We start from the raw sequence: 70,830 nt of genomic DNA on the forward strand, positions 1-70,830 counted from the left end.
AGGAGAGGCAAATATTTGCAATACGTAACCCCAAACTGTATGATAGCAGTCTTCTTTAGGGCTCTGGGTTCCACCATCAATGCTAATTTGAAACAAAGAATCTACTTCTACTTTTCTTTTCTTTTCTTTTCTCTCACTCCATGACTCCTCCATTTTTATTTTTACATACATTATTTAATTACTTTTTTTTTTAGTGTAACCCATCTAGGGCACAACCCCAAATTTGACTATGGACCACCAGTTGGAAGACCAAGTATGCGGATAAACTGTGGGAAATCTGTGGCCTTCCAGATGTTGGCCATGCTGGGAGTTGGGGGTCCCAACAACATCTGAAGGACACCAGGTTACCCATCCCTGATATTGATAATCTTTATATTTGCAACCAAATGGAGAACAGTTACCCAACAGAGAAGCAGTTTCTGGTGTCTCTACCTGTTAGGAATTTGAATGTTAAGCCACTTCTGTCAGAAGCCTCATGAGATGATATCTTTTCATATAGCATTTTTCAAAAACAACAACATTCACTTAGCAACTTTCTTTTTTCCTTTACAGAACTACCAGAAGGCATTGGGTACTGCGACAAAGAGAACATGTATTTAGCTGTTCCGATTGCAGGCCTATACAAATACTGGAGCCTATATGTAGGCAGTAAGCCGCTAAGTCAAGCCACTGCCCTCACAGATGGGTATTTTGTTACTACAAATGATACTCATCTAATATTGCAAGTGCCTCTCTTTGCTGTTGGGATTATTTATGAGGTATACAATGTGAAGGCCTTGGTGCCTAAAGCTTCCTTGTCTTACTTGATGAAAAAAGCAGTGATATAACTAATGTGATTTTCTAGGGATAGGAGGCCAGCAGAACTCCAGATGTTACAAGTTCTATCAGACCCCAGCTAGCAGGGTTAATAGAGATGATGGGGAGCTGTAATCCAAAATCACCTGAAGGTCCACAGGCTCCCCATAGGCTTTTCTTCTGCAAGGATATGTGTGTCAAAGTATGGATGCCCAGGGACAGTATGGACAGTGCCTCAGATGATGGCAGGGGTGGGCCATGCACAGGTTCTAGGTATGGAGAAAGGGGTATTCACAGAATTGTGTAAGCTAGGGGGCTATTATCCTTTCAAAGCAATCCTAGTTGATTAGTGTGGTATTTGTACGGAGCCCCCGGTCGTCTCACGGACTATTGACCTGTACACCACTAATCCGCTGCCACCAACCAGGTCCTCCCTGGTAAATCACTTAGTCTCAGTCAGGTTCTCAAGTTAACAAAGAAGAGTGTAGTTTATTGCAGACAAAAACAAACTTTAACTGTATTCCAAATGTTGTTACTCTTTACCTTCTTAGTCTTATTTTATCTTGTCTCTCTCTTCTACCTCCCCTCACACAAGAACCCACTGCACTAACTGTCTCTCTATTTCCAACTGCCTGCCAACTGCTTTTCCAACTGCCTTTCCCAACCAACCAACCCACTAAAACCAACCAACTACCCACCAGCAACTAACTCAAACCTTGGGCTAAGCCCATTTATAAACAGGTAGGCTCTGCCTCCAGCTTTCCTATTGGTCTACATTTTAACCCTTTTTCTCCCCCCCTGTACAGACATTTTCTAAATGAACGGGCAAACGCCAGTTAGTCATATGGGTTTTAACTGATGATGGGTTTTTAATTTATTTTCGTTGATGAGATGGCTCAAATGCTTAACTTTTAACTAATGCTAGAATATATAAATGAAAAGTTAGCCTTATAGATACACTTCTTATCATGTTTAAAGGAAGTGTCATTTGAGAGAATTCGAGCCAGGTTTGATCTTCTTCTGAAGAAAACAAGCACTATGGAGACTTTGGATATCTTCTCTGTTAGATGCAATTTTCACTCTTCACAATTCATAGGTGAGCTATATTCCAGTCCAGTTTATCACTAAAACAATGGGGAGATGTCTTATGATCTATTGTGTTTTATTTTAAAAAAAGTTTTTTATTTATACTTTTCAAATTTATACATTTCACATTCCAAAATTTGACTTTCTTCCTTCTCTTTCTGCGGTTCCCTAAATTTATTTTTTAATCTCTTCTGCAGATCCAAATTCATTTAACTTGTTCATTTAATTATGTACTGTAAATATATACTCTCATAAAAGTGCAGGTTATTACAATAATCCTGCTAATGTTTTATCTGTTTACAATTTATCTGTAAATATTCAATGATTCTTATGATCTGATTTATTGTCATGGGCTTTTCTTAGTGTGCTACCCTAATGGAACAGTAACCGTATCTGCTCTCATGAAGACTGTGCCATCCATTGACATGGGCAAAACTAGGCTGAAGGACAGCACCTGTAGGCCTAAGGAGTTTACAAAGGAACAAGTCTTCTTCCAGTTTCATGTTTCTACTTGTGGCACTTCACTAAGGGTTAGTCCTTGGGCGAAAGGTGTGGAGAACAGAAGGGGAAAAGTGTGCTCTTTCCAACATGATGAACCTGAAATATTTTTTCCCGACAGTTTGAAGGTGATCACCTTATTTATGAAAATGAATTATTATTTGAAAAAGAGACTCTTCCAGCACAGGGACCACCAACTATCACAAGAGATCCAGCATACAGGTAGGAGTTACTTTTTAAAAAAAGATGAAACCAGCACTACTCTAGGATCTAAGAAATGTCCCTCTGTTGCAGGCTGACTATCTTGTGCTACTACCCAATCAAAGAAACACTCATGCAAAGTGCTGTGATCTATGGTTCCTCCTCCTCTTCTAGAACTCTTCCTACTGGCTATGGCACAATGATGACTAGGACAAATGTAGCAGGTAAGCAATCTTGTAAAATGCAAAAACCAGGAAGTATGTAACTTCATTTTGTGTGTGTGTGTGTGTGTGTGTGTAAAAGAGAATAATTATTAAATACTTTCTTCTCCTATAGGCCCTAGAAGAGCAAGGCAAGTTCTACATATCACCTCAAGCATCTTCAAAGGTAACATTTTCCTAAAGGGAGAAGGAGAGCTATACTAGAACTAAAACTGAATATATCAATTGCTTTAAAAATAATGATCTCCTTCTCTTTATTGCTCTTGCTGTTGGCAGATGAATCTTTCACAGAAACCTATGGGCAGCATTCGGTAGCTCTCAAATACTCAAGGGAACCTGTTTATCTTGAAGTCGAACTAAAAGACGAAGCTCCTGGTGTTGAACTGTTCTTGGATAACTGCTGGATGGCTGGGTCTGAAGAGTTTGGCGCCATTCCCCAATGGAGCATCATTGAAGATGGGCAAGTGGCTCTAAACAACTGTTCTATAACCGTAATGATCAAGCTTCGTGGACTAATGACTCTTATGTCTCCTCTCTCAAACAGATGCGAGAGCAAAGACAGTGGATCTGTGAGCTTCAGCCCAGTTACTAAAAGTGACAGAGTGAAATATCCCAATCACTTCAAAAGGCTGAGAATACAGATGCAGACACTTCCTCTGAGAAAGGTACAATCCAAGTGAAACAGACAGGACTAGAAAATATTCATTGTACAACTTCCATAGTTGAGGCAATCGGTTCAGTTTTACTTGAGCATGACTAATTAAGAAGAAGAAGAGGAAGAGTTTGGATTTGATGTCCCGCTTTATCACTACCCAAGGAGTCTCAAAGCAGCTAACATTCTCCTTTCCCTTCCTCCCCCACAACAAACACTCTGTGAGGTGAGTGGGGCTGAGAGACTTCAGAGAAGTGTGAATAGCCCAAGGTCACCCAGCAGCTGCATGTGGAGGAGCATGGAAGCGAACCCGGTTCACCAGATTACAAGTCTACACTCTTAACCACTTAATTACGTACTGTGCATTCCCAATCAAATGTCCCACCCCGCATTTTCAAATATATTGGGTGGGAAGTGCATGATAATGTTACCCAGTGAGCAGTACTTAATTTTAGTTTCTTTGGGATTCCATTCTATATGGCAAAAGCCGCTTAAGCCAAACTCCTACTGAAGTTCAGTAAAATCAGAAATGGCACACAAAGGGCCAGTGCAAATGATGTCGTGCAGGGGAAACAGAATAAGCAGCCCTAGAGTATCGGCACAAACATCTGGCATCATCCCTCTTTGCTAGTGAACACTGATGGGAGGTCTGTGTAGGTCTTTTTCTCTTAAAGTTCTGAATGCCACAGACCTGGCCTGCACAAGTTGTGATCCATCAGGTCAAATGCAGAGACCTCAATTGTTTTAATGGTTCCCTACCTCCTTGCCTTGGAATGCAAGAGGGGGCTGTGTTGGTTAGGCTTGATCGGTGCTTTTATTGAGTACCTTCTCGCACACAAAATGAGTTTTGATGCATCACAGTTACGCAGGACTGCTCTATACTCTTGTCATCCAAGCACTGGTCAGAAGTGTGTCACTTTTAAGCAACTTTTTAAATGCTGGCGCTTAGCATATTGCTATTTGAAACAAAAATGTAAAATCCCACTACAACAAAGCTAGCATCTTTTCATAAAGCTTTTTTAAAAAAAAAGAAAGAAAGAAAAGTTCAATTAAGGGATCCTCTCCATAGAAATAAGGCTTGTTGAATGAGAGCACTTGGGTACAACATTTTCAGCTGTAGGACTTATTCTTGCAATTTTCTAAGCCCACCTGAAAAAAGGGTCCTTTAATTTCTCTCTTCCGCTTCTAGGTATACTTCCACTGTACTGTAAAAGTCAGCACCTGCCTTCATCTGCCTGGTAATGGTCTTCCAGAAGGACAATGTTTACAAGGAAGGAAGCTTGGTAGGTGCACCACTGAAAACTCGGGAGATGCTGGCCATTAACCAGCTGCTGAACTTTTAATATATTGTAAGGTTACTTGACTTATCCCATAATTTCAGTGCAATGTTGTTGTTAAAGAATGGGGGGGGGGGTCACCAGCTCTTTTCAAACTTCCTGGTAAATATGCACCCATTAATTCCAGGAACATTTGACTATACTTGCCACACTTCAGATCAGCGTTCTGAAATCCACGGTTACGCAGTGGCTGGACCAGTCTTGGTTAATCACTCCTGAACAAATAAAATAGTCGGAAGTGCAGATATATAAGGTATGTTTGGGGAATTTCAATAAACAATATACAGAAGAAGTTACTTTTTTATATAGAATTGTGCATCTATCAGTATTGCTGATTGCCTGTGGCAATCCAGGGTTCTCCAACTTACCTTTCGTAGACCTACCTTGAAATTCTGATTAAACCTGGAACGCTTCTGCATGCAAAGCATAAATTCTACTCAGCTTTAGGCCTCAGCCTTATAGCAAGATGGTATACAAGATGCTGTGTATGGAGGACGAAATAATGCCTTCGGTCTTAAGATCAATAACTTAGGCCACAATTGGTGCTGCAATACATATGCAGTTAGGTTCTGCTGATGACAAATAGATTTAACCTGTCTGCACTTCATTGGTGGCAGATTTAAGCATGTCTAATTCTACATGGTGCTGGAGGAGACTCTTGAGAGTCCCATGGACTGCAAGAAGATAAAACCTATCCATTCTTAAGGAAATCAGCCCTGAGTGCTCACTGGAAGGACAGATCGTGAAGCTGAGGCTCCAATACTTTGGCCACCTCATGAGAAGATAAGACTCCCTGGAAAAGACCCTGATGTTGGGAAAAATGGAGGGCACAAGGAGAAGGGGACGACAGAGGACGAGATGGTTGGACAGTGTTCTCAAAGCTTGAGTTTGACCAAACTGCAGGAGGCAGTGGAAGACAGGAGTGCCTGGTGTGCTCTGGTCCATGGGGTCACGAAGAGTCGGTCACGACTAAACGACTAAACAACAACAAATTCTACACTGAATTTTGGGCAGAGTCTTTCTCCCAGACTCTGAAACCATAAAAATGAACCCTGTAATCACAGACCTGCAAGGCTGGTGAGGAGATGAGGACACTTTGCCTATCAATCCTGTTCTTGATCCTGCCACAGGCATAGGCAACAGTCCAAGACAATGGCCCACCACCTGGATCCAGAAACCTTTTGACAAATTTAGCAGCTTGATGTAGCCACACCTGCTGAATGAGAAGTTTGACTTAACTTTCACAAGCCGTCGACTGCTGATTATTCTAGTACGAAGAAGATCTAAAAGTTCCTCCTTTCTCCAAAACAAACAAACAAACCAACCCCAAACACCTACCTGGTACAAAACCCATGCTTATTTGCTGAATTCTAGGACAAGGGCAAGTCTGTGTGTGGTCTATGTATGTAGTAGGCACCCACATGTGTAAGGGGACAAACTGAAAATTATTTTTCTTTTCCAGATATAGCTACACAACCCTACTTGCTACGGCTGGCCTTTGGATTTGGTGCATTACCTGGGACTGATTTAAAATGTACATATTGGCTTCCTATGGCAACACTTCATAAATAAAAATCTGGAGGTGCAAAATGTGAGTTGATCTTATTTTAGGACTGAATTTGCTAAAAGCATTTTGAATAATTTTGAATTTTGGGGGGAGCCAAGAGGCCTGTGGGGTGCAGTTACAAACCCAAATATTCAGTGCTGGACTGGTGAGGGGGTCAAGACCTTTGTTTGCCAAAGGATACAGTCATACCTTGGTTGACGAACGCCTTGCGAGTCGAAAGTTTTGGTTCCCGAACGCCGCAAACCTGGAAGTGAGTGTTCCGGTTTGCAAACGTTCTTTGGAACCCGGACGTCCAACGCAGCTTCCACGGCTTCCAGTTGGCTGCAGGAGCTTACTGCAGTCAATCGGAAGCTGCGCCTTGGTTTCCGAATGTTTTGGAAGTCGAATGGACTTCATGCTAAGCTATCACCTTCTTGCATAGTCTTAGTTACAAGGATAAAATGAGAGCCTCAACTTAAAATGCTTTAAGTGTCTTACAGTAGAAAGAATCAAACTGTCTCATTCTGCATGACAAATTCATTTGTTCTTGGAGGCAAAATCACATTATTTTGTATCTACTCAATTGTACTAGACAGCTTGGCAAATATCCAGGGTTAGCTAGTAAAACATTTTGCAACAACCCATGCCTTTGCCATTTCAAGCAACACCAATGTAACTTTATTCCCCATTTTGTAAGGCCAAGAGTTGAATAGCTGGCTGTCAAGCAACAGCCTACTTTAGACCTCCTGCCAGGTGTGCATGTGGGCCAAACTACCTCATAGAATAAAACAAAGCCTTATGTAATGCAGTGAACCACTTCTAGACAACTATAGTAGGATCACCAGACAAAAGTATGGCCATTGTTTGACATTAATGGCGCAGATCTTATAGGAAGTGATGCATCCCAATTTAGAAGAAATGTGAAAAGTGCATAAAATAATCTGCATCATTGTTCTGGACATTCTAAGGCTTTTCTTACAATATAACCGAAGGCTTCCCATAAACTGTCCATGTCTGAAGACATTCTAGCCAAGGGAGAGTCCACCAAACCTACAAATCAGCAGCTGCCCATCTGCTAAATTTACAGGCCCCCAGGACTGTGAAAGGCACTGCCAGAATTGCTTCATGCATTTGTCATATAGTGCTGGAAGGCTGTAATCCTGCATGCTGACCTATTTTTCTATAGAATCTCTATAGTTTATTGTCTCCCTGAAGCTCAGCAGGCTCTTTTCCGTTGGAAATATATTATTAAAATGTAGGGGTTGTTTTTTTGTTTCGCAGTCTCTCTACTAATCAATCTATGACGGCTTTACACAATGATTATTAAACTTGCTTGGAAGAGCCAATGTGACTTGGTTGTCACATTTGTCTAATGTCCTAAGTGTGGCAGGTTGTTTCATACTACACAAAATCCTTAAATAAGTGAATGTGGCCCCTGAAGGAATTTAACGCTTGTCTTGAGAAAGACAAAATGTTACCCACCCTTGGTTCCAATATCTACAATGAAGAGAACCCGAGGTAAAGGTTAATACAGTACTTTTAAAAAATAATCTGCTCTGTCACTAGAAAAAATCCACAGTACAAACAGGTTACACTTCAAATTAACTGACTGTAAATTTAACAAATTAACATAGTGGAGTGGGGTGGGGAAAATATGTGTGTTCCTATTACCAGGTAATCGAATCTCAAGTTTGTCCAGGTTCATCTGGAGTAGAATTTCAATAGTTTCTTTTTAGCTTTTCTTCTTTATCAAGAATAGTCTGCTTTAAACTCAGAGAAGCATCTTCAAACTTAGGGTTTAGCTCCAAGACCTTGTTGAAATCCTTCATAGCTTCATCAAAGAAACCTGCCTCAAAAAAGAAATGAAAAAGATGCCTTTGTCTTACTCTGCATATGACTATTGTACTATTTTTCTGTATCTCTTCTATCAATACAGTATATTTAATCTTGTTGCCCTGCAGAAACTGCAACTCCTTACTTTCATTGTCTCTCACAGAACCTCCCACAAAACCCAAATTTGTTGAGTTGCCCTAACAAATTTCATAAATGAATAATAATTATTTGCACGCTTTTGTTTTCCAAAGACACAAAAAGTGCACACCACATACTATTCCTTGGTATAGTGCAATGATTAATATACAGAATAATAAACTCTGAACTAATTTATGTTTGTATGTCTGTGTGATTGAGGCTTCAATCATCTGGATGCATGAGTAGACAGAATTACAATGTAGGATATAGAATCTATTAAAAAGCAGTTATGTCCCCCCCTTGCCTCTGAGGCCATTTCAGTGCACTGTTCCTTTGCCTACAGTGGGTGTTTTCACCTCATATATTAGTTAGCAATACTAATCCTAATTCATAGGCCCAATAAGACAAAGCAATGGGTATTACAGTTCAATTGTGTAGACTTGTGTTTAGGAACTATCCAAATGCTTGAGTAAACCATTTACATGTACAGTAGAAGTATACCACGTTGAGCAGGAGATTAAGCAAGGTTTCAGTCACTGCCATCATACTTGGAACTGATCTATTTCTGATACATTAGTTTGAATCTTCTTCATAAAACTTTATCTAATAAATCACAGCACACAAGTAAAAGGGCAGAATCTTCAAACAAACAGGAAACAAAGCAGCTTTTACAAAATCAACACACATTATGGACACTGTGCCCTTTCAGATAGTGGGTCATTGTGTTCTAGGGTCAAACATTGCACAAACACTTTATTTTTACAGTACTGCATTTCTAAAGTGGAATCTTTTGGGAATATGGTGTTATATAAACCCAAGGGAAATCACGAAATGTGCTGCTACAGTTTTGCATTACCTTTTTATTCCATTTGTTAAAGGGGATGTGTTGGCATTCAGAAGGGGGGCTTACTCTGTGTTCTGCTGAAATCTGGGTTTCCTCAGTGGAAGGACTGATAATGGCAACAAAGTTTCTGGAAAGACTGCTCACCTACACTAGCAATAAGCCATGGGTCGGCAAACTAAGGCTCATGGGCCGGATCAGGCCCAATTGCCTTCTAAATCCGGCCCACGGATTCATTTTTATATATTTTTCAAAATATAGTCCGGCTCCCCACAAGGTTTGAGGGACAGTGGACCGGCCCCCTGCTGAAAAAGTTTGAGGACCCCTGATAAGCCCTGGCAGTGCACAACCACAGGAGAGCACTGGGTTTATGCTAGGGCAAGGAGCAGAAAATAGATACCTCTCAAATGTTTAGCAGCAGCAGAACCTCTGATTATACTGTTAAATATAAGGAAGCTGGGGCTAATCAGAAATTCAGCTCAAAACTAATTCCTGCACATAGAATTATTTAATTTTAAGTTAGAATTGGGACATGGGTGGCGCTGTGGGTTAAACCACAGAGCCTAGGACTTGCCGATCAGGTCGGCAGTTCGAATCCCTGCAACGGGGTGAGCTCCCGTTGCTTGGTCCCTGCTCCTGCCAACCTAGCAGTTTGAAAGTACGTCAAAGTGCAAGTAGATAAATAGGTACCACTCTGGCGGGAAGGTAAACGGCGTTTCCGTGCGCTGGTTCGCCAGAAGCGGCTTAGTCATGCTGGCCACATGAGCCGGAACCTGTACGCCGGCTCCCTCGGCCAATAAAGCAAGATGAGCACCGCAACCCCAGAGTCAGTCACTACTGGACCTAATGGTCAGGGGTCCCCTTTACCTTTAACTTAGAATTAGCCACTATTCTGTGGATCTTGGGATTGATCCTGCAAGCCTGAAGTCTGCCCTGATTAGGGAAGATTTTAATATCTGATGTTTTGTTGTTTTTAATCTGTTGGGAGCTGCCCAGGGTGGCTGGGGAAACCCAGCTGGATGGGCGGGGTATAAATAATAAATTATAGTGATGATGATGATAGGGTGCAGCCTCACGTCATACAAGTGAAGCCTAAGAGCCTGATAAGCACTGATGTGCACACAAGAATCTACCTCAGAATCTTGCTAGACAGGGGTTCCTCAACAAAGTGGAAAAGGTTCCCAGAAGGTAGAAAGTTTTAAAGTCATCTGTCAAGAGAACCTACTCTGAATGTTGCCAATTGAATTAGGACAAAGAAATGCATTTAAATATCCAATAAGGAAAGCTTAGTTCCATACCTAGCCTATATAATATTAATCCTCGGTTATAGTATGGGACTTCAAATTCAGGCCAGGCTTCTATAGCTGATGTATAATCCTCCATTGCTTCATAGAAGTCAACTCTCAAATACTTGATCTGTCCCCTGTTGTTAAATGCTGTTGCCAGATCATGACTGATGAAAAGAAAGGGAAGAGAGTTATTGTCACCTACAAAGAATTGTGATGCCTAAACATAAAATGACACAGAAAATCTGTCAAGATTATAAAAAATTAAGACACGGCTGAAATAAAGTGAGTTTTAAAAATTAGGTGAATAAAACAAAACAAAAAATTTGCTTAAAATCCATACTTTGGAACTACAGGAAGAAGATGCACACAGTAGTCACAAATCTGTTGCAACATCTTAAGCAACAACCCAGGGCTAATCCTGTGCATGTTTACTCAGTACAGTGAGGATTGCCTTTGAAGTAAAAGTACACAGAATTGCAGCCTTGGGATTGCTTGCAAAATCACTTCCTGTGTAAATGACACTGAGGTCTGTTTCCCAAATCCTCATGTCGTTGGCATTTAAATTCCACCCTTTACTCAAAGGATTGTAATGTGACGTCAGTAGTCCTCCCCCTCCTCATTTTATCCTCCACATCGACCCTGGGAGGCAAGTTTGAGGCAGTAGTGACTAACCCAAGGTCACCTAGTGAGCTTCATGGCCCAGTGGAAGGATTTGAATCCTGCCATCCCAGATCACGCAGTCTGGTACTCTAACCACTACACCACACTGCCTCTTTCCTTTCCCCCTCCTCCCCTTTTAAAAGGGAAAACGAGGGGAAGGGGCTGTGAACTTTATTACTGCAGCAGAGACGTTGAATGATTTTGGATGAGGGGGAGAGAGAAAATACATAACAGCTTCCCTGCGAAACACACACACGATATTAATCTCGTCTATTGGAACTGGACTTCCCACCTGCTGGCGCATGCGCAGTACTCGATGTAGCTGCTGTACAGCTCTTCCGCCCTTTCGTACCGTTGCTCCCGAAACGCTGCGTGCGCATCACGCAGGACGTTCAGCGCAGGCGCAGACTCAGCTGTCGAGCCTCGGTCCATTATTATTATTATTATTATTATTATTTTAACGGCCGCTGTTCGGATGTGAGTTCGGTTCCCAACGCGCAGCTCTCCCTCCCAACCCGCCACAAAATATCTACCGTGGGAACAAAGCCCCCTTCCCTCCCTCGCGCGTGCGCGCCCGCCCGCTCGCGCCCAACTGTCCGTGGCAGCCGTTGGGGCTGAGGCAGCGTCGCGCGACTCTCCTGCCGTGACGTCATCGGTAAGGCCCCAACCATAGATCTATTCAAGAAACGAAGACTGCCGAACGTTTCGGAGCTTCCGGGTTAGTTTGAGATATTCGCTCCGATGGCAGCTAAACGGAGCACATGCGGTTTTTAATGGGTATGGGCTACGGAATCTTACGGGGAATAATTATTATTATTTTAAATAATGCTAATAGTATTTATGGCAGTGTGTGTGTGTGTATGTGTATACATATATATATATATATAAAACATTATATATGCAAATAAAAAGACTTGGTTTACGAACTTAATCCGTTCCGGAAGTCCGTTCTTAAACCAAAGCGTTCTTAAACCAAGGCGCACTTTCCCATAGCAGCGGGGGACTCAATTTAAAAATGGAACAAAACTCAACAGGAAGCGAAACATGTTCTGCTTCCAAGGCAAAGTTCCCAAACCAAAACACCTACTTCCGGGTTTGCAGTGTTTTTAATCCAAGTTGTTCATAAACTAAGCTGTTCTTAAACCAAGGTACCCCTGTAATAATATTAATAAAACAAGTGGTTGGATGGCCCTCTGTCATGGATGGTATAGCTGAGATTCTTTCATTGCAGGGGGTTGGACTAGATGACCCTCGGGGTCCCTTCCAACTCTCACATCATAAAACTCTAAGTTTTATTTTTTTAAAAAAAAATATTTATTGGGGTTTACAATAAAAATAAATATAATAAACAGTATAACATATATCTTAACATAATTTCACATTTTCTTTGGACTTCCTCACATCTCCCGCTCCCACTTTCATCGTTGTAACTTTTTGCCAGCAATTTATTATCTTATTTGCATTCTTATGTCCCATCTGTATATTTATAGTCTTATAATTCTCAAAAAGGTTTATATTTTCTCAATCTCACTTATTATCTTAAATCATCTAATTTGGTGGTGCTAAATTATTTATAATCTAGCATCCTGCTTAACATTCACTCAAATTACAATGTTTTTGTAAATAATTCTTAAATTTCTTCCAGTCTTCCTCCATCTTCTCTTCTCCCAGGTCACGAATTCTGCCGGTCATCTCGGCCAGTTCCATATAGTCTATCAGTTGCATCTGCCATTCTTCCAGTGTGGGTAGATCTTGAGCTTTCCAGTGCTTTGCAAGTAGTATCCTTGCTGCTGTTGTTGCATACATAAAAAATGTCCAGTCCTTCTTTACCACCCCTTGGCCGACAATACCCAAAAGAAAGGCCTCTGGTTTCTTTGTGAAGGTATACTTAAATACCTTTTTCAGTTCATTATAAATCATTTCCCAGAACGCCTTCACTTTAGGGCAGGTCCACCAGAGGTGGAAGAATGTTCCTTCACTCTCTTTGCATTTCCAACACTTATTATCAGACAGGTGGTATATTTTTGCAAGTTTGACTGGGGTCATATACAGTGGTGCCTCGCAAGACGAAATTAATTCGTTCCGCAAGTTTTTTCTTCTTGCGAGTTTTTCGTCTTGCGATGCACAGTTTCCCATAGGAATGCATTGAAAATCAATTAATGCGTTCCTAGGGAAACCGCTTGCCAGGCTGGCGGTGCGGAGAAGGGCTTTTCTCCCCACCGCAAGCCTTCAGGACAGGTACGGGAACAGAGGGGAAGGCGCGCAGCGCTTTCCCTCTGTTCCCGGGGCTTGCGTGGGAGGAGGGTTTTTCCTCCCCACCACCAACATTCAGAACAGCATTCTGAATGTTGGCGGTGGGAAGGAAAACCCTCCTCCCACCCCAAGTCTTCAGGAAAGCCATCCGATGCCGGGCGGCGGGAGAAGGTGTCCCCCCCCCCCGCCCGGCATCGGAGCTTCGTTCAGATGCCGGGCGGCGGGAGGAGGCGTTTCCCCCCCCCGCCCGGCATCGGAGCTTCGTTCCGATGCCGGGGGGGAGGCGTTCCCCCCCGCCCGGCATCGGAGCTTCGTTCCGATGCCGGGCGGGGGGAGGAGGCGTTCCCCCCCCCCGCCCGGCATCGGAGCTTCGTTCCGATGCCGGGCGGGGGGGAGGAGGCGTTCCCCCCCCCCCGCCCGGCATCGGAGCTTCGTTCCGATGCCGGGCGGCGGGAGGAGGCATTTCCCCCCCCCCGCCCGGCATCGGAGCTTCGTTCCGATGCCGGGCGGGGGGGAGGAGGCGTTCCCCCCCCGCTTTGTTCCGATGCCGGGCGGCGGGAGGAGGCATTCCCCCCCCCCGCCCGGCATCGGAGCTTTGTTCCGATGCCGGGCGGGGGGGAGGAGGCGTCCCCCCCCCCCCCGCCCGGCATCGGAGCTTCGTTCTGATGCGGGGGGGAAGAAGCGTTCCCCCCCCCGCCCGGCATCGGAGCTTCGTTCTGATGCCAGGGGGGGAGGAAGCGTTCCCCCCCCCCCCCGCCCGGCATCGGAGCTTCGTTCCGATGCCGGGCGGGGGGAGGAGGTCCAAGGACAGTGGGGAAGACGCGCTGCGCTTCCCCGCTGTCCCGGAGATTTCCCTATGGGCTTTCGTCTTGCGAAGCAAGCCCATAGGGAAATTCGTTTTGCGAAGCGCCTCCAAAACGGAAAACCCTTTCGTCTAGCGGGTTTTCCGTCTTGCGAGGCGTTCGTCTTGCGGGGTACCACTGTACCATCTATATATCATTTTCATTACATTTTCTTTCAAAGCATTGCATGCAGTAAAGTTCAACCCAGTACTCCACAACCTTTCCCAGTCCTCAAACATGATATTGTACCCAATGTCCTGCGCCCACCTTATCATAGCCGATTTAACCATTTCATCTTGTGTATTCCATTTTAACAGCAAGTTATACATCCTTGAAAGTACCTTAGACTTTGGTTCTAACAGTTCTGTTTCTAGTTTCGATTTCTCCACCTGGAACCCTAGTTTCTTGTCATTTTTAAAGACTTCTTTAATCTGAGCGTAATGTAACCAGTCTCGCACTTTATCCTTCATTTTCTCCAAACTCTGCAATTTCCAGTTGTCTCCATCTTTTTCTAGTATTTCCCAATATTTTGGCCATTTAGCCTCCATATTGGGTCTTTTTCGGGCCTTAGCTTCCAAAGGTGAAAGCCACCTTGGAGTTTTATTTTCCAACAAGTCTTTATATTTTGTCCAGACATTAAACAGTGATTTTCTGACAATATGGTTCTTAAAGGCCTTATTTGCTTTAACCTTGTCATACCATAAGTATGCATGCCATCCAAAAGTATTGTTAAACCCTTCCAGATCCAACACGTCAGTGTCCTCAAGAAGTAGCCAGTCTTTTAGCCAGCAGAACGCTGCGGCCTCATAGTACAACTTTAAATCTGGCAGGGCAAAGCCCCCTCTTTCTTTCGCATCAGTTAATATCTTAAACTTAATTCTGGGCTTTTTGCCCTGCCAGACAAATTTAGAAATATCTCTCTGCCACTTCTGAAAGCACTCCGTCCTGTCCAAAACCTGAAGTGTTTGAAACAAAAACAACATCTTTGGCAATTCATTCATCTTGATAGCAGCAATTCGGCCTAACAAAGAAAGTTTCAATTTTGTCCAACTATCTAAGTCTCTCTTGATTTCTGCCCAACACTTTTCATAATTGTCCTTAAATAGACTTAGATTTTTTGCTGTTATGTTTACCCCTAGGTATTTTACTTTTTTAACCACATTAAGTTCTGTCTCTTTCTGAAACCGTTCTGACTCTGTATCTGTCAGGTTTTTCCCCAAAACCTTAGTTTTCTGTTTATTTAATTTGAATCCCGCCACCCGACCAAAGTCATTAATCAGTTGTAATACTCTTTTCGTACTAGACTCTGGCTCCTGCAGGGTCAAAACCAGGTCATCTGCAAAAGCTTTTAATTCATAAAACTCTAAGTTTTAAAAGGCAAAATTTTGGAAGGGACCCTGAGCAATACCTTCCAACATTTTCTCCGATGAAAATAGGGACGTCCCATTATCCATAAGGATAATTTTACTATTTCTACCCCACCCATGTAACTGGGCTGCCCAACACATATAAAAAACATAATTAAACATTTTTTAAAAACCATCCGCCTTCAGATGGTTTGTGGGGTTGGATAACTCTGTACCCTCCAACATTTTTCTAATTAAAATAGAGACATCCTAAGGAAAAGCGGGACATCCTGGGGTCAAATCAGAAACCGGGATGGCTTCTCTAAATCAGGGACGTCCCTGAAAAATAGGAGGCTCCTGCAATGCAGGAATCGTAGCAAAAGAATCTCTGATATATGGCCATTGAACCTCTGTTTAGAAACATCCAATAAATGAGTCCACCCCATTCCAAGACATTTCCACATTTCTGCTGTCCAAAAGCTCTTACCATCAGAAAAGTTTTTTCTCGTGTTTAGTCGGAATCTCCTTCTTTCATTCCATCAGTTCAGGTCCTACCCTCTAGATCAGAAAAGTTCTCTCCATCTTCAACGTGACAGCCCTTCAGATATTTGAAGATCACTATCATCACCTCTCAAGTCTTCTCTTCTGCAGGCTTAGCAATGCCTGACTCCCTCATCTGTTCCTCAGAAGGCTTGGTTGCCACACCTTTAACATCTTGGTCGCCCTCTCCTTACCCCAATCTGGACAGGGGCACACATACACAAATAAGCTTACAGGTGCGTATTCTCACCCGAGTTGAAAATTGAATGTGCAAAATGCATCCTCTGTATGTAGTTCTCACATGTAGCCTTTAAAAATCGCTAATATTCTGCTGATCGGCTGCTTGGGCAGAGCGTGGATTCAGCCTTTACCCAATACCTGATTTGAAGGTGTTTTAGCTTTGGAAAAAACCACTCCATGTGCTACTGATCTGTTTGAGCATGGGTTGCCATCACAAATTCTTTCCTTCCAACGTTTTTGGAAACTTCTTTGGCCCAGTATATAGTGTCCATACAAAAAGAAGAAGAAGGAAGGCCTTGTGAAGTAGAGAGTGACTTCAAGAAACCAGAGAAAGTCAGGACAAGCATTCATTTTGTTTGTGTTATGTCTCAGACCTCGTTTATGTTAAGTAAGTGTCCTGCCAGATTTGAAGAAAAGATTCAGATCATTTCAGTTGCAGGGATGGATGAGTCATTAAATTGCTTTTTTTGTTGTTGTTTCTGAGTTCATTCCGTCCTCTAACCACCTTAATGGGTTTCTAAACTTTTCAGACCATATCTATCAAGTGTGTAAAAAGCAAAAAGTGTAAAAAGCAGAGACATCACCTTGCCAACAAAGGTCCGTATAGTTAAAGCCATGGTTTTACCAGTAGTGATGTATGGAAGTGAGAGCTGGACCATAAAGAAGGCTGATCGCCGAAGAATTGATGCTTTGGGATTATGGTGCTGGAGGAGACTCTTGAGAGTCCCATGGACTGCAAAAAGAACAAACCTATCCATTCTGAAGGAAATCAGCCCTGAGTGCTCACTGGAAGGACAGATTGTGAAGCTGAGGCTCCAATACTTTGGCCACCTCATGAGAAGAGAAGGCTCCCTGGAAAAGACCCTGATGTTGGGAAAGATGGAGGGCACAAGGAGAGGGGGATGACAGAGGACGAGATGGTTGGACAGCGTTCGCGAAGCTACCAGCATGAGTTTGACCAAACTGTGGGAGGCAGTGGAAGACAGGAGTGCCTGGCGTGCTCTGGTCCAGGGGGTCACGAAGAGTCGGACATGACTAAATGACAAAACAACAACAAAAATCAAGTATTTAGAATCCCAGAACTAATACCATATTACAGGAAAGACATGTTAGAAGGTTCCCTTCTCTCCAACTAAACACACTGAAGCAGCATAATTTTTGCAGAAGAACCCCAAAACTCAACATTATAGTGTTGTGAGGGGTTTTTTTTTTATGCAGGTGGTTAGACTGTATGCTTGAGTCTCTTCTGTTTCCTGGGTCCAGCAAAGAATCAGTTGCTGAAATAGCCATGCTGTCTTCCTGGTGAGGTAATGGCCCTTGTATGTGTTGTTAAGGTAACAAAGGAAATGGCTCTGTGCCAGAGGACAAATGTGTGGTGCTCCCTTTCCTCAACTGGTTGCCGAAAGACAAAAGCCAGAGTTGGAGGTGTGTGATAGCTAGAAGCAGGCAACAGGCTGAAGCATGTAAGGGAGAGACATGCTTGATTTCTAAGGAAATCCAAGGCTGTGGCTATGGGAGAAGCAAGGCTTTCTTGGGGGGTTAATGCTGTGAGCCCCTGACTTGTAAGCTCAGGTTGAATATCTGTGTAAGCGCCTGGAACCCCTGAAATCTCACACGACTCTGAGATTGGGATGGCACGCAACAACAGAATTGCTCTTTGTTTAGGGTTGTCATGTTTCAAAAAGTAAAAACCAGGACACCCTGAAAGTTGTTGAGCTTTTCTTTTACAAAAACACCAAAAAAAAAGAGACTTATACAAGCATATGAACAACTTGCATATAAACGCAGACTTGCCATGGACAAATTCAATGATATTTGGAATCCATTCTTACAAATACTGTAATAGGTTAAAATCTGGTGAAGTGCAATAACAACCTTGTAAAATATACAGTTTTGGTTTTCCCCCCCCTCCCCCCTTTATTTTTCCTTCTATGCGGGTTCTGTTTCTCTTTTTCTCTTTTTTATTTACATCTCACCATGTTCAGTGTACATATAATTATGTACTTTTTGAACTTTTAATAAAGATGTTAAAAAAAAATATGCCAAAAAAACACATTTTTTCGCCACATCTCAGTAATTACCCCCGTATGTCATTTCTGCCCTTGAAATCCTGGTAATGTCCGGACGTATGGCACCTTTGTGCATGAAAACAAACAAGCTACTCTAATCAAAGCTCTGGTTACAGCTGTGAGTCATAACACTATCTCTTAAATTACCCCAGTTTACTACTTCACTAAACTGTGATTTGGATCCAGGCTAAGGCTCCAGTACACACTTAACTGGAAGTATGTTTCATTGAACTCAGTGGAGCTTACTTCTGAGAAGGTATTCCTATGTGATGATTGCACTGTAAGTTTGTTGCATGTAGATTCCATTGAACGCTGTAGGGCAAATTTATCATCACTTAGTTCTCATTGAAAATAGTGAGGCTTAAGTGCAACTAACTTGCAGTGCTATCAGATGCGCAAAAGAACAATCTTTTAAGTTCAGTGGGCTGTCAGTCAAGCTGCAGCAGAATCAGCCAATGTGGATCATAGACACCATTGAGGCTGCAGCATTCAGAACCAATTGAAGTTTCTGAACTGTCTTCCAGGGACATGGAGTGAAATGATTCTATATTGAGTTAAATTAGCATGTGGGAAAGGGAAATTAACCCTACAAGTAAGATATTGACATAGTGAGATTGCAAATCCTATTAGTGCTGCTGAGTTTATTAATCATGTCACCAGTGGCTGTGCAGTTTTGAAATCCAATTATTGGCCCATTCACAAGTTTCCTTTGTTGTTTCTATTGGAACATATTTCAACCAGGATTTGTTTTCTCTGCAGAATTATCTTCTATAACCTGAGGGCCACAAAAGAAGCCTCAAATACACATTAGGTCATGCCGTCAAACAGGGTTTGCAAAAATAACTCTAAGAATACCCAAAACAAAGCTGTAAATTATTCTGAAAATCTGAACAAATGTGAGCCTTAAAAAAAAAAAAAAAACCTCTCAGTCCTACCTCACAGAACTTTGGTCTGACTACCAACTTTTTGTTTACTATGGCAGTGACACATTTACTCTGAGCAATGGACCATTGCATAAGTTTCCAGACCTGGTTTGATACTCTTGCTTTTTTCCTTTTCAAAGAGTGTATGCACAACAGGCCTAGTCAAAAACCCAAATGGGTATGGCCTTGGAAATGAAAAGTAAAACCAAATAAAACTACTCTCCTGAGTTGACATGGCTTTGATAGATATTGTTGATGTCTTCTCTGGAGGCAGATGAGACCAATAGTGGGTCCAACAGTCAATAAGATGTTTCTTTTCTGCATGTGCTGTGGGGGGGGGGGGGTAATGAGGGGCAGATGGGGCTCGTCAGCCTGGGAAGGTAGCCCATCTAGGAGAAGGAAAACTCTTAACCTAAACCTCTGCTGCCTTGTGGGACATCTTTGGGAGAGAAAAAGGCTAAGGGATAAACCCTACACAAATTCGGAGTGGAGTCCCTAAGACAGTAGGATGTCACCTTGTATTCTTCCTCCTGGCTGGGACGCAGGTGGCGCTGTGGTCTAAACCTCTGAGCCTCTTGGGCTTTCTGATAGTAAGGTCGGCAGTTCAAATCCGCACAACGGGGTGAGCTCCTATTGCTCTGCCCCAGCTCCTGCCAACTTAGCAGTTTGAAAGCACACTAACGCAAGTAGATAAATACCGTATTTTTTGCCCCATAGGACACACCGGCCCAAAGGACGCACCAAGTTTTTTGGGGGGAAATAAAGAAAAAAAATTATCCCCCCCCCCAGCACTTGTGGGGCTGGCAGCGGAGAGAAGCGCTCTTCTCCCCGCCGCCTGCCTTCAGACCAGGTCCGGGGACAGCGGGAAGACGCGCTGCGCCTCCCCGCTGTCCCCAGAGCTTGCGGGGTCGGCAGCGGGGAGAAGCGCTCTTCTCCCCGCCGCCCGCCTTCAGACCAGGTCCGGGGACAGCGGGAAGACGCGCTGCGCCTCCCTGCTGTCCCCAGAGCTTGCGGGGTCGGCAGCGGGGAGAAGCGCTCTTCTCCCCGCCGCCCGCCTTCAGACCAGGTCCAGGGACAGCGGGAAGATGCGCTGCGCCTCCCAGCTGTCCCCGGAGCTTGCGGGGCCGGCAGCGGGGAGAAGCACTCTTCTCCCCGCCGCCCGCCTTCAGACCAGGTCCGGGGACAGCAGGAAGACGCGCTGCGCCTCCCCACTCTCCCCGGAGCTTACGGGGCTGGTGGCGGGGTCTCCCCGCCATCAGCCTCCAAACCACATTGGGAGACAGCAGGATGGTGGCGTCCCGCCTCCCCGCTGGCCCCCGACTTTGTGGGGCTGGCACTGGGGCTCTCCAGGCTTCAGCGAAAGCCTACATTCGCCCCATAGGATGCACACACATTTCCCCTTCATTTTTGGAGGGGAAAAAGTGCGTCCTATAGGGCGAAAAATACAGTAGGTATCGCTGCGGCAAGAAGGTAGATGGCGTTTCCATGCGCTCTGGTTTCCGTCACAGTGTTCCGTTGCTCCAGAAACGGTTTAGTCATGTTGGTCACGTGATCTGGAAAGCTGTCTGTGGACAAATGCTGGCTCCCTCAACCTAAAGCAAGATGAGCGCCGCAACCCCATAGTTGCCTTTGACTGGACTTAACCGTCCAGGGGTCCTTTACCTTTCACCTTTTTACTCCTCCTTCTGGCAACCCCCGCAGCTAAAATGGTGCCAGACCTATTGCTCTGCTTTCCTTTGGACCACATCAGCAAGGTCGAGAGCAGGGTCTTATCATCTGGGGAGTCCAGGACCTCCATACACACTGCCCAGACTTGTGCCCCAGGGAGGTCACTACAGTCATACCTCTTGGTTTGTTAGCTTCAGGTTACGTCTTTTCAGGTTGCATCCCATGGTGACCCGGAAGTACCGGAAAGGGTTACTTCCAGGTTTCACCGCTCGCGCATGCGCAGACGTGCAAAATGATGTCACACACATGCGCAGAAGCGGTGAATTGCGACCTGTGCATGCGCAGACGCGGGTTGCATTTATTTCAGGTTGCAAACAGGGCTCCGGAACGGATCCCGTTCACAACCGGAGGTATCACTGTATATAATAATAGTTGTTTGTTATAAAATGCTGTTATTTGACAAATTGGATTCCTTGTTCCCTGAAACCATATAAATGTTATTATCTAAATAATCAAAATAGGGATAAGTTAAAACACACACAAAATGAGAGAGAGAGAGAGATGCAGAGCAAAACCACTAATATGTTTGTGATAGTAGTTAATAAAGTATCTCTCAAGTTGTGAGTATTTGATTCATCCAAAGGTGATCTCAGGCAGTTTTATCTTGGAAACAGCAACCCTGGGTAGCTTTCATCAAAGACTGGCAGAATAAAGTATTGATTGAAATTGCAGCTTACCCAGGTGGCTTTGGGCATCATTCAAAAGGCATATCATTCATCTACATTGTAGACTCTGAAAGAAAACAAGGAAGTGTTGATGGGCGACCAGGAAGATTGGATTTTGAGGCAGGAGAAACAGGGCCATGTTAGAAAGAGTAAAAACAATTTAAAGCAAGGAGGCACACATTGCAAAACAAGATAGTCCTAACCTCTGATCAAAGTATTGTGCAAGATAAAGAACATAAGAGGATCAGCCAGAAGAAGACTGACCCATCTAGTTCAGCATCCTTTTTCCACAGACACCAGTAGGGAGCCTGAGAGCAGGATCTGACCATAGCAGCACTCTGGTGATTCCCCATAACTGGCATTCAGAGTCCTACTGCCTCCAACTCTGGAGTGGAGAACATGGTCGCTGATAGCCTTTCTCCTACATGAATTTGTCTAATCCTCTTTTAAAGCCATTCGGGTTTTGCTATGAAAATCGATAGCCCTCTTCAGCAGAGCCGGATTTAGGTCTGATGAGGCCCTAAGCTACTGAAGGTAATGGGGCCCTTTATATGTCTAGCTGTCCTTCGTCAACAATGAATTGTCTCTGTTTTTTGTGTTGAATATACAGTGGTACCTCGGGTTACATACGCTTCAGGTTACAGACTCCGCTAACCCAGAAATAGCTTCAGGTTAAGAACTTTGCATCAGGATAAGAACAGAAATCAGGCTCCAGTGACGCGGCGGCAGCAGGAGGCCCCATTAGCTAAAGTGGTCTTCAGGTTAAGAACAGTTTCAGGTTAAGAACAGACCTCCGGAACAAATTAAGTACTTAACCCGAGGTACCACTGTACGCTATATGGTAATTTATGGACCTAATAGGTATCTAAAGCCATTTGCACCTAACAAAATATGTATTTTATCTTATATTTTGGAAATGTACATCCAGTTCTTTTTTCCTTTAAGTTTTTTTTGGGGGGGGGCCCTAAGAGAGTAGGGTCCTAAGCTATAGCTTGTTTAGCTTATATGTAAAACTGACACTGCTCTTCAGGTGTGTATTGGGGGGGGGGGACATGCTTAGAATGGGGCTGTACTTCTGGTCCCATACCTGAAGTCACATGGCCATAGCTGTCAACTTACAGATTTGAAAATAAGGGATCAGCAGCCAAAATAAGGGATTTTCCGGGCACAGGTATGTTCAACTTCTGAGCCCCTCTGAGCCAAAGGCAGAAAGCCCAGCCAGCAGCTAAATGAAGCCTCATCAATAAGGGACAGCAGCGGGACATGGTGCTGGGATAAGGGACTGTCCCGCCAAATAAGGGACACTTGACAGCTATGCACATGGCATCCCTCTGATGTCCACGGCTAATATGTGAACAATCGGAGTAGGAATCATCAGCACTATGCAATACTGAGAGTGGGGCCAGAGGAACCAGCCTCATTCTTCCAGTGATTCCCCTTCATGCGATGCACAGGTCAAGGTGGCTGATAGATGTGCATTTAACAAGCAGCCTCAGCAATTGCTATTATTTTGGAATGCCTTAGGTGCATTCCATGACAGTGAAGATAGAGAGCCAAAACCTTCAAATTCAGCTCACCTTATATTCCCTCCAAAAAAGTACTGTGGGCCTTTTCCCACCACTTAGGAAAAAATGAGAAAACCAGGGGAGGGTCTTAAATTATTACAGAGCGAGGCAGAACAAAAACTGGAAAAATATGTGAATCAGAATCAGGTATTTCAAAGCCTTTTTTAAAAAAAATAGCCAGACCTTTTCATAAAATTGGCAGGCAATCTGTGACAGGAATTTGACGGGATACCCACAAGACAAAAACATTAATTATTTTGCTGTGTTTATGAAAAGCGGTGTTTGTTAAGTCTGAACTAGTGAGGCTACAGAAACCTTTGGCAATTAAAAAATGCAAATAGTCCTAGTCTCAGGTATTTACCATTCTGTGAAGGTGGTGGATATTTGCCGTCTAGTATTTTTAACAGATGACACATGGAAGTTAGGATCCAAGCCACTGTGAATAGGGTGTGTTTGGCTTATTATACATTTGATATTGTATATGCTCATCTATTAGCAGAAAATACTGAATGCACATGAATTTACGTATGTGGAATCATGCAATTCAGTGAATGCACTTGGTTGATTTATTTCTTAAATGATATTCATATATTAAATGTAAACGTAACTTAACATTTAGGCATGGCAGATTAAATAGGGTCACTGATATTCCATAACAGGATATACACATAAAAAAGCGGAATATACTGACTGACAGTGGAGTTCTCAATGCAAGGAGAAAGCTACGCAGAGGCAGCCAAGTATTTTAGGGATAAATTGTTCTAGTTCCATGTTGAGGAAAGTTGTTCTCGAAGGTGCTACTGGAAGGAAATTTTTTTTACAGTGGTACCTCAGGTTACATACGCTTCAGGTTACATACGCTTCAGGTTACATACGCTTCAGGTTACAGACTCTGCTAACCCAGAAATAGTGCTTCAGGTTAAGAACTTTGCTTCAGGATAAGAACAGAAATCGTGCTCCGGCGGTGCGGCAGCAGCAGGAGGCCCCATTAGCTAAAGTGGTACCTCAGGTTAAGAACTGACCTTCGGAACGAATTAAGTACTTAACCTGAGGTACCACTGTATTTTGTTTCGAGGAAAGTTTGGTTCTCTCTCCGCACTTTTCCACCCAAATGTGGCACCTGTTCTTTTATCATGGCTTTCATTTCCATCCATCCCTTCTGAGGTGTGGGCAACCTTCCTACCTTCAAAAATGAGTAACCATTTCCTGGGGCGATCGTCTCCAAAACAAAAGGTCCCCCCCCCCCATAATGGGCTCCCTTAAAGGTTGGCTTTTGGAAGCTACTAGTGGGGGCTGCTGAGAATGGAGAGAGACAAAGCGAGAAATGGGGTGAGGTGGTGCCTTGGAGGGAGAGCTCAGCAGTATGACCAGTTATAACTTCGTTGTCCAGGTGCAACTCCTGTGTCTGCCCACCCAGAGGCTGGAGTTACTACTCCCCATGTTTATTTTATCTAATACAGTGTTACCTCGGGTTACGTACTTAATTTGTTCCGGAGGTCTGTTCTTAACCTGAAACTGTTCTTAACCTGAAGCACCACTTTAGCTAATGGGGCCTCCCGCTGCTGCCGTGCCACCGGAGCACGATTTCTGTTTTCATCTTGAAGCAAAGTTCTTAACCCGAGGTACTACTTCTGGGTTAGCGGAGTCTGTAACCTGAAGCGTATGTAACCCGAGGTACCACTGTACAGTCATACCTCGGGTTGAAGTAGCTTCAGGATAAGTATTTTTGGGTTGTGCGCTGCGGCAACCTGGAAGTAACAGAATGTGTTACTTCCGGGTTTCGCTGCTCGCGCATGAGCAGTCAAAATGACATCACACACATGCGCAGAAACGGCGAATCGCGACCCGCGCACGTGCAGACATGTGTTGCATTCGCTTCTGGATGCGAACGGGGCTCCGGAACGGAGTTAGATTTGCCATACATCTGGAATTTCCTAGACATGTCAGAAATTTATTCCGGCAGGGAGTTTGAAAAATCGGCAAAATATCTAGGAAGATGTTGCCTGAAAAAAGCTAAATGACTTTTGTGTCCTGACTCTTACTTCTAGAAATATGACAATCCTAACTTAGTGAACAATAAGCAGTACATGTAGGGTCCCTGTGGGAAAATCAAAACTTGCTATCCAGATATAAAAGTATTTGTTTATTTTAAGGACCTGTAACAGAGAATACGGGACAACTATTTTAAGATAAGAACTCGCACTGAATCAATGAACCATGGGCTAAGTCGCTTTCACAGTGACAAACAAATTTCCTGTTTTTTTAATGTATTGTGTACATTCTCACAGAGCTACATAGAAAAGAAAACTTTTCCAGAGTATGCTGATCTTTATTAAAATGAAAGGTTGCAAGATGTAAATTACATTAATATGCCATAGATAAATAATGTCAGGGGCTTTTAACCTTCCGCTGTACATTGTGATTCATCCACATAGTAGTGATATTTGAGCCAGTCCATTCTGCTGATATATTTTGAGTCCTTCTGGATTAAAAATGGGGTTTAAAGGGACCTGAATGTCATTTGGAGCAGCTTGTCCCACTAGACATATATGTCTCTAAGGGCAGAGAAATATCATTTAAATCGAAATCAGAGAGAGGAGATAGCATTTATATTCTACTTTGCCAGATGCAGAAAAGTTTTTACAATGCACCATGCCAGCCACAACTATTTATATGGCTTTATCTGTACCTATAAATGGTTGGATATGAGAGGGGCAGATTTAGTTTTAACCACCGCATTCAAATATAGTTGTAGAAATATGCACTGCACAGTGCATACGACTATAAAAACAACAACATTGATTTTTATGCAGAATGAACTTTCTTTGATTAGACACAATTATGTGCATTACACAAGTGGCGTCACTACACGCATCTGCACTTTTTTTTTTTAACAACAAAGCAACTCCTTTGAAATAAAAGCTTGCAAAGTGCAATAGGCAGGAATTGTTTTTAATTGCAGCAGGTTCTTCAGCTCTAGACATGCTCTGCTCCATACTGGTATGCTTCTAATTTCTTGGACAGATCATCTAGTGGTCAACCGTTAAGGAACATATCACATGGTTGCAGATCAGATTTTGCAGAGGTTTGCCGCACGCGGAAGCACGCGAAACAGCAGTGCATCCACCACTGAAAAGATCTCAAAAGAAAGGATATGTTTTGTAGATATTGCCTCAAGGTATGAAGTGGCCAGCTTGTGAAATTTAGCAAGTGATTCACATTTACATGCCTCTTCCGTTGTCATAGAAGGAAGACGGCTTCTTGCTATTCCTGAGGAGAAAATGAACCATATGCTTTCGATTATCTATATATTAACAATATTTGTTACCCACTCTTCATTGCCATGGGACGCGGGTGGCGCTGTGGGTTAAACCACAGAGCCTAAGACTTGCTGATCAGAAGGTTGGCGGTTCGAATCCACGCGACGGGGTGAGCTCCAGTTGCTCGGTCCCAGCTCCTGCCCACCTAGCAGTTCGAAAGCACGTCAAAGTGCAAGTAGATAAATAGGTACCGCTCTGGCAGGAAGGTAAATGGCATTTCTGTGCACTGCTCTGGTTCGCCAGAAGTGGCTTAGTCATGCTGACCACATGACCCGGAAGCTGTACGCCGGCTACCTCAGCCAGTAAAGCGAGATGAGCACCACAACCCCGGAGTCAGTCATGACAGGACCTAATGGTCAGGGGTCCCTTTATCTTTACCTTCATTGCCACAGGCAATCTCAGAGCAGGGTACAATAAATAAAACATTAGTATCTAAACCAGTGGTCCCTAATTAGCTGAGTACTGCGGACGCCCTGTTTTTTAAAAGGCTGAGTCATGGACCCCCTTACTTTTGAAAATGTTGATATCTCTGTGGTAGTTTTTGCTGTGTGAATGGTGCCACTATGCCCTCCAGCATGTCCCAGTACAAAACCGGGATGTGTGTCTTCCGGGCCTCGCTCCCATGTGAGTCACATGACCCATGGGAGAGCACAGCTCCCCAAAATGGGATGTCCTGAACAGAAAACCATTAAACGTCTCCATGACAGAAGATATCATGATAGCATAGCTTTCCTCCTCAGTACATCTCTCTTCAAGGGTAAGCGTCGTCCTGTCATGCAGCTGTTACACACCACACGTTTAAAAACACACACCCCCAAGAATCCTGGGAACTGTAGTTTGTTCGGATGCTGTGTGGGGTGAACTACAGATCCCAGGATTCTTGAGGGGTGGGTGCCTTAAATGCATGGCATGCACGCAGCCAAGGGGAGAGAGACCATTCCCAAGAAAAATGGCAGTAAGCCCACTAAGAATGCAGTTTCTCAACCAAACTGAAATATATACTGCGGGGAAAGAAGCAACACAATGCTTTTCCTTCCTGATGTATTGGCCAGATTCTTACTTGAGCATGTTTTCTTATCTGCATTCAAGGTGAATCCTTCATAGCACTCACAACGATGGGAACTGCCACTGGGAACACAGATTTGTTGGCAGTCGTGGGTTCCAGGAGCACAGACGTCCAAAGCTGAAGAGTGAACTATTTAAAAAAGAGAGAGAATTGCGATAAATAGGCTTGCACCCTCCCTTTCTCATTAAATATATGCTGAATGAGCTGCCATATCTTTACTTGAACAGGTCTTCTTGTCCGGATTCAAGGTGTGCCCTTCAAAGCAGTCGCAGTGCCAAGAGTCACCGCTGGCGACACAGATCTGTTCGCAGTCATGGTCTCCAGTTGTGCAAACATCCTTTTCTCTAGCTAGGGAGGGAGTTGAGATATACTGTGTAACTTGGTCTTCACAAAGACACACTTATTTAGCACATCCAGACCCTGCCTTTCCATCAAGGGGGCTCAAAGTGGCGTGACCTGGTACAACCATTAGATATACTGTGGACGCTCGGGTTGTGAACGTGATCCGTGCACGATGCACATTCGCAGCCTGCAGCATCCGCAACCCGCAGTCTGCGCACGTGTGGGTTGTGATTCGGCGCTTCTGCTCATGCACAAAACATGATTTAGTGCTTCTGCGCATGTGCAACTGCCGAAACCCAGAAGTAACCCGTTCTGGTACTTCCGGGTTTCGGCGGTCTGCAACCTGAAAAAACGCAACCTGAAGTGTCTGTAACCTGAGGTATGACTGTATATATATATATAGAGAGAGAGAGAGAGTTCTTGGTTTATAAAGACTTTTGTAAGGGGGGGAAAACAAGACACGCTAATTGAAAAATGATTCGAATCACCCTCTTGAGGTATTTAGAGAGAGTGGATGTGACATAATAGCTGGGTTTGTCACCTGAGACATGGGGAACTCTCCAACTCAAACTGTACTTTAGCCATGACATGGCAAGGTATAAATAAAGTTTTAGGGATGCTATTCCCTCAGACCCAGCCCTCCTTTACCGGCAATATGGGAATAAATAATAATCACCTACCTTACAAGATAGTTTTGAAGAACAATAAGATTATTCAAATGCGAATAAGAAATCACATTGCTGAATGTTTTTAAACCAAAAAACCCCCCACAAAACCTCCCATCATGAAATGTGCTGGCTAATGAAGCTGCCAGATTCTTACGTGAGCAAGTCCTCTTGTCTTGATTCAAGACGTAGCCTTCAAAGCACTCACAATGCCAGGAGCCATCGCTACTCACACAGATTTGCTCACAATTGTGAGTCCCAGGTACACAGCTCTCCCCACCTAGGACAGATAAGGAACTACATTAATAATTCAACACTAAACTATTTTTTTAAAAAAATGATAAAAAGACCCTCAGAAAATGTATTACGTGAAGGAGCCTCCAGATTCTTCCTTGAGCAAGTTCTTTTATCCGGATTCAAGGTATACCCTTCATAACACTCACAATGCCAGGAGCCATCGCTACTCAAACAAATTTGCTCACAGTTGTGTGTTCCAGGTACACAGTTCTCTTCACCTAAGTTGGATAAGGAACTATATCAATAACTAAATAATAATTTAAAAAACAACAAATCTCTTCATAACGTGTTACCTGAGGGGGCCTCCAACTCCTTCCTTGAGCAAGTTCTCTTGTCGGGATTCAAAATGTACCCTTCATAGCATTCACAGCGCCAGGAGCTGTCTGTACTCACACACAATTGCTCACAGTCGTGGCTTCCAGATGCACAACCTTCTCCAGCTAGGACAGATAATAAGGAATTACATTAACAACTAAATTATAAATTACTTTTTTAAAAAAACAAATGTCCTCACAAAACATGTTACCTGAAGGTGCCTCCAACTCCTTCCTTGAGCAAGTTCTCATGTCCGGATTCAAAGTGTACCCTTCATAGCACTCACAGCGCCAGGAGCCATCTGTACTCACACACAATTGCTCACAGTTATGGCTTCCAGATGCACAACCCTCCCCACCTAGGGCAGATGTTAAGGTCTTACATTAATAATTGAATAATAAATGGATAAATTACTTAGAAAACAGAAGAAATCTCACAAAATGTGTTACCTGAGGGAACCTCCAGCTCCTTCCTTGAGCAAGTTTTCTTGTCCGGATTCAAGGTGTACCCTTCATAGCATTCACAACGCCAGGATCCATCTGTACTTACACACAATTGCTCACAGTCATGGCTTCCAGATGCACAACCCTCTCCACCTAGGGCAGATGTTTAGGAATTACATTAATAGTTGTACCTTGGAGACCCGAATGTGTTGGTACTTGGACGTTTTGGCTCTCAAACAGCGCAAACCCGGAAGTGAGTGTTCCAGTTTGCGAACGATCTTTGGAACTCAAACGTCTGATGGGACTTCTGCAGCTTCGGATTGGCTGCATAAGCTTCCTGCAGCCAATAGGAAACCACACTTTGTTTTCCGAACGTTTTGGAAGTCGAACAGACTTCCGGAACGGATTCCATTTTACTTCCAAGGCATGACTGTAATAGTTGAACACTAAATGGATAAATTACACAGAAAACAAAATACCGTATTTTTCGCTCTATAAGTCGCACCAGACCATAAGACACAACTAGTTTTTGGAGGAGGAAAACAAGAAAGAAAATATTCTGAATCCCAGAAGCCAGAACAACAAGAGGGATCGCTGCGCAGCGAAAGCAGCAATCCCTCTTGCTGTTCTGGCTTCTGGGATAGCTGCGCAGCCTGCATTAGCTCCATAAGGCGCACACACATTTCCCCTTACTTTTTAGGAGGGGGAAAGTGAGTCTAATAGAGCAAAAAATACGGTAAATCTCACAAAATGTGTTACCTGAAGAAGCTTCCAACTCCTTCATTGAGCAAGTTCTCTTGTCTGGATTCAAAATGTACCCTTCATAGCACTCACAGTGCCAGGAGCCATCGCTACTCACACACAATTGCTCACAGTCGTGGCTTCCAGATGCACAACCTTTTCCAGCTAGGACAGATAATAAAGAATTACATTAATAACTAAGTTATAAATTACTTTTTTAAATAAAACAAATCTCACAAAACATGTTACCTGAAGGTGCCTCCAACTCCTTCCTTGAGCAAGTTCTCATGTCCGGATTCAAAGTGTACCCTTCATAGCACTCACAGCGCCAGGAGCCATTGCTACTCACACACAATTGCTCACAGTCGTGGCTTCCAGATGCACAACCCTCTCCACCTAGGATGGATGTTAAGGAATTACATTAATACAGTGGTACCTCGGGTTACAGACGCTTCAGATTACAGACTCCACTAACCCAGAAAGAGTACCTCGGGTTAAGAACTTTGCTTCAGGATGAGAACAGAAATCGCATGGTGGCAGCAGGTGACCCCATTAGCTAAAGTTGTACCTCAGGTTAAGAACAGTTTCAGGTTAAGAACAGAGCTCCAGAACGAATTAAGTTCTTAACCCGAGGTACCACTGTAGTTGTATAATAAATGGATAAATTACTTAGAAAACAGAAGAAATCTCACAAAATATGTTACCTGAAGAAGTTTCCAACTCTTTCCTTGAGCAAGTTCTCTTGTCCGGATTCAAGGTGTACCCTTCATAACATTCACAGCGCCAGGAGCCATCGCTACTCACACAAAGTTGCTCACAGTTGTGGATCCCAGGCTCACAGGTCTCCCGACCTAGGAGAGGCATTAAGGAACTACATTAATAACGAAATAATAAACTGATAAAAAGCCAAATCTCAACATAAAATGTGTTACCTGAGGGAACCTCCAACTCCTTCCTCGAGCAAGTTCTCTTGTCCGGATTCAAGGTGTACCCTTCATAGCATTCACAACGCCAGGAGCCATCTGTACTCACACACAATTGCTCACAGTCATGGCTTCCAGATGCACAACCCTCTCCACCTTGGACAGATGTTAAGGAATTACATTAATAGTTGGATAATAAATGGATAACTTACTTAGGAAAAAAAGAAATCTCACAAAATGTGTTACCTGAAGAAGCTTCCAACTCCTTCCTTGAGCAGGTTCTCCTGTCTGGATTCAGTGTGTATCCTTCATAGCATTCACAGCGCCAGGAGCCATTCCTACTCACACAAAGCTGCTCACAGTTGTGTGTCCCAGGCCCACAGGTCTCCCGACCTACGAGATATATTAAAGTACTACATTAATGCCTAATTTATAAATTAGGAAAGAATAAATCTTCTCTCAGCATGTGTTACCTGAAGGATCCTCCAGATCCTTCCTTGAGCAAGTTAATTAATAGTTGAATAATAAATTGCTAAATTGCTTAGAAAACAAAATAAATTTCATGAAATGTGATACCTGAGGGGGCCTCCAACTCCTTCCTTGAGCAAGTTCTCTTGTCAGGATTCAAAATGTACCCTTCATAGCACTCACAGCGCCAGGAGCCATCGCTACTCACACACAATTGCTCACAGTCATGGCTTCCAGATGCACAACCTTCTCCAGCTAGGACAGATAATAAGGAATTACATTAACAACTAAATTATAAATTACTTTTTAAAAAAAAAAATGTCCTCACAAAACATGTTACCTGAAGGTGCCTCCAACTCCTTCCTTGAGCAAGTTCTCTTGTCCAGATTCAAGGTGTACCCTTCATAACATTCACAGAGCCAGGAGCCATCATTACTCACACAAAGTTGCTCACAGTTGTGGATCCCAGGCTCACAGGTCTGCTGACCTAGGAGAGGCATTAAGGAAGTACTTTAATAACTAAATAATAAATCAATAAAAAACCAAATCTCCTCATAAAATGTGTTACCTGTGGGAGCCTCCAACTCCTTCCTTGAGCAAGTTCTCTTGTCTGGATTCAGTGTGTATCCTTCATAGCATTCACAGCGCCAGGAGCCATCGCTACTCACACAAAGTTGCTCACAATTGTGGGTCCCAAGGGCACAAACATCCACAGCTAGGGAAGGAGTGTACAGAAGAATTATGTCTGATGGTGCCACAGAAAACATTTAATGCTCTCTGGTCAAATAACTTATTAAGCATTTCCTGGCTGAGATGGCACAACTGTCTCATAGAGAGACACAGTTCAGTTTTTATGTGGGGAATTTATTTATTTTAAACATTTGTATACTGCTGTATCATGAAAAGATATATCAAATCAATTTACATCCATAAAACAATATAATACATTTAAAAAGAAAAAGGGGAAAAAATGGATTTACCTAACAACATACCTTGGATCCTGAATGCCCTGAAACTCAGACGTTTTGGTTCCCAAACGCCACAAACCCAGAAGTGATTGTTCTAGTTTGCGAATGTTCCTTTGGAACCCGAATGTCCGACGAGGCTTCCGCGGCTTCTGATTGGCTGCAGGAGCTTCCTGCAGCCAATCAGAAGCTGCGCTTTGGTTTTCAAACGTTTTGGAAGCTGAACGGACTTCCGGAATGGATTCCGTTCGACTTCTAAGGTACGATTGTATATCCTTATCCTAGCAGCAGAAACAAAAGGGAGTAATCACCATGTAGTGATTATCTTACCACAGAACGTTTTTCGAAATTTGGAAGCCAGCTTTTCTATCACACCATAGGTCTCCACATAAGAAACGTGCTCACTGACCGGCTCACTCACTATCAGCCGCAAGAACTCCATATCCGCTCGGTCAACCCCAACGGCATAAATCTCGATTCCAGAGGCTCGAGCCTTGTAAGCCACCTCATGAACCTGATCCTGAGGTCGGCCATCGGTCACTATAATGACCACCTTAGGGACGTCATGGGAAGAGTCCCTTGCCCCTCCGTCTCTGGTGAAAACTTCATTGATGGCTGTCTGGATGGCCAAGCCAGTCATAGTCCCCACAGATAATGGATGGATGTGATAGATGGCATTCTTCATGGAAGCTTTGTCAAAGTACTTCTGAAGATTAAATTCAATCTTGACTGTGCTGGCATAGTTTACCACCGCCACACGAGTCGCTCTTTCCCCCACATCCAAGGCTTCAATCAGTTTGGCCAAGAAGGTTTTCACTTTTTCAAACTCCTGAGGCCGGACACTGCGGGAGCTGTCTATTATAAATACAAGGTCTATGGGGCGACTCCGGCATATATCCTCTGCAAGACAATTGAAGCACAATATTCCAAATTAAGTGGCTGGACTTAAAAAAGACTTTGAGAAACTACTCCTGATTTTTTCTTTTTCTTTTACAAGTTGGACTCCAGTGCGGTACAAATGGAAAATCGAGAAATCTGCCTGCATGGGATAGTAATGTGTAGCACAAAATGGTGCAGTTTTAGGCCTGCTCAGAAGTACATTTAAGAAGAATATAGAAGAGTTTAATAGGGCTTACTCCCCTCAGGTGAGTATAAGTTTGCAGTCAAGACTTTAATGATTTTATCACTGTGAAAGTGTTGAGAATATCAGTGCTGTGTGTATATATATATATATATATATATATATATATATAATTTCTACACTAATGGTCATCACAACAGGCTTGACACAATTGGAATAGTGTGTTGTCAGATGAGTGTTTATTGTGGGATTGGAACTCCTCACACATGCAAGTTTTTTTGCGATGTCCTGCCACCCCCATTTAATATGAAGTTACCAATTCTGGAGAAAATCTGAAAGCAGGACACACACACAAACATGTCACCAATGACCCATTTGTGATATTTCAACAACTTCTTTGCAGTTTAAGCCCCTGTCTGGAGATTCAACCATGGTAGCAAGTCAGGGAGAATATTTAACACTTTTTTACAGCTCTGTAAATATTTTACAGAGAATATTTTACAGCTTCTTCAAATTCCCTATCCTCTCTCCACCCCTACCCTGCCTGCCTTATTATGCTTATGCTTAGCCGCATGGCTCTAACAAGCCTCTCTTGAGTTCCTATATACCAATGATTTGGGAACTTTCACCACTTTGCAACTAAGCCAAGTTATACTGCCTGTGCAACTTTTCCGAGGGATGTATGGAATAGCACATGGACCGGACCTTTGAAGGATTTGTAAGTGAACCAGTTTTTAACTTAACAAATGTGGGGTCTTCTTCTATGCTAGGGGAAGAGGTAAGTTTTAGAACTAACAAGGGCATAATTAAAAGTTCTAACAACCTGTATTTCCATGCGTATTTATAATATATATATTTATATTACTACTTGGCATTTCTCTAAAGCACCCTGGTATCCTCCAGGTGCTTTGGGTGACAACTTCCATCATCCCTGATCATTTGTCATGCTGGCTATGGGCTTGTGAGAGCTGTAGTCCACAACATCTCGGCTACAGCATTGAGAAAGCCTAGCCTAAAAGTTTCCCAATGTATCATCAGGAATTCTCATCAATCCAATATGGTTGTTGAGTGTTTATGATAGAATGCCTGCCATCATCACATCTCTTGTCAATAAAAAAAGATACACCAAAACAATTTGTGTCCCACCTGCAGACCTGCCAGAAAAAAAGGAGATTGTGTTGGTCCTGAGTGGGGTAACTGTGCCCCTGAAGGACCAGGTGCGCAGCCTGGGAGTCATTTTGGACTCACAGCTGTCCATGGAGGCGCGGGTCAATTCTGTGTCCAGGGCAGCTGTCTACCAGCTCCATCTGGTACACAGGCTGAGACCCTACCTGCCTGCAGACTGTCTCACCAGAGTGGTGCATGTTCTGGTTATCTCCTGCTTGGACTACTGCAATGTGCTCTATGTAGGGCTATCTTTGACCCAGAAACTACAATTAATCCAGAATGCGGCAGCTAGACTGGTGACTGGGAGCGGCCGCCGGGACCACATAACACCAGTCCTGAAAGACCTACATTGTCTCCCAGTACATTTCCGAGCACAATTCAGTGTTGGTGCTGACCTTTAAAGCCCTAAACGGCCTCAGCCCAGTATACCTGAAGGAGCATCTCCACCCCCATCGTTCAGCCCGGACACTGAGGTCCAGCTCCTATTATTATTATTATTATTATTATTATTATTATTATTATTTACTGAATATTTGGGAATGCAAGACATGGAGCATATAGCCAACACCTAGAAAATATGCCTGACCTTTAGCATTTCTCCAGACCCTCTGCCCATAGCACAGAAGCTAAATTACCTGTAGAGGAGACTGTTGAAGAACCCTCGATATCTCCGGAGTAGGGTTCATCAGCCCTTGCTGCAGCTTTTCCGCCAAATGTCTTGCCCTGCAGTGGAATGGAGCGCAAACCTACCCGAACTGAGCGCTTAGGAAACCTGTACCGGACCCCTAAAACTCCAGGCAGTAGTAAGAAAAGGCAAGCGCCAGGCGTCTTGAGTAGCCAGAGCATTTCAGCTGCTTTGGTTTGAACACCAGCTCCTCTACCTCACCGACACTGTCTGTGTGCTTTTCCTTGAGACAGGTTTTATTTTATTTTTTAAGTTCCTGGCCAGAGAGCAAGTGTGTGGCGGGCAAGGAGAAAGCACAGTCAGTTCACTCCACCCTTTCCCAGGCAGTTTCTTCCGTTGAGTCACCCACGTTCCCTCAGTAGCCTTCTCAGTAATCACAGTGGGGAAAATCAAAGCCAGGTACTTCGCTTCATCAATCAAGTGCTTCAGCTGTCAGGATTTGGGGTGGCCAACTTCAACTTAGCAAGGGGATCAGCTGCAATGAAAACAGGGCACAAAGGGAAGCCAGTATCCAAGAAAAACGCAGGACAGGGTAGGGAAAAAATGTATTTAATTCATCGGCACTAGCATCCGATTTAAATTCATAGGTGACAACCAGGAAAGTGAATTTATCTCTCTACCACCCCCTGTCCAAATATCTTTGGGAAAACTCATACATGCATCTCAAACTAACTCGAGAGATTTAAAGTGATCAGCTAATTGGAAAGTAAAAAAGTATCACCATTTTGGAAGAACCTAGGGAGCTGGCTTGAATTGTGTCAGAACACTAGTTCATCTAACTCAGCAATGCCTAAACTACTCAAGTAATGTTTAAAGCAGCTTTCCCAAGGTTTCAAGCAAGGATCTGGAGATGTCAGGGCTTGAACCCGGGACTTTCTGCATCCTTCTGCCCGACGGCCCTTTTAGCAAAGTTCCCATACCTTCTCTGAACTCAACATGCCTGCTGCATGCTGAATATAGGTAAGTCACATTCAAGCAAATCAATGTTTAGATAATGGCAATGAAGTTGCACATGTTGTTCTCGGCACATCGACAGAGAGCCAAGGAGCAAGTCTTGGCTTGTTTACATGGATGGACCACCCTCGTATAAACTCCCAAGACGACCAATAGTCCACATTCAGAAATCCTGAGGATCCACGTCAGTGATACAAATGGAGCTGAAATCCTCCTGCTTCCTAAAAATATAACCAGACTTCTCGCAAGCACAGGTATGTACATAAGAACAGAAAAGTATTCAAGAGGTGAGCCCATCATGACCGCATCAAAGGGCTATGCCATCATATCAGAGGGTTGCAGCCAACTACGTATTAATCAGAGTAGACACACTAAAATCAATGGGCCTAAGTCAGTCATGCCCATTAATTTTAATGGGTCTGTTCTGGCTAGCCTTTTAATTAAAGCCAGAAAAATTGAAACGCACAGCACAGTGCACTATCTACCCTGAAAATTGAGGTATCAGCCTGGGAGTCAATATGTTTAACAGCAGTTCTGAGATCTGAAGACCAACTGAACCCCTCCTTGCACCTGTTTTTAAAAGGTGTATGGGGAACACTGCAAAAGTAATGTTTATGCGGTATCTGCCATGGAGATTGATATATTGCCGTTAAAGTTGATGTGCATATTCAGGACTGTTTTTTTATCTACCAAACCTGAACACTGTACAATTTTCCCTCTTGAAAGTGGATAGCACAAACAGCAAGGAATCTGTTTTGAAGGCGGGGAGATTGCTGTGAACTATGTTTATAGCATAATTCTGTATCTGAACTTCAAATACCCAGCCTGCACCCCGCATCTGTTTTATGGTTATGGGAAAAGAAAATATACATGTTGCAATGTCCTGAGGGCCAAATTAGACATTAGACAGATCTATATTGGGGATGGGATTCAGCTAAGGAGTCCCATCACCTGCATAAGGGCTTCTGTAACAGAGTTTCCCCCCCACTAAACCCCTAGGCCTCCTGAAATTGGCTTGGGGGGTAGGGGTTGGGAGAACCTCCATAACAGTATGTAGGGGGAAGGGAGGTAAGGTTGTTCTATCTAGCAAACCAAAATGCTTCCCTTAATGGAATGATCACCTTAGTGCAACACTGAATTCCTCCCAAGGTCTTCTTCAAAGCAGCTAAGGGATATTGGATTGGGACCATAATAGTGAAGAGGGGGCTTCTCTCTCCTTCCATCCAGACCAGGCTTTGAGATGGACTTTTGTCAGCCACCCAACTCTCTCCTGGGATCTTCTCCCAAAGGACAGTTGGTGGTGGGCAGGGAAAATCTCTGGAGTAGGCTCAGAGGTAGTCTTTACCCATGTTCCCACTCTCTCCAAGGGTGTACAAGTCTATTGAAGGTGCTTCCCCAAGCATCCTAACATCCCCTAACATCTAGAGCAGGGACGACCAACTCCCAACAGACTCTCACAGTATAAAAAAACTGGAGATGATCTACCCATTGGACCAACGTTGTTGAGCCTTTTTTAGGAAGCCTAAGGTTTTTTCCCCCTGGGAGGGGGAGGTCACTAAGGGGCCAAAGATCTACCAGGAACACCTTATAACCCACCCCCCTCTTGAAGAATGGTGCCCACCTCACAATCCCAGCCAATGTTCATATGCAATTTTAATGTGACTAGAGAGACATAGGAAGCACATGCACAGACAGAATATATTGCAAAATTCACTTTTTCAATCCAGAAGGGAAACCCAACGCCTTGACTTCAAAGTGTATAAAGCAAGTATTGCTAAAATTAACAGTCCATGTTTAATACATAAAGCATATTCTGCAAAATATTACATCTGCCATCACCCCACACCCAAATGTATTACCATATTGGCCTGAATATAAGCCTCGCTTTTTTTTCCAAATTCCAACTGTGAAAGTGCGGCTTAAATTCGTGACCTTACAAAAATTGGCTTTCACAATATCGCTGCTGAAACAGACATACTGTAAAACGGAATGGTTGTGAGTGCCTGCGGAATTTTAAGGGAGCAGCTCATATTCAGGTATTCTCCCCCCCCCCCCCCGTATTTTAAAGATGCGGCTTATATTCGGGTCAATACAGTACAGTGGTACCTCGGGTTACATACGCTCCAGGTTACAGACTCCGCTAACCCAGAAATATTACCTCGGGTTAAGAACTTTGTTTCAGGATGAGAACAGAAATCGTGCTACGGCGGCGCAGCGGCAGCAGGAGGCCCCATTAGCTAAAGTGGTGCTTCAGGTTAAGAACGGACCTCCGGAACGAATTAAGTACTTAACCTGAGGTACCACTGTATTTAAAACTGCCTTGGTATCTTTATTTTTTTCTTTCTCTTTCTCTCAAACACACACACACACACACACACACACACACACACACACAGTGAGATAGAGAATCAATAAACAGAACATGAGATACTACTGAACTCTCAAAACTCTCCTAGGTCAACCCACAGCTAATAACATTTGTCTCTGGCTCCAGTGATGAAATAGACTTAGCACTGGCACAAAAGAAAAGAGATATGAAAGCAATTTCTTATACCACCACAATGAAAAATGAATGCATATTCTCTGGTAATTAATTGTTTTTGCTTGAAGCTACAAGACTGATTTCAAAGTATGAGTTTTATTTTGGCAGACAAAAAAACCCCAAGAATTATTTTAATGAACACAACGAATGAAATCATACACCACTGGATTATTTTTTTTAACAAGATTTTATTAAACATCATTTATAAACAAAGATGGAAATGCACACAGATTGGAAGCATGCAACTGACACAAATGTAATTTCTTGCTGCACTTTTGCTGCATTCACAGCATATAGGAAAAACTTCAAATTAGTGCCAGCTTTAGGCTTCCTGAACATACTGTTTCAAGGCATTGAATAACAATAAAGAAAGGTACGAGAAAGTGCAAGTAAATATATATATACATATGCATGTGTGTGTATATATATGTATATATATCATATACCACATCTGAACTTCCCACTACAATATAAATGAAGAAGAAAAACACAAGCTGTTATCTTGCCAACTGATCAGATTGTCCTTCAGAACTAATCCATATTTGTAAAATGCCTGATCATGTGAACACCTACGTCCAATACTAATCCTTATTTATCAAATTAAATGAAAACGTAAATGCATATGAATGAAGTTATATACAAATATAGAGGTACTTGCAGAATTAAACCCTAAGGCATAACTGTAAAATGATTGAGATGATCAATGAAATTAAAAACTACTGGCAAGGGGATGATTTTCATATGGATTTTAGTAAGGTTATATCAAATGCCTCTCAACCATGTAGCTTTGCACCTAAAGCCCTGAATATTAAAGCAGTCTGGCAATATAAAAAAGTGAAGCTGGTACGGGTGTTCAACCACAAGTTTTCAGTTTTCTTCAGGCAGGTATGTAAGGAGGTGGAGGTTCCTTCTCTGGCATCTTTACAGCCATTTCATAGGTTGGCAGGACATACTATAGAAGGGAAACACAGATTTTAAATATACATATATATGAGGAAGTTGAGAAACCAATTTCAGATAACCTCGAGAAAGTTTCACTGCTATGTGTTTTTAATAATAATAATAATAATAAATTTTATTTATACCCCGCCCTCCTCAGCCAAGGCTGGACTCAGGGCGGCTAACAAGCAATAATAAAAACAAGTTGAATGAATACAACTTAAAAACAAGATTAAAATACAACATTAAAACATTAAAATGCAGCCTCATCACAGGAGGAGAAAGGAAAAAAGAAAGAGGGGGAGGGAATCAAACTGACTCCAAGCCAAAGGCCAGGCGGAACAACTCTGTCTCACAGGCCCTGCGGAAAGAAATCAGATCCTGCAGGGCCCTGGTCTCATGAGACAGAGCGTTCCATCAGGCCAGTGTTGAAAAGGCCCTGGCTCTGGCCGAGGCTAATCTAACTTCCTTAGGGCCCGGGACCTCTAGGGTGTTGCTATTTATGGACCTTAAGGTCCTCCGTGGGGCATACCGGGAGAGGCGGCCCCATAGGTACGAGGGTCCTAGGCCACAAAGGGCTTTAAAGGTCAAAACCAGCACCTTAAATCTGACCCTGTACTCCACCAGGAGCCAGTGCAGCTCCCATGGCAGAGACCCCGTGAGGAGCCTCGCTGCAGCATTCTGCACCCGCTGGAGTTTCTGGGACAGCTTCAAGGGCAGCCCCACGTAGAGCAAATTACAGTAGTCAAGCCTGGAGGTGACCGTCGCATGGATCACTGTGGCCAGGTCGGGGCAGGAAAGGTAAGGGACCAACTGCTTGATGCAGCGAAGGTGGAAAAATGTTGCCTTGGCTGTTGCTGTAACCTGCGCCTCCATGGATTTTCCAAAAAAAATAAAAATGAAAAAGTTTGCTGACCCCTGGCTCAAAGACATATAATGTCATCAGCCCTGTCACTCAAAATTACAACTGGCAGCTTATTTTGGTCTTGTCAAGATTTTACCTGTGGAGGTGCTTCAAATGCAGGGTACACTGCGATCTCAGGCAAGTTTCTGTTGCAAATGTATTTATAGCAATTCCACACACAGTTAATTAGGTAGGCCTGCAAGGGGACAAACAATATTTCAAAATAATAAATAGCAGATTTGTAAATTACATTTCTAGGAAGACCATACATACATACATACATACATACATACATACCATTCAGCAGACATGCTATGTAAGTTTATTTAGTTGTTTATTCTAGCAAAAAGTAAGTGCTATCATTTTCTAAGGAACTGAAGGCTGCTACAGCTAAAACTACAACACAAACACCTTGTTGTCACAGAGCCAGCACTTCTAGTGCATCAAATTAAAATATCTTCATTTTAGCTGGATAGCATACCAACATCAGCATAATGTATATGGAGAACAAAACAAAGCACAGAGGAATGTAAACTTCAGAACTGCAGGGGAGATGGAATTTAATTGTTTCAACAGTTCCTAACTGTGATTGTGTACTCTTTATGCTTAAAAAGACAGGTTCAGTGCACCAAACAGAAAACTTTTAGACTAGATTCTGAAACTGCTATGAAAGGAGCTAAAATTACCAAACTGAAGACGTAAAGGGATGGTGTTGAGTGCATCCATTATTTCATGCCTCTAACAGACCTCCACACCTGTCCCCAAGCTAATTTGTAGGCAGAAAATTAAAAAGACAGGCCAGTAACCCCTGATGCATTCCACTGTCTAGAAAGTGTGAACCCTTTCCTGGATGATGGAACAAAGGGGAAAGCAGTATTAACTAGGTAACTTGGTGCTGCAAATAGGCTGCCTCCTAATTGTTAGAAGTGGGTGGGAAATCTTTAGCCTGTATACTTAATTATGTCTTCCAGGTTCCTAAACTTAGTCCACCAGGGCATTTTGGCAAACTATACCTGCCTGCCGTATGACTATCACATAAAACCAGGCATGAAAATCGATTATCTCCAATCTAAGCACATAGTTTTATACTGTATGGATGCCATGTACTTGCAATGTATAGTTCAGGGGGAAAAATATGTGTCTAAAACACCCTAAATGTTACTGTACTGGTCTGATTGGTAGTAATTTTGTCTTCTTTTTTAACTCTGACCTAGTACAACAGACTCTCTGCTTCACAAGGCCATGCTCCATAAGCTGAAAAGTAAGAAGAATAGGGGCAGACCTTGCAAACTTGTTCTCACATTTAGTAAACATTTGGGGGGGGGCAGGGCAGGGCAGAGCTTATTAGTTCCATCCCAATCACCTTTCAGTTTGTGGGGGTTGACCTTGTGAAGTGAGGAGTCCCTTGCACTCATCAAATGCACAGGGAACCTCAAGTACTTCAGAAAATTGTCTTTTAGTTAACAAGGGAATTAGCACACTAATCTCTACTTGCTATAAATCCTGTTTACTTAGCCATAAGTTAAACACTTGAAGAAGGCTATAGATAAAATTCAGCAACAACACTAGTGTTTCCTAAAAGATGCAATGTATAATATCCAAAAACTGACCTTCAAGATGATCACCAAGGCAAAAAACACCAGAACAGTGAACAGAAGACAGCTTGAATCGAGGGAAAGGAGGTCATCTTTGTACGGAAACTCTGGCTAGTGAAGGAAATAGAAATGTTTTAAATATAGACCAGGATAACATTATTCAACAACTTCAAAAGCTATCTTTTGTACTTAGAAGTTATTTTTTAAAGAAAAAAACCTATGTTTCCTAAGCTCTACTTTATTTGTAAAGAAAATTAGATGAAATGAAAACAGTTTCATAGAGTATCCATTTAGCTTGTGACAGATACACCTCTGCTTTGGAACCATAGAAGGCAGGCCCATACAAGTCTCCTGACGTATTTAAATATGACACAGATCCATTCTAGGAAGCAAGGAGGAAGTCAATGTGTTTCATTAGCATGGAATCCAAGGCCAACACACAAAGATTTTCCTCAAAAGTTTCAGAAGGGAGGAATACACCAGTCATAACCAGAACAAGGATGTCAGACCTCGTTCTTTTAAAAATGAGTAAGTTATAATGACATTCAACCAAGCTGTAATTTTCATCCACTAAAAATACAGCTAGTAAATATATTTTAACCAATATGCTATAAGAGAGAACACCTGCTGTTAAACAAACAGATGTAGAAATTTTCTTTAGAAATACAGAAGTCAAGATACAAACATACTGGGCATGTATGGAAGTCACTGTAAGAATGAGCCACAGCAAGCCACTCCCTTATTTCCCTCTGCTCCACTGACACAGCCATGAGTTTGGAAGTTTTTGCTTCCAATGTTTATTAACCAGTTTAGCATCAAGTCTACATTGCAAACAAGCCAGCTTCATAACCCATGATCTAAAGCCAGCTTGTTTCTAAACACACACAGTGTTAATTTTTATATTGCAAGGTGGAGTAATTATAAATTAGACATGAAAGCTCCCAAACTGCTCATTGTGGCCAAGGGGGAGAAGGAGGGGGAGCACATAAGCCCAAGGCTCTCTGCAGCTCATTCTCACCATGCGAACTCGGCTTTTATCTGCATATCAAACTCTGATAAAGCATCCCCTTCATCAGGAAAGTAATAAATTTGTCTCCGTATCAGAATACAACATTTACATTTAGACACTTACCAGCTGATCCAGGTAGTCCTTTATTCTTGGTAAGTATGTCAAAGAACTTATAGCCACCAGACAGCTGAGAACAAAGTCAAAGAGCTGGTAACAGAAGAATGGAATCAGCCAGCCAACTCGATGCTAAAAGTGCAAAACAAGAATTCATTAATTCTGAAGTGAATCGAATCGAGGAAAGTTTAGTGCTGAAAACCATTCATATATACTTACAGCAATTGCTCCATACACCATCATAGCACTTATTGTGAACATGAGGAGCGAGATAGCAAAGAGAACACATGCATTTTCTGGTGGGAGAAAAACACCAAGAGTCATTTTTAACAATAAAAGTACATCAAGGATTTATATTTGCTGAACATCCAATTAAGTACCTCGCAAAATGGACTGAAAACTTAGACAAATGGCAAAAGCACTGTGCACTGGTTAACAAAAGAGTGCATCAGAATGTAGCAGAAGGAAGAAAAAAATTTGGAAATGTGATCAAAAGTATTGTAGGCCTCTCTAGTAACTGCTTTTTGAACCACTATTTTAAATATACAATATGATGAAGAATTTCTATCACATAAATGGGATATTGCAGCGCACTGACAATCTATCAGTATGTAGGCATAAAAGTTAATATAGAGGCATAATGGAGCCCACCTCTAAGCTACCAGAACACTCTACATCTTTGACAAATTTTAACACACGAATTTTTCACCACAATGAATTATTTTATCTATCTTAGGAAAGCTGGTTGCAAGGGGAGAAGCTAGTTTAACAATGCATATTCCTTAAGAATACTTCATTTTCTTTTTATGTTCTCTATAGTTTCACCATTGTTAGACAACTTTGCAATACTACTCTTCCATTGAGCATCTCAATGTCACTTGGGAGGGAGGGATCACCTTCACTTCTGCAATGGATTTTAGAGCAGCTGTCTTCAACCTTTTCAGACCCATGGCCCACCTTTGACCCAAACATGCATTTGGGGACCCATTTCTTAATCTTTTACAATATATTTGCGTAGCAACAGTGCTCTTGTTGTGACCCACCATGGATCAGACCATGGTCCACTAGCGGGTCCGTTCCCACCAGTTGAAGGCCAACTGAGCTTCAGTCTGCATTTCCTGCTTATCAATTTTTTGACCAAGTCAGCTTGACTCTACACAAATAGAATAAGATACTGTTTAATATCACTTGAGATAGAAGATACTTTGCCATGTTTTATTTGTCTGAAGAAAGTTGAAAAACAGTATGCTAGGCAACACTTAGTCACAAGCATAATTCTTAGCTAAAAAGGGCATTAGTTAAGTTTCTTCTGTCTCCTACTGATGAAGTGTGTTGTTTTCTATACAGATCTTCCATGAACATCTTTCTATTCTGAGAGGTCAGTGTGAACAGACCTCCTGTAAATAGGACTTGTGGAGTGGTGAGGGATCTTCTAATCAATCATCTTCTCACCAAAGAGAAACATGGACATGTTTCCCCATGTTCTCTGGCATATGCAGAAAAGAGGAGAAATTACTGAAAGCCACAAATTATGGCTTGGGAAGCTAAGTGAAGTGTTTGATCCCTGATTAATGTACCTCACAAATGAATTTCAAAACACATTTTGATATGGAGCTATGTACTCTGAAAAACACACAACACACTATATCAAAGATCATTGCTCTCCAGAAAATATATATACCTACCAGCCACCCTCTCAGAGGGATAGTAGCTACCAATGATTTCAGATTGGATATCCACTGTTGGCACAGTATTAGGGTGAGTAACTTCAACAGTCAGCAAAATGCCCATCAACAGATTCACTACCTGCAAAAAACAAAACAAAAGCTACTACATGAAAACGGGGGAAAGCAAAATACTGTACTACAAACCACTTATATAGCAAAGCTTTCTCAGTATATTTACTCAAAACCCGAAAAAGTTCAACAAGGAACGCTCCCTAATAAGCACATTTGTGTCTGAAGTTTCCATGTGTCATCTGGTGAGGTTTCAGTGACTCTTTTCCCTGTCTAAAATCTGGCAGGTCTGATAAGCTGGGGGACAGAAGATACAAAAGTTAAAAAACAGCAGACCGCCTGCTTCCATTAGATAAGTTTCTTTCGACCATATTGAAGACATCAAAACAGCTCTAATTTGCCATTCAGAACTAGAACAGCCAGTAGTGAGTAGCGGACCCGCTTTTATCTTTTTGTTCCACTTCCTGCTCCATGCCACCCACAAGAAATCAAGCAAAGGGCTGCATTCAATTGGGCAGAGGCCACTGTTGGCCCTCACCTCAGTATTTACTCTGGTTTCCACTCCTTAACTTGTATCTAATTTTTTTCCTGTTTTCTACAAAATAAGCACTTAAGAAGCTCCACATTTTCAGCTTTGCATGTCAAGACTGTGACTGATTGGAATAGGATGAGCAAGCTTGAGATAGTTAAAGAGGGGAGGGGGCTTAATTCATCCATTTAGAGCATGGAAGCCTCAGACTAAGAAAGAAAAGAAAATATGGTCTTCCTACTTCCACTTGTTCCTCCTGCACTGCAAGGAGTTGGACTAGATGACCCTTTGGATCCCTTCCGACTCTACAATTCTATGCTTCTTTCATCACATCAACAAATGTGACCCATCCCCTTCTTTTGTTCTTGGCATCATTTCTATGGGGCTGTGCCAGTCCTTGAGGTCTCTAAGGGACTTAACGAGGCTTTTAAAGGAAAGGAATGTAAAAGTAGAAAGGACAGAAGAGATGCAGAAGCTGCTGTTCCAGAATATGTTCTGCTGTCAAGCACAGGAGAGCCCATGCTTTCTAGTTATCGATGAAGAGAGAGTTAAGTTTCACAGGGGATAAGATTACCTTCCAATGGCTATTTGCCATGTTGGCTATATACTACCCGCCACTGTCAGAGGCAGTATACCTCTGCATGCCAGTTGCTGGGAATCACAAGAGGGGAGTATGTTGTCAGTGTTTGAAATTAGTCAGGCTCCAGGCACATTTTGCACCTGGCTATTGATTACTTGCGACCAAGTGAAGATGCCTGGGGTACAAGGGTGCCTGACATCTCTACCGTTATGAGGTACATGCCTGGGGATCACTGGATCTAGACTGTTTTCACACACTAAATGCACCATCATGTAGAATTCTATCAGTTATATTTTATCTGTACAACTGGAATGAATTTCTGAAACCAAAATGCTTTTTCTGTGCAGCCTGAGCAGGAGTAGTCACCATTAAGAAGAAGAGGTCAAAATAGGCCAATATACAGGTGGACTGTCCTTGGGATCAAGGGACTTTTCTTTAAATTCTCAATGTTCTTAACCTAGCTCAAGATTTTCATCTGAACTAGCCAGATGTTTATCTGAGAATTAATCACAGTCAGCCCATCATCTGAAAAATAAGACTTTCAAGCAGTCTTGCCCAAAAATGGCAACTAGACATTCCGTTTTGGCGACTGCAACTCTGGTTTAAGGAGCCATTTAGTGTCTAACATATATCTGAGTTTCTTACACTGGGTTCCACTCTGGTCCTGCTTGCAGGTTTTCTGTAAGCATCTTGTTAGGTATTGTAATAACAAAATACTGGACTAGACGGGCCACTGGCCTGATCTAGTAGTGCTTACGTTCTCCCAACAAACTACAAATTATGTTACATGACCTCCACAAGATCTTGAGAATGAACATTCAACTCTCCATTATTTTGCCTATCCACATGGCTACCGAAACACAACACAAAGTGAAAGCAGAGAAATCTGGAAAGCAAACCACTGCAAGAAGGAAACTTGATGAGAAACTGTGCGACAATCCCACAGATCAAGTTGTCATGCAAATCACCCTTGCAGAGACAAGTGGCAAGGTTGCTAAGGTTGCTATAAAAGGAACAACTTGTATGAGTAATACCACTTAATGAAACACAAGCGACTCTTGTTACATTTAACTGAGCTATTAATATATACTGATGCTATGATGAGACCTTTCTAACTCCTGAGAAGTTTTACAAACATTAAGATACCAAGCTGTAGATACCAAGCTGTAGGTATAAAAGCCTGAGCTAAGGAAGGCAGAGGTGATACCACCTGTGTTGTACAAAGGAAACGAAATGTCCGTACACTCCTACAGAAACATGGTTACAGACTTAAATGTTATATTTTAAGTCTGGTCCCCCAAAAGAAGTACTGGCCATAGTTCTGGTTATGGGGGAAAAACCAATGTAACTCTCCAAACAGTGTTTGAAACTACCATTGTTCTACGTACATTTTGTGACACAGAATTTCATTAGCACAAGCAGTTTCTGAGGTCTGGGCGCAGTACTGAGCCTAAGATTTCAGATTAAAACTGTAGAGTGGAAGGAAAAGAGGACCTTTTTCTGCCTCCTCACTTCCAGCTACTCTCTGAAGACTGGAGAAGAGACTCTCTTAAAAATATTAGGGGGGTGAGCAAGGGAAGGACTAGGCTATGTGAAAAATGAACATAATATTTTTAGCTGCAGCTCATTCATTTCCAGCTTTGTATTCTTGTTATAAAAAAGCATGTCCAGACATTCTGTTGTTGTGCCCCTCACCTAGGTTTAAGGTGCCATTTAACTCCTAGCTTTCATATCTCAGTTTCTAACACAGTCTCCAAAAACACCAAACTTTGGAACACTAAATTCAAGGCCATTGGTTGAATTTAAGATGTGAAGATGCACTAGACACACCAAATGTTTTTAATCTCAGCAAGAAATATCTTCATCTTCCATTCCCCCTCCAGACACATTCCCTACGGATTAACTGAAAACATCACCAACTTTTTGAGGTCTTTGGGCACATCAGCAAACTGGAGAAACTCATGGGCACCATATCACATTTTGCAACCAAGCAATATTGATGACATTAGAATGCCTGTATCAAGACTAATTTCAAACAGGGTGGGGATGTCCTGCAGGCAGAAAAGAAGACCCCTGAAAGCAAATGGGTGTCCATGGGCATTACACCGACAACCACAATGTAGAGTTTCTCTGTTGACTTCAGATCATATTTACGTACAGGAGGCATTGAGTCAATATAAAATATTCACTTTGCAAAACTGCTAACGATTTTTAAACAATTTAAGGACCAGTATTTCCACCACCTAAAAATTGTTCTGTAACATAAAAGGTCATGTTTTCCCACCTAAATGGCTGTTTCAACAAATTCTTATGCTGTCTTCAGTCTCCCAAACTGGTATTAAAAAATGTTTTCCCCCATCTTATAATAAATATCACCAAAGCAACATATTTAGTTGAAAATGAAATCAGCAAGACCGACTCCCAAATAATAGAAGCCACACTGGGAAGCCTCTCTCAAGCTTTTTCAGTTTATTACAACAGTTAAGCAACTTAGGTACAGCATTCTGTATCTGACAATTGTGATACTATTATACCCTGCTCATCTCTCTTAATGATCACCATCAATGAATAATTTAGAAATACAAACTTCACAGTAATCTATTCACCAAAGAGGTATATGCAAGTGGGTTTTGTAACAGGAATTTACATTCACTGCAAAATGAACTATATGTCTAGGAAAGGCTGAATATGAACGTGGACAGTTGGAAAAATATAAAGAGCAATACTTTGGCTCCAAATCTTCCTATCAACCCAATGCAGTAGTAAAAAGCTTTACATTTACTTAAAATATTTCAAAGGATTGGATTGTCTGACAATCTACTCTTTCCACCTAAGAAAATATGAATATGGCATGTGTTTAATATTTTGTAAATTGTTTTTTCAGGGAGCATGAATTAAAAATTTAAACTGCACATACAAACCCCCGATGTGATTGTTTTAAAGTATTCTAGCTTACTATTGCTCACATACCAAATCTGAGAAAACATACCATCAAGGAGGGGTGGAAATCAAATGGCAGCAATTGAACAGAATTGAGATATGCTTTTATAAAATGAACCACAACACTTTCCTTTAAGTTTGCAAAAGAGGATTTTGTTTGGCTTATCTTAATAGGTTTGTTATAATCCGCAACACAAACAGAAAACAAAAGTGCCTCATGAATAGACCGGCATTATGTAATAATTTGTGTTCCAAGCAGCCAGTGAACTTTTCCCTATTATAATCTTACCAAAGAACAGAGACTGAAATGCACTTTGCCTTGCATTTAATAAGTGTTTTTCTAGGTTAAAACAGAGGAACACAGGTTCAATGTACCAAAAAGGGTTTATAGGAGCTGGTCAACTTACTGGTGAAATATGATCAAACACTGGTCAAGGGATGCATCCAGTGCTATTCAAGTGGATTTCCACTTGAACAGTAGGACTTTCCCTTCCGGCTGTTCCAAAATCTGCCCATAATGGTCCTGACTGCAAGTGACAGAGAGGAAAGGGCAGTTCCATTGTGCACATGGAACCTTGTTGCACGAGCAAAACTGCAGTGTTACATACAACCCTCAGTTTTAAAAAGCATTTATTTAGCACAACTACAATTAAAGTCTTATGCTAGTTATGAAAACTCAAGGTGTGGCCCAATCCTACTCAGAAATCATACAGTGTTCAACTGGGCTTACTTCTAAGTAAATGTGCATAGGATTGGATCCCTAGTTAATTGAAAGACTATTAAAATTCTAAAATTAATGCAATGTATATGCCTCACTAACAATGTTATGCATTATATAAGTATGTGACTATATAACACGTGGAAAAGATATCTGGATAAAAATCTCTATAATTACATACCTCCCTCAACTGAGTATTGATCTGTCTTATTCATCATGATTCCAACTTAAAACTACACTCTGTAGTTTTAAAGTAAACAAAAACAGCTGTAGGAAAGGTCGTGCACCTCCAGTTTTGTTGAAAAGTGTTTTAAGATCTCAATAATATAATGTATCCATACACACTTGGTTACATTTTTAATTTTACTATGTACTGTAATGCAATCAATGTAAATTATAAGAATAAAAAGAGGCGGAATGCGAGCTCTGCCAAGATTGCCAAAGAGAACAAAGCTAGTTGCTGGTGGCTATAAACACGATTTTGTTTAAGCCAAACATCAGATTAAAGGAAAATAACATTCCATGAAACTGCGTATTTCAGGATGGCTGTGCCTATTTGCCTACAGGCACCCTGATCTGGACAGGGAGTATGACCTTTTGTCACATACAGTATTGAGAAAAATCCTTGCAATTCAAAGGATATCTGCAAGCAACATAGTAATTGGTCACGTAGCAAAGGGCTAGAGAGCTTGTATGAGCTTTGAGGGCATAGCTACTTTCTGGGGGGGGGGGGGAATCTCTGCAGCACTCCAAGGAGCCTCATCATCTTCCTGCTCTACCACCTTCTCTGTACTATTAGCTCTCCTTCCCCCTCCAATTTCAGGATGCATTTAAGACAGAAGCTTCAAGTCAATGTATTTTTAATTTCCTTACTATAGTATCTAAAGTGTTAACTTCCCAAGTACTTTCCCCAGAATTTTCTCCAAAACCACCTAAGTCACGCAAAAGCTATTTTTCAAAGAAGACATTTTGGATACACACATTACTTAAAAGGCATTTCTTAGGCATTTAACACCATTTCAAAATCTGAAGTTTGTAAGTTCACAATGTGAACTATTGACAATCAGCTAGAGAACACATTAAATATCCTACACAGTCCATAAGGCCGCTACACGGTTGCAATATAAATACCAATGGTTCCCATTGTTTTAACTTAAGCTGATCAACAAGCTGAAAGAAACTGCATCTCATAAAGTTTCCTACGTTTACTTTAGTTCATAGAATCTGAAGAAGCTGACATCTCCTTCCACAGAAGAACACACAACAGAACTGCAACTCTATCACACCAGTTTTGTTAGTGCTATGTTGCCATCCACCTGTCTCAAGACAATGCCAACGTTCACGCCCCAAATTTCTACTGATTTCAACAGGGCATAGTTTTGTGTGCATAGGCTTAACTTTTACAGCCTATAGCAGAGGTGGCTGAGCTGTGGTGCTCCAGATGTTGTGGAACTCCAACTACCATTAGCTCTAGCCAGTATGACCGAAGATAAATATTGTACCCCAGTAACACCTTAAGGCCAAACGTTAGCTAATCCTTGTTAATCTGAACCCTACTATGCCAGAACAACTACAGCAAACTTCAAACCTACAATGCAGCAGCCATGGTTGATCAAAATGGATGAAATGTGCAACTGTCATTTCTGTGCAAGCTGCTTGAAAATGCTGCGCCATATTTCAGAATCATCGTGTCTCCCCCCATTATTTCTGCTATTTATCTATCCATCTCTGCTTCATGTGCTTTTATACCCAAGTAAAGGTCCCATTATCTTGGCCTACTGCCTTGGATTGGTAACTATAAACTTTATTCTAAAATGCAAAGATGCTAGGGAGCTAACAACTTTCACAACTAGATGGGCTGGGGGAAGTTGGGAGTAGACTATTTTAACAATACTACTTACTCCAGTGTTTATAAAACTTGGGTCCTCAGCTGTTGTTGGACTGCGATTCCCATCATCCCTAGCTAGCAGGATCAGGGATGATGGGAGTTGTAGTCCAACAGCTAGGGATCCAAGCTTGAGAAAATGACTTACTCTGTGCAATAAATTTGCAACTTGGTGCCATTTTTTATTAAAAATATATATATATTATTTTCTATTATATTACATTCCTTTATGAAGTTTTATTGTTTGAAAATTTCATAGCACTGTATATCCATAATCCATTTTTTTCATTTCAGTTAAAATCCTGAGCCTATGGCTTTATTCCTCACTTAACCGGGTTGCAAATTCAAACTCTGATTAAAAGATCTAATTAGTGCTGGTGCATTGGCCAGGAACTAGCCTGATCTGCACTAGTGTCCCCAAATTAACTTTTTTCCCCACTTTTTTGTTGTCTAAGAGCTTGGGTCTTGTCAAAAGAAACATGTAATCAAGTAGCAGGTTCTGAAAGCATGATTCTGCTACACTACAGTATAAGGGGGGGGGGGGCCTTGCCCCTGCTGTAAAATCTCAGAAAGCAGCAAGATGACTATTTTCTGCTTCTTTAAAAAATCCTACCCATGCCAGGCTCAAGGGAGGGGCAAGGAATCAAAAGATTTAAAAAGTAACTTCCAGTGTTAATCACATTTATGAACCCTAGCTAAAGAGTTGCTATGCCGGAAACGCCTTCTGTAACTACTGCTGTGTGGGAAGTGTCCTATTGACCCAATATTCCCTCCCACCGAGTACAAAGATGCAATCTCTTCCTGCTGAAAGGAAGAGACAACACAAACAGCATCCGTAAGGGTGACTGGTCACCCTCACCATGGAAAGGACAACTGACTGCATGCCAACACTTCCCTGAGTACCAGCAGCTGAAAACATCAAAAATAGAAGATCTTGTGAAGACAAGCAAGTGATACAAAGTGGTGCTGAAAACTCACGGAAGTCATACCCCAACCCCCTCCATGCTAACTAGCGCAAGAGTTTGACCTACAAGAAACACTAGCTGCTAAGTGACTTCCCCACTTCCTTATAGAAGCGGAAACTAATGCTACATATATTATGAACTTTGTAGCAAGTTTCACAAGAAGCAGTGAGTTAATTTCTATTTCAATAAAAATTGCACTCACAACGACAACCTTGCAATTTGCTGTTTCAAAGCCACAATGCTATCTCAGTCAGCATTTTCTCCATAGTATTAAAGTTCCAATTGTCTGGTTTTATTAACTCTTTCAGTAACATCCTCTTATAATATATCCACTAGCATCTGAAAATAAAGCATAAACCCAGCTGTTGTTTGGAGTCTGGAAACTACAACAACAGACAAAATAAACTAGTAGTTAATTCGTTCTGCCCATGGGATCTATATTTTAGGGGAAGGTGTACTATAAACCTTCAGAAGAATTCTCACCACTGTCATCAAAAACTGCAACTCTCAGAATTCTCTATGGAAGAGTGGCAATATTAGAACTAGAAGGAGATGACTGAATTTTATGAAAATAATTCTCAAGAGGAAACTAATTAAGCAGTATATAAACTATTTTTTTTTAGTGTTTCTTCTCTCCTGTCCATCACTGCAGAAACTATAGGACCAGAAACAGACTGAGTAGTCCGTATGGAAAGGGAAAGGAGTAAGAACGAATGTTTAGCACTCAGAGCCCACTCTACTTTGTGCAACTGGCAAAAGAGGCATGTAGCAGGAAAGAATCCTAAGGAGAAGCACAAACCAATTCTCTTACACAAACCTTGGAAGGTCTCTTTCCGACACTACCTCCAGGAGTGTAAAGATGTCACAGGTGAGAGGGTGTCAGATTATTTACTACATTTATATACCAGCTTTCTCTTCCGAGGAGCTCAAGGTGGTGTACGTGGTTCTCCTTCTCCCTATTTCATCCTCACAACAACCATGTGAGGTAGGTTCAGTTGAAAGAGATGGCAACTGGCCAAAGGTCAGCCAGTGAGCTTCCTGGTTGAGCAGTGATTCAAATCCTGGTCTCCCATATCATGGACCAACACTCTTAACCATTGCACACCACACTGGCTCTCACCTTGGATTAGGATCTGGGAGGTAAAAGTAAAGGGACCCCTGACCATTAGGTCCAGTCGTGACCGACTCTGGGGTTGCGGCGCTCATCTCGCTTTATTGGCCGCTTCCGGGTCATGTGGCCAGCATGACTAAGCCGCTTCTGGCGAACCAGAGCAGCGCACAGAGACGCCGTTTACCTTCCCACCGGAGTGGTACCTATTTATCTACTTGCACTTTGACATGCTTTCAAACTGCTAGGTTGACAGGAGCAGGGAGTGAACAACGGGAGCTCACCCCATCGCAGGGATTCGAACCACCGACCTTCTGATCGGCAAGCCCTAGGCTCTGTGGTTTAACCCACAGCGCCACCCGCGTCCCTTAGGATCTGGGAGACCAGAGTTCAAATCCTCACTCAGCAATGAAGCTCACTGGGGTGGCCTTCGGCCAGGCACGGTCTTTTAGGGCTAACACCAGGATAAAAAGCAGGAGAGCTACGTACAATACGAGACCCTGAGCTACTTGGCAGAAAAACTGGGAACACACAGCAACAAGTGCGCAGCTGCAGGGTTGCTTTCAAAAGGCTTTGCAGCGAGGAAGTAAAGCCTTCGCAGGCAGCCATGCCTAAGGAAGACCAACCGCAGGCGGCCAATCAAGTCTCCTTCCGGAATCGCCGCTCTCCCAGGTCTTACGTATTTGCTGGCAAAGTTCTGGAAAACACTCGGGGGGGGGGTAACGCGCATGCGCGGCAGCTCCACGGGGCACGTCAGCGCCCGAGGAAAAAAGGGACGTTGTACGGCGGGGCTGCGCGCACGCGCAATAAAGGCTCCCCATCACCCGGAACATCGCCTCACAAACCCTCCGAACGGACAAAAGCGGCCCTTTCCCCTTAACAGCGAGACCTTCCTTACCATGTACCAAGTGCCCAGGATGATAGTGCCGGTGCGGACATGGCAGCAGCCGCAGCAGCGGGTGCTGTAGAGCCGGTCGCGGGCCCGCTTGAACGTCATGGCGGTGTCGCTAATGGCGCCGGCCCGTTTAGCTCGCCTCGGAACGGAACGCTGAAGGCGCTGAGGGGGTCCCTTAAAAGCGTCCCTACGCGTCCGGATAAACCAATCAGCAAGCGGATCAGGAAGTGAAGGGCTTCCTTTATCAAGCTCGCAGGGCGGGACTACGGCGCGCTATTGGCAGGCGAGCCGGCCACTCACGAGGCTCCCGGCGGCTATGCAGCCCCGCCCACCGACGCCTCACGACAGTACTCGGGAGAAAGAGAGAGGCTGGGTCTCGTGGCCGCGGGGGCGGGGGGGGGGGAAGGAGCGGGGGCGGCTTATGCGATTGGTCGCGGCCGGGATGTGGGCAGGCGCGCGCTTCGGCCGTTGGCGCCGCGAGCCTGCTCGCGTTTACCTCAGAGTTAAGCCCCGCCCTCACGCTGTCAGTTGGATTAGTGGCGTCCGAGGGGAGGATGCTGAGAGGTTTTGCGGCCTTGACGTGAGGAGAGGAATCTGCTTTGGAGTCCCCAGGAGTTAGTCGCTTTGGGTTGCCCTGCGACTGACAAATCTAGTAAATAAATGAAAGCTAAAACAGCAAACCGTTAAAAGCACAAACAAACAAAAGGAGACGATAAAGCAGTTGGTTCCTTGCATTGCAGGGGGCTGAACTAGATGACCCGCCTTGGGACCCGACTGACATTCTTTGGGAACCTAGATGTTTCGTTCTTTATGGGCTCCATCCATCATCAACAACAACAGGGTGTGAGGCAAGAGTGACTGCCTGTCCCTGTCCTCCATTTTTGGTACAAATATACTCTGAGCGGGAAGGAGGCAGCGGGGAGAAATCTGTGTTCATCCTTCATAGTCAACCATTCTCAATCCCCGGCTCCCCGCACACTCAAAAAAAGAAGTTAAAATACTACTAAAATAGGATACTGGCAAAATTAGGCAACGCAAATGGAATGGGTGTGACGCTGGTTGGCGCAAGAAACCCACTTTCTCCCCCCAACCCTACAAAAAAGAAAGCCATTTGTATGTGTGCCTTTTTTTGGAAAGGAAACCGATGGAGAAATGCAGGGGGCCTAGCACTTGCTTTCTATGTGATGTCGTATATAACCTTGCAGAGTGTATAAGTTCTGTGAAAACTTAATGCCAGCAGATCCTAGGGTGTCTGAAATTGTCTCCTAGGCACCACTGCAGGTGCCACTGTCCTGCCTCCTTGCCACCCAGCCTACTCAACAAATTCATTAAGCAAGTGGCTAGCATAAGATTTCCAACTCTTGTTGCTAGCTGTGCTTTGGTGACTTTTAACAGCAACCTGCAGTAAATGAAACTGCTTCCCTTTCCCCCATCGATTGATTGCTAAGAATTCGCCTTGAAAAGTCTATTCAGCGATAACTCCCCTCCCAGGGAAATTTACATAAGCTTTTAAAACCATGCAGTTGCTTTTATACTCTAATCATACATTTTAAAACAGCTTCATTGAAACAGCTGCTAAGTTTTTTCAAGAACATTACATCAATGTGCCTACAATGTGGCACACAGAGAGACTGAAAGTTAACAAGAGAAATCCCTGAATCACAGTAGGCCAAAGTTTAATCGTGCAAGAGCGGCACGCAGGAAGCAAGGTCAATAAACAGTTCAAAGTCATAACATAAGGCGGCAGGAAAACCAAGGTCCAAAAACAGTCTGAAATCTAAAACGGGGTGGGGGGTCAGGGAAAACTCGGTACCAGCAGTTTTTGAAACAAATGAGGTATAGTATGCAGATATCGATAAAAGGGCCATGGGTGCCTGCAGAAAACGGCTAACAAAAACAAACAAACACAAATGTGAGTACTGTCTGGGTACTAAAGAGCTGGTGCAAAGATAGTGTCATAGCATGCTTGGACTGGAACTGAAGGCTATTAGATCTGAGCCTTAAGAACACAGCTGCAAGTCGTCCATTTTGCTTGCATATTTGATATACTAGCTTACTTGGAAGTATTCATCTACTCCTGAGGAATCCTTCAGGCAGGCACTTTGGCATTTTGCAGCTATCTGTGCCAGCACCTGCACTCCTTAGGGGTCTGCCTCTGCCCCTGACAAGGGGGCAACTTGTACTTTGAGGGGTAATGTTGAATTGTTGCTTCCCCTGAGGCTGCAGATCTCCCTCCCTCCTTCAACACAAGCTGCTCCTCTGTGGTATTTTACTCTGGGCACTCCAGGTCATCCTCCAAAGGGGATTCCTCTAGTGAGCATCTGACCATATATTTAAAGGACATGGCTTCCCCCCCAATAATCCTGAGAATTGTAGTTTGTTAAGGATGCCAGGCTTGCAGCTCTGTGATGGGGAAACCACAGCTGCTACAGGGAAGCCATGTGTTTTAAAGGTGCGTTGAGTCTGCTCACAATGTCACAAAGTACTCGTAAACCCAGAAAGGTAGCCTCTATCTGATAAGGAAAGTGCTACTTTGGCCTGGAGAGGCAAGGAGATCGTCTCTATTACATTACCTCTGGTATTGCACATTCAAGCAAGATGAATTGCAACACCTGTAAATCCACTGACTGCTGCCTCTGCCTCGTTTCACTTCTCAAATCTTTGCCATCCTCTCTTGTCGATTACACATTAAACAAAAGAGTGTCACACTCCTCCTGGAAGGGCTAAGCCAGATATGGTCACCTAATGTCACTGCTTTGTTGCCCCTCTCCACAATAACCAACCCCACTGAGTCAAGAGGAAATATTTATTCAGCTGAATATTAATTTCTACCTTCATTTGTTGTATCAGGAAAAGGCATACTAACAGGTTACATACTCTCACACTTGCACCTCTATAAAGTAACTTTTAGTGCCAACATTTAGTCTGTTACCCCCTTGAGGCAGGGGGCCTGTCCCCTCTCTGTAAAAAGAAAAAAGCCATTTGTACGTATCTACAAATAGGTAGATAATTAATAGCAAAAAGTTAAACTAGCAGCCTGGGTGTTTTGATGGCCCAACTCCCCAAGTTTGTTACTGGACAGAGATGAATGAGCTGAGGCAGAATTCCAGTGAAAGCAAAGCTGATCTTTTATTATCTGTTGCAACAAAGTCCCTCCCCTCCCCCCCCCCTCAGGAGGTGAAGGACCCAAAACAAAGAAAAAACCACTCTCTTGAAAGGATTGCATTTTGGCATGGAGGAGGATATCCTCTTCTGCAGGGTCACTTGGGATATTTGTCATGTTTACCTTTTTTTTTTTTTTAACATACTAAGTGAAGCCAGGCAGACTGTGGTGTCACATTCCTGAAGATCAGCACGTTTTCACACAGTTCCAGACAGACTTTACACAAAGTATTGACACTGGAAATAAGAGTTTCTTGGGGTAGTCTACGTGATAACAGCCGTGCTCAGCAGGATGCAGAGATTTCTTTTATGTAGGGTACCTGAGCAAACAGGGACAACCTTCTAGGGCTATTAACGCAATAGTGTTTGCAGATTCTGGAAGAGGAACTCCTTTAGGCACTTCCCTGATGGGCATCCTGCCTACATGACCCTAGGCTTTAGGGATTATGGAAGACCCAAAGTTTCCCACAATGCAATATCACACCCACACACTATAGGCTCAAGAATCATACATTTACAAGTGATCTTATACATACAGTGGTACCTCGGCTTACATACGCTTCAGGTTACAGACTCCACTAACCCAGAAATAGTGCTTCAGGTTAAGAACTTTGCTTCAGGATGAGAACAGAAATTGTGCTCCGGCGGCGTGGCAGCAGCAGGAGGCCCCATTAGCTAAAGTGGTGCTTCAGGTTAAGAACAGTTTCAGGTTAAGAACGGACCTCCGGAACGAATTAAGTACTTAACCCAAGGTCCCACTGTAGTTCCATAGAGAAATTTAGGTTTTCCTTGTTTTAACAGGCTAGAGTGAAAGTTTCTGGCTTAAATGTTGAAGAAAGATGAGAGCATATCTAGGTTGGTGCTTTGGAGTAACATAAGGATACTGTACATTTATTTCATGTGCATCCTGGGGAATTGTGGTGAGGCCCACAGCAGATGTATAGAGAAGGGAAAAGCGGGGTGTGATGCAATGGGCATTTTTCTGGTAAAACTCACATCTCAGCTGCTTCATGAGTCAGGCATTTTACCAGCCTGTGTTTCAAAACTGTCCTGGGCTGATGCATAAATGCCTGGAAGTTAAAACACTTTCTTTTCATGTATTAAAGAGATATACATCAAAATCACCATGTAAGTGCTATTGCTATACCTTCTATTTTTTTGCAGGGTTCCCCCCCCCCCAACTTATAAAGTTAGCACCCTGTCATTCAAAACCTCTGTAAATGAGATTTTGGTGTTTCACACAGTCATTTGTGACTTCTCTCCCCACTGTGGGCAGACATACCTTTAAAGTTTTTTTTGGTATAGTTTCCCACAGTGAATGTTTTTCCTTGTTTGCAACTAGCTGTCGGCTGAGTCGCTGGTAAGATCAAGCATTACTATTCCATAGGGCTCAGTTACAGAACTATGTGTTGAAATCCTGCTGAGATTTGGGCATTGGAAATAACTTTGCGACTCTGCTGAATGTATAAACACGACATAGTTCTCCGTTTAAAGAGCACATTATCACTGGAGGAGGTGTGTTAGAGACAGCGGCGTAGCGTGAGTTGTCAGCACCCGGGGCAAGGCAAGTAATTTGCGCCCCCTAACCCGGGGCAAGGCAAGTAATTTGCGCCCCCCCCCCAACCCCTAACCTGCCGATCTGAGTCGAGTTGCTGCTGGCGCTGCCGCCCAAACCATGCCGCTTGCCCGGAGGAGGAGGGGGGCAGAGAGGCGAGGAAAATGCAACATGGCCCAGCAGCTGCAGCAGCAGCAGCGGAGGCGGGGCTGTGAGGAGGGGCTGCCTGGCACGTCCTCCGCGGCCCTGACGCGCGGGGCTGAGAGCCGCTGCCTGCCGGACGCCTTCAGCCCGGGCGCACGCACAGCTCGTCGGTTCCACGAGACATGGGGCTCTGCTACAGCCTGCGCCTGAGGCTCTTCGGCGACTCCGGAGGCAGCGAGCGCGCCCCCCCAGATGTTGCGCCCGGTGCGGCCGGCCCCCCTGGCACCCCCCACGCTACGCCACTGGTTAGAGAGAGTGAAATATACTCAGAGTCGCAAAGTGATTTCATGCCCCTTATTCAGCTCATAGTGGTGAGGAGGAATGAATGAATGACCCCTCACAGTATCTGCTTTATATACATTATTTACACAATGGGCTGCACATGATTGGCTAATTCTGGAATTCTACTGTAAGCCAATCAGGTTGTGGATTCACTTCTCTCTGGAGTAGGATTGGGTGGTTCCTGCCAACCAATCATACTGCTGCATTGTTCTAGGACCAATCAGACTGCTGCATTCTGAATCCTATTGTTCTAGGACCAATCAGACTGCTGCATTTTGGATCCTATTGTTCTAGGACCAATCAGACTGCTGCAGTTTGGATCCTATTCAACTCGGTACATAACAGAGAGTGGGGTGCCTCTTCTCTGATACTAGGTGTTTATATGGCTAATTTGCTTTAGTGAGAGAGGAAGAACTATTGTTTGTGGCTAAACTGGAATCTGGCATCTCAGAACCATCTCAGTTATTTTGCATTTATTTGATGGTATATGTAGTGTTGGAAGTAGGTCCATTGGTGCTTTATTATGGGAATAAGGAGGACAAAGGTTTTGAGGGGGGGCGGGCGACTTACTACAGTGGCCTCCAAACGCGCTAGTATCACTTCTGCATTCTAAATCTGTAAGGAGAAATGACGTACAGAGACAACACATATTTTGCCGACAGACTTAAATAACCTTTGAGCCGCACACATGCTATTTATGTGAACATCTGCTTCTTGTTACCGTGGAAGAGAAACTCTTGTTAATATAAACTCGCTTTCTGGCTAATGCAAGTTTTATGTTTGCATTGCAAACTGATTGAAACAAGAGCTGCTCCAAGCAAGTCCCATATGTAAAAAACTGCCCTTTGATTAGTAGAAGCAACGTTCTCAAAGTTAAACGTGACTTCAGCATATGCATCTCTCTTTGCCACTACAAACAAAGCAGTCACTTCTCTAATGACTCAGCAGGTTATCGCACAAGTTACCATCTGTTACTAGTTGTGGATTTTTAATGCTCCCTTCTTCCTTTGAGTCATGCTCCTTGTATCTTTTCTGTATCAAGAGCTATTTATATTTTGGATCTCCAACGAATCAGGAAAAAAAATGCTTTTACCAGGCATTTGATCTTCAGAAAATAAGCAGCTAAATCTTTGCTCCCCATGGAGATGAATATTACCATGTGCACATCAACTTGCTACAGAAGACATAGTGGGAGGGGGGAAGAACTGTTAAAAAGATGTCAACCTTATTTAAATTAGGACTGTTGTGACTTTGGCTGTCTTTGATTACTGTGAATTGCCTCATCAAATTTATCAGGAAAGCACCGAGTGTTCAGGGATGTAACAAAAAGGATTTAAGATTCCTTTATGGTCTAGAACAGGCATAGGTACAAACTTGGCCCTCCAGATGTTTTGGGACTACAACTCCCATCACCCCTAGCTAACAGGACCAGTGGTCAGGGATGATGGGAACTGTAGTCTCAAAACATCTGGAGGGCTGAGTTTGCCTATGCCTGGTCTAGAATCTGCCTCCAACCTAGAAAATCTGCTACCCTTTTAAGTTTTGGGGAAAGACTGAAGGCAGTTCCCATTTGAATTTAGACAAGCCAGTAAAAAGCTTTTAGAGAGGGGGAGGGAGGAGCTCCTGTGCATTTAGTTGTGAAGAAGGAGGCATTTTAGTAAGATTAGCTTCCTTCCCTCTCTACAAATAAAGATGCAGAAGCCCTGTCTTCTTTTTCATCTGTTGACACACAGCGAGAGCTAGATTGAAAGCAGATGAGACCCATGATAGTTTTATCCTGTTGCCTGATGAGAATCTGAAGTAGAATCAAAATAAAAAAATCCCTTCCAGTAGCACCTTAGAGACCAACTAAGTTTGTCATTGGTATGAGCTTTCATGTGCATGCACATTTCTTCAGATACACTGAAACAGAAGTCACCAGACCCTTATATATAGTGAGAGGGTGGGGAGGGGTATTACTCAGAAGGGTGGTGGGAACGGGTGATTGGCTGATAGGTGTGGTAAACCTGTTGACGACTGTTGATGACTGCAATTGGTCTTACAGGAAAAAGCAAGTGGTGAGATGGCTAAAAATAGTGTTATCATGTATAAGGAGAATCCAATGTCTCTATTCAGACCAGGTCTCTCCATGGTTTTAAGTTTGGTAATAAGTTGCAATTCAGCAACTTAAAAAAAAAAAAAAGGTTTTATTTTGTTTCGACTACGGCAGACCAGCATGGCTACCTTACCTGTAACTGAAGTAGAATCGTTAGTTTTCCTGCCTGTTTTAACAGCCTGTTTGCTTCCAGTAGGTTCTGCTAGTTTATGTGTAAATAAATCCGATTATAGAAAAAAAATATTGTTAGACGAAGCGCTGTAGCTTAGTAGAAGAACATCCGTTTTGCAGTTTCAGTCCTTGGCTTCTCCAGATAGGGCTGGGAAAGATGTATGCCAGAAACCCCGGAGAGCCATTGCCAGTCACTGTAGACAATACTTTTTTGAATAAAAAAAAATCTTTGAGTACAAAGATGGACAAGCTGGAATGGCAGTTATTGCTTTGCGATGGAAAGAAAAGGCCAAATGGAATATGTAAAAATGAAATGATTATGTGTTTGAATACGTACAGTCAGAAATATTCACACAGATAGTGGCAGAGGATAGATGGGAAAATAAATGCCAAAGAATCACAAATAAATGGGCATTTTACAGGAACCCTAACATACAAGCTCAAATGAATAGACTGTGTACATGGATAAAGATATGAAGAAGGAAGGCCTGACCAGGGGCGGGGAGGGCTGGAGTGGGGTGGGGAGGGGGGGGAAAGAAAGAAAAGTAAACCGGATGGTATTTTGAATTGATTTTGCTATGTGAGCCTTTTTTTCCAGAAACCATATATATTAATGTTATGTAGTTAGGCATTGTAGTATGAATGAATTTTGTTCTGTATTCTTTGTTTTATAGAATATATATAATAATGTTATGTTACTAAGCAAATTTAATAAAACAGAAAAAAAGAGTACAAAGATGGATACTTACATTGAGGAGGGGGAGAACAAATACATACCTAAAACAAGTGTTTTGTTTTGATACTGGTCATTGACCATAATAAAATGACTTGAAGTGGTTTAAAAAAGCTAACTTGGAGGGCGGGAACCTAGCTGTTATCTGCAATTAATGGAACAGGAATTGGGCAATGAAATACGTGCACAATAGAAAGGATGCTGGGAGGTGCCCTTAGCTGTCAGGGGAGCAGCAACATACCACCCACTACTGTTTTAGATTAGTCCTAGCAAGCATCTTGCTCCTTGTGAACCTGATTAAGCCCTGCCTCCAGTTTACCCCTCCTAAGCATCACCTACCGGTAGTTGCTTGAGGAATGTAGATTCTTAAAGGGCCATTCCTGGTCTGAAGACAGATGCTTCTCCTGGTGCCTGGTCTCCTGACTGGTAGGCCCCCTGCACTGCTGAGCAGGTGTGGAACTGTGGAACTGCAGGAGACATGATTCCTCAGGGGGAGGGACAGCTGAGGGCCCTCACTCTATCTCTGTTAGCTTATGTGGGCTCCAGTTTCTGACCACCAGCCTCAGACTCAGGTGAGGAGCTGGGTTCAGGCACATTCTCAACCTCAAATGCTCATCTTCCTCCTCTGGTTTGGAGGCCAGTTTCATGACAGTCAGGTATGCAGACCAAAAAGTTTCTCCTAATTAGTGATTTTCCAAGCCCTCCCACTTAGTTCCCAATGCCATTGCTGAGATCACAGATAAATTACTCCTGCGGCTGTCTCTTAATTGCATTTATAACCCTATTTTCTTTCCAATAACAACATAAATGCCAATTCTTCAATTACCTTATTGAACCAGTTGCTGTTGTTAACATAATCAAAGTATGATCTGCATAAATCTGAGGCTTAATAAGTATATCCAGTATTTCCGTCACCATGTCTGTTGATACCAAAGGAAAGTTTATACTGTAATAGGAGGTAGGTAGGTGAATAGAAAGCATAGCATAATGTCAATGGAAATGAAATATCTCTCTACACATCTATCAATTTAAGTTTATATAAACCTTTTAAAAATGTTGTTGGCAGAACCCCAGATATTGATTTCAGAGCAGATAAAATACATCTGCCCAGGAAATAGTGCATTTTAAAAAATTGATCTCATTCATCTACGATCCTACATTGACCGGTCTGCAGGAGGAGGACAAATTCTTAATCTGATTATAAATTACATGTGGAGTCTGCAGGCTGTAGCCCTATGCTCACTTACCAGGGAGCAGGCCCCACAGAACTCAATAGGACTTAATTCTGAGTAGACATATATAGGATTGCATTGTAAGGCTGCAGTTCTAAGTGAACTAGGGGCAGTAAGCCCCACTGAACATGGTGAGAATTGTGTCTGAGGGCACTTTGAGATGACCTGCTTATTGAACATTGATCCTGATTTGTTAGCAGGAAGCTCAGATGTTCTTGGCTATTTAATAAACATTCATTCTGTTTGTGGGGCGGTTAGTGGTCAGCAAACTTTTTCAGCGGGGGGCTGGTCCACTGTCCCTCAGACCTTGTGGGCGGCCGGACTAGATTTTTTGGGGAGAAATGAACGAATTCCTATACCCCACAAATAACCCAGAGATGCATTTTAAATAAAAGCACACATTCTGCACATGTAAAAACACCAGGCAGGCCCCACAAATAACCCAGAGATGCATGTTAAATAAAAGGACACATTCAACTCATGTAAAAACACGCTGATTCCTGGACAGTCCGCGGGCTGGATTTAGAAGGCGATTGGGCCAGATCCGGCCCCTGGGCCTTAGTTTGCCTACCCATGGTTAGAGAATATTGCAACCAAGCCAGTGTTGTCCCACACTTTCCAGTAATGTCCCCCAGCATTTTCCCCACCACAAAAGTCCAATTTTGTTTTTTAAAATAAATTTTTATTGTTTTCTTTAAGTATTCTTTTTCCAACAATCCGTACCATCACAATATATTCCCTTTGACTCTGCCGAGTCTCGACTTCCCTCCCTCCCTTCAGTTGGTATATTTATCACATTCTTATCACGTATATTATCCTTATATCTCTACTATTTTACATTGAAGGTATTATTACAGGCCTGCTAGTGTCTTTAAGTTTTTATACTTCTCCTTTAAGTATTCAATGAATTTACTCCAATTGTTCTTGTATGTCTGGTCCTCTTGGTCCCGGATCCTCCCTGTCAATTTGGCAAGTTCCGCAAAATCTGTCATCTTCACCTGCCACTCCTGGATGGTTGGTATATCTTGTATTTTCCATTTTGGGGCTAGTAGGGTTCTTGTGGCGGCTGTGGCATACATAAACAAAAGTCCACAAAAGTCCAATTTTGGGGAAAATTGGGCCCGATATGCAGCATCTCCTAATCATCTATAATTGTGCACCCTGAATTTGCTGGTATGTAATTGGATCCCACCTGACTATAGCAGAGAAGTGCCCTGAGTAACTATGCACCAGAAATCCAGGAATTCAGTGGGAGTTGGATACAACTAACTTTCTCTGAATGAAGGGCGATAGTTTACTGGTGTTGAAGCACTTGCTGTTAATGTGGCATTCTCTTTGAAGGCAGGAAAAAAATGTCATTAACTGCAGACTGTTATTCCTTTTGATGTTTTATATGTGCTTTAAAGTAAGTGCCAAGGTTTAGCTTCATATTTGGTTTGCACAAATGGAATAGCGAAAGTTACTGCTTTGGAAAAATGTCTGTTAAAGGCTCTCTCACTTTAACAAAAGTGGTACCCCTGCCTCAAACGCACACATCATATGAAAAGTGAGCAAAAACTTCCTGATTTTTGTGTGTGTGTGACAGTTACATTACTCTAATATTGACAATGTGTATTGTCACAATACTTAAATAAATTTTAAAAAACAGTCATAAAGAATCTGTTCAGGAAGCTAATGGATTTGATTTGTTATGTGGAACAGCTAAATTCCTATCTTTGAGTGGACAGTGTAAAATTGTATAGCACTGGACTTCGGCTACATCCACACTAATACCTTAATTTTTTAATAATATTTTTTTTTATTTTCTGTTTTACAATTACAAATAAACATTTGACAAACTTTAAAATATCCAATGAATTCCCTTCTTCTCTTTCCATGGTTCATTTTACATATCATACATCCCTCCATATTTTACTATAGCTATTCAAATCAATTTTCCACTTTTACATCCATCAAAAATTATTCACTCTGTTGAATTTAACTGAATGCTGCCAGCGTTTGCAGCTGTATACAGTTATTTTCCATATATTCAATGAATGTTTTCCAATCTTCTTTAAACGTACGTTCTTCTTGGTCTCTTATTCTATATGTTAAATTGGAAAGTACACACTTATACCTTTAAAGCACATTTGAAACACAGTCTTTACCTCAAAGAATTACGGGCAGCGTAGTTTATAAAGGATTGCTTGGAGTTATTACTCTGTGATGGGTAAACCACAGTGCCCAGAATTCTTGGAAGGAAAGAGAATGCTTTGAAATTGTTTTAAATGAATAGGGTGGAATTCAATGGGATCACCACACTTTTGTGTGGCCTGCATTTTGATAGTGCAGTTGTACCTCGGAAGTCGAACGGCTTGCGAGACAAACGTTTTGGCTCCCAAATGCCACAAACCCGGAAGTGTTCCAGTTTGCGAGCCTTCTTTGGAACCCAAACTTCCATCTCGGCTTCTGATTGGCTGCAGGAGCTTCCTACAGCCAATCGGAAGCTGCGCCTTGGTTCCTGAACGTTTTGGAAGTCAAACGGACTTCCGGAACGGATTCCGTTCGACTTCTGAGGTACGACTGTATTGCATATCAATTAACTCCCCTATGTCTGAGAGCTTTTCACATTGTATGTGTGTATCATAGGTGCCATCTATGCGGGGCCGTGGAGTCCCAGGCACCCACAAATTTTCAATGAAGGAGGCCCCCCCAAAAAAGTTTGATGTGGCTCCAAATGACTCTGCCGACCATTAATATGTGGCCCTCAGATGCTTGATCCTTGGATGAAAAGAGTGTCTCCACTTCTTATGTATAGAGATTAGGCAGCTTTCAGCAATGGCTGGTGCCTGTTGGGACCAGCCAGGGCTTTTCTTCTAGAGAAAAAAGGGCGCTGATACGACGTACCCTTGAGGACCCCCAGAAAAAAAAGTACTAGGACCAGTAGGGCAGAAGGCAGTAGAGCCCATGCCATCCCCTGGATTGGCTTTAAGTAAGAAAGTGAGGTGGGGGACAGTGGGTAGGCCGAGGTTGGTGAGACAGGGCCCCATTCGCCCTAAGGGACTAGCCTTTGCTGCCTACTTCTCAAGACCAGTTATTCAACCTTTAGATGACATCTGGAGGCAGCCCTGTATAGGGAAGTTTTTTTTGTTTGTTTTCTGTTTAATGATTTATTATGTTTTTATATATGTTGAAAGCTGCCCAGAGTCGCTGGGGGGTCAACCCAGTCAGATGTTGTTGTTATTGACTAGGACATCCCTATTTTCATCAGAGAAATGTTGGAAGGTATGGACTCACCTCCCGCCCCCATTTTCTTTTTAAAATGTAAATGGCCAAGAGACTTGAAAGAGTTTTCTTGAAGTTGAAGAAGAAGGGTTCATGTTTACATTACTCTCTTTCCACCGTGCTTTATGTTCACTGCCCGCATCTGACATCTTTCTCCTCCTCCGCAAATCCTGGTGTTTCTTCTGTGTCTCCAACCCCACCTTTCCGCTCACTTGGGATTCTCCAAGTTCTACCCTTTGCTTTGGATTCAGCCCTACCGCTTAGAAAGCCCCATTTTTACATATAATTAGCCCATTGCTATGTTGGTTCCATGCTGCCTTGTCAAGGCTTTTAGCTTGTTTTCCTTCCCCTTTCCAGTCGTACAAACAGAATAAAAGATTATACAAGGGCTCTGCGCAGTGGTGAAAGCAGGAGGATGAAAATCTCCGGAAGGTATCAGGGTTTACAAAGACTTCTGGTGGGAAGGGAAGTTCGCACACACATATTTTTATTTTTTCTAACCCCGATAGATGTGCTATTTCTCTTACATATGCAGCAGATGGGCTGCAGAGAATCTCTCCTGCAACTGATCTCATTGTGTGGTGCAATCCTAGGCGTGTTGTCTTAGAAGTCCCACTGTGTTGTTTTGTTAGGGGGAAACTCCCATTGGGCACTATGGAGCCTACTTCTAAATAAACTTGGTAAGTTTCTCTTCCCATGACTAGATTTAATGGCTTGTTGTCGCTCATCTGCTACTGGTCTGTTTCCAGGTACAATTCAAAGTGCTGGTTGTGACATATAAAGCCCTACATGGTGTAAGTCCACGCTATATGAAAGACCGTGGTGGAATCTACACACATGTAAAAAACACTGTGAAAATGCTTTTTAAAAAATGTTTTGAAAAATACATTGAAATTTGCATAGCTCACTGTCACCATCTAGTGTCACATTTGTTTGGCTCACGTGCCACCTCTCCCTTTTCTTACATGGCCCTGAGAAGTTCAGAAGTTTTTGCCTCTGTTTTAGATTAATAGCAGCTACCCAGGTTGTTAAAACTATGGTTAGTGAAAACAAGACAGCTTCAAACCATATACAGTGGTACCTCAGGTTACATATGCTTCAGGTTACAGACTCTGCTAACCCAGAAATAGTGCTTCAGGTTAAGAACTTTGCTTCAGGATGAGAACAGAAATCATGCTCCGGCGGTGCGGCAACAGCAGGAGGCCCCATTAGCTAAAGTGGTGCTTCAGGTTAAGAACAGTTTCAGGTTAAGAACGGAACTCCGGAACCAATTAAGTACTTAACCCGAGGCACCACTGTACTGTATTATAAATCTGACTTGCTTTCTCTAAGCAAATTTGAGGGTTTGGATCCCTGCATTGCAGGGGGTTGGACTGGATCACCCTTGGGGTCACTTCCAACTTTACAATTCTATGATTCTATAATGGCACTCTAAACTGCACTTAATCTAAGTGGAAGCTTTTGATTTTCTCCTCATGGACATGCCAGGGCAGAGGCGATAAGTGCATAAGGCTAGGCGGGGGAGGGGGAGGCTAAGGCTGTTCATGTAATGCTAAATGTAAATGCAGTGAGAGTATTTTATACTGACAGCCCTTAAAAGATGGATCTATTTTGCTTTCTAAACTTTGCATATCCTCTAATCCTTATATGTGCATACAGCATCTAACGGATTATTTTAAATGCACAGTCCACGGGACAAAATTCTAAAACACCACAATACTAGCTGAGCTAAATATAAAGGCTCCATTATTTTCTTCCAACATCCAACCAAGGAAGCATTATGAAAATTAAGTGCAACATTAGAGAAAGAGAGAGAGAGAGAGAGGACTGCCTTCATTTCCTGTTGCAATTAAGCAGTTTCTGCAGAGATAACAGCAACAGTCTATGAATGGACTGTTTCATTCAATCAAGATGTCAATGAAATGTAATGCTTCACCACTGGAACAGAACTGTAACTTCCTGTCCAGCTGGAAATCAATGAAAGGGAACTACATTAATAGAAGAAACCAAAGGCATAGATTCTGCCATTTATTATTATTAATTGTACTAATATGCTACGAGGTCAGGTCACATAATCAAAGCAACTTGAAATTTACAAACCTCTAGGTCATTTTTCATTGCAAGGTTTTGCCATCAGCATGGCAAGCAAATGACAGCAGTATCTGGGTTAGCCACACTTAACATGCAAAACCATGAGACATGTCTGATTTTCTAGAGCCTAAATTAGGGAGCTTTCAGATGGGAGTCTATTGTGGAATCGGTGCCACTGATGCACACAAGTTTTGTACTGTCATAATCAGCATGCTACATTTCATATGCATATGAATATATTTCAATCCAGATTTCTACTTTCTACAGAAAATCCAGTAAGCAAAAACAAGCCATTGTCCATCTGCTGTCACTGCACCTACATTCCATCAAACTTTGCCCATGGGTGTGGATAAACATTAAGGCTGACAAAATGGGAATGTGCAAAAGGTAATGTGCCTGTTGTGCTCATAGAAACATTGGATCTGTGCAACTTGTTTGCAGTGTGTGACCCTCATCTGAAAGCAGGCATGGGGCTCTCTCCCCCCCCCCCCCCGATTAATGGCATCACAGTTGCATGGAAAGCTGAGGCTGGCAATCTGACGTAAAATTCCTTTGCAAAAAAATACTTTTGTACTTGCTTATGTGAACCCACATAGTAATGGGACCGAGAGCTGGCCTTCTATCAGATCTATATCAATCAATCAATCTTTATTATGGTCCAGAGACCCAACAAATTGTTACAAAACAATGCACAATTCAGACAGCCTACTTCCAGGTTAAACAAGCATTTTGTTCAGACTTAAAGATAGGGATCATTGGTTCTTGCAACCACCGATAAAAACTTCGCCACTGCTAATGTTCTAGCATTTGTCCGGTCTTCCAATAGGAACCTGACATAGTGAGCCTCTGATTTTCCCGGGAAGGTACCAGCAAAGGTAATAT

General features: G+C 42.8%; 4 protein-coding genes and 1 long non-coding RNA gene across 6 annotated transcripts in view; 1 reads left to right on the plus strand and 4 right to left on the minus strand.

The window, feature by feature from the left end:
* Positions 1–584, minus strand: part of LOC308473680 — an 8,049-nt gene extending 7,465 nt beyond the window's left edge. For both annotated transcript variants that reach the window (XR_013984188.1, XR_013984189.1), the window contains exon 1: positions 433–584. This is a non-coding gene — a long non-coding RNA (uncharacterized lncRNA). The remainder of the gene's footprint in view (positions 1–432) is intronic.
* The window catches only part of LOC308473454 (uncharacterized protein), a 16,256-nt gene extending 9,876 nt beyond the window's left edge, over positions 1–6,380 (plus strand). The window contains exons 13-23 of the mRNA XM_080999037.1: positions 553–758; positions 1,774–1,891; positions 2,245–2,411; positions 2,501–2,601; positions 2,674–2,804; positions 2,917–2,967; positions 3,078–3,261; positions 3,346–3,466; positions 4,643–4,736; positions 4,918–5,043; positions 6,253–6,380. Coding sequence (XP_080855163.1) covers positions 553–758; positions 1,774–1,891; positions 2,245–2,411; positions 2,501–2,601; positions 2,674–2,804; positions 2,917–2,967; positions 3,078–3,261; positions 3,346–3,466; positions 4,643–4,736; positions 4,918–5,009 — 1,265 coding nt within the window. The 3' untranslated portion in view covers positions 5,010–5,043; positions 6,253–6,380. The remainder of the gene's footprint in view (positions 1–552; positions 759–1,773; positions 1,892–2,244; positions 2,412–2,500; positions 2,602–2,673; positions 2,805–2,916; positions 2,968–3,077; positions 3,262–3,345; positions 3,467–4,642; positions 4,737–4,917; positions 5,044–6,252) is intronic.
* A 1,477-nt stretch (positions 6,381–7,857) lies between these two features.
* On the minus strand, positions 7,858–11,701 carry TTC32 (tetratricopeptide repeat domain 32). Its single transcript, XM_080999420.1, has 3 exons — positions 11,390–11,701; positions 10,447–10,601; positions 7,858–8,182 (listed from the first exon to the last, which is right to left on the minus strand). The coding sequence occupies exons 1-3, from the start codon at positions 11,527–11,529 to the stop codon at positions 8,055–8,057; spliced, it is 423 nt and encodes a 140-aa protein (XP_080855546.1). The 5' UTR covers positions 11,530–11,701; the 3' UTR covers positions 7,858–8,054.
* Positions 11,702–25,218: 13,517 nt separating this feature from the next.
* Positions 25,219–36,013, minus strand: MATN3 (matrilin 3). The gene is made up of 19 exons (XM_080999018.1): positions 35,697–36,013; positions 33,144–33,713; positions 32,417–32,563; positions 32,189–32,335; positions 31,957–32,103; positions 31,627–31,773; positions 31,390–31,536; positions 31,162–31,308; positions 30,707–30,853; positions 30,476–30,622; positions 29,723–29,869; positions 29,485–29,631; positions 29,252–29,398; positions 29,030–29,176; positions 28,819–28,941; positions 27,874–28,002; positions 27,649–27,783; positions 26,425–26,538; positions 25,219–26,300 (listed from the first exon to the last, which is right to left on the minus strand). Exons 1-19 carry the CDS (start codon positions 35,905–35,907, stop codon positions 26,245–26,247), a joined length of 3,102 nt encoding a protein of 1,033 aa, XP_080855144.1. The 5' UTR covers positions 35,908–36,013; the 3' UTR covers positions 25,219–26,244.
* A 3,960-nt stretch (positions 36,014–39,973) lies between these two features.
* Positions 39,974–55,442, minus strand: LAPTM4A (lysosomal protein transmembrane 4 alpha). Its single transcript, XM_080998440.1, has 7 exons — positions 55,163–55,442; positions 45,489–45,609; positions 44,023–44,099; positions 43,813–43,935; positions 42,696–42,791; positions 41,183–41,281; positions 39,974–40,194 (listed from the first exon to the last, which is right to left on the minus strand). The coding sequence occupies exons 1-7, from the start codon at positions 55,259–55,261 to the stop codon at positions 40,120–40,122; spliced, it is 690 nt and encodes a 229-aa protein (XP_080854566.1). The 5' UTR covers positions 55,262–55,442; the 3' UTR covers positions 39,974–40,119.
* Positions 55,443–70,830: the final 15,388 nt, after the last annotated feature.

Source organism: Podarcis pityusensis, assembly GCF_964106645.2.
Source record: "Podarcis pityusensis genome assembly, chromosome: 3".
NCBI classification, from domain to species: Eukaryota; Metazoa; Chordata; class Lepidosauria; order Squamata; family Lacertidae; genus Podarcis; species Podarcis pityusensis.

Coding starts and splice junctions, on each gene's coding strand:
- TTC32 (XM_080999420.1), bottom strand. CDS start 11,529: ATGGACCGAGGCTCGACAGCTGAGTCTGCGCCTGCGCTGAACGTCCTG. Junction 10,602..11,389: donor TACTGCGCATGCGCCAGCAG/GTGGGAAGTCCA, acceptor TCTTTTCATCAG/TCATGATCTGGCAACAGCAT. Junction 8,183..10,446: donor ATTAATATTATATAGGCTAG/GTATGGAACTAA, acceptor TTTTTGAGGCAG/GTTTCTTTGATGAAGCTATG.
- MATN3 (XM_080999018.1), bottom strand. CDS start 35,907: ATGCTCTGGCTACTCAAGACGCCTGGCGCTTGCCTTTTCTTACTACTG. Junction 31,309..31,389: donor GGAGTTGGAGGTTCCCTCAG/GTAACACATTTT, acceptor TGCCTCTCCTAG/GTCGGGAGACCTGTGAGCCT. Junction 28,003..28,818: donor AGACAAGAGGACTTGCTCAC/GTAAGAATCTGG, acceptor CTCCCTCCCTAG/CTAGAGAAAAGGATGTTTGC.
- LAPTM4A (XM_080998440.1), bottom strand. CDS start 55,261: ATGACGTTCAAGCGGGCCCGCGACCGGCTCTACAGCACCCGCTGCTGC. Junction 43,936..44,022: donor TGGTGTATGGAGCAATTGCT/GTAAGTATATAT, acceptor TTGCACTTTTAG/CATCGAGTTGGCTGGCTGAT. Junction 40,195..41,182: donor CATTTGAAGCACCTCCACAG/GTAAAATCTTGA, acceptor TCCCTTCTATAG/TATGTCCTGCCAACCTATGA.